The following is a 72089-nucleotide window of genomic DNA, read 5'->3' as shown; positions in this document are numbered from 1 at the left end:
GAAAAGTGGAAAGTTGAAGACTCTTAGGATTGGAAACCTAAGAAGCTAAGGAGCAGAGAAGAGGTTCTGCGCCGGGCGCAAGGTGATCCGCGCCAGGCGAGCAAAACAGAGTATCTCACCTCTGGGAGCCATTGCGCCGGGCGTAATGTGAATTGCGCCGGGCTTGTCCTAAGGCAGAGAGTATCTGGAAGGCCCCGAGCCGGGCGCGAAGACTTATGCGCCGGGCGCGAAACCCTAATCTGACTCCCCAAGCTCGTATTTGAAGCCATTTTCGGGGGAGAAACCCTCATTCTCACATTGGGCGCCTCTAGGAGCTGCGGAAGGGATTCCCAGGGCTTGGGATCGTCCGTGTGCGGATCTTTCCTTCGGTTCTTCACTTCCTCTTCCATCTCTATTTTGTATTTGCCCTCTTTGTTGAGTGGTTTCACCCATTTTGTGGGGTTAGATGTAACCAACGTACTCTATTGTAATCTTTACGGTTTTAATGATATATATACATGTTGTTTTATTCTTTGTTGTGTTTGTTTCTATTCTTAATGCTTGCTTTGGATTGATCACCCTTTGCATGATTTAAGGTTCCATGGGTATTGGAAAATAACCTTTGAAACTAGTTCTGAAACATATGCCTAGTGGTGATTGTATCTAGGGATAGAGCTTGACCCATTAGTAGTCTTAAACCCTAGCCCGTAATGCGGGTGTAGATATTGGATACTCAAGGGATTGATATTCAATATCCGCACCTAGGCTCTTTCTCTAAGGGATTAGGTTTGAGTAAACTCTTGGGTTGACTAAGCAATGAATTCAACAAGAGATTAAGGATACATTAGTGTTACGTTTGGTGAAATCTGACCCCCACAACCTCACAATACCACAATACCATTCCTTACCTTTTCCACTCACAAAACAATATTTATTTACAGCTTTCATTCCAATAGTCACAACTTTGAATTCACTGCACAAACTATGAAATTGGAATTATTCTTTAGTCACGAATAGTCAATAAATGCTTATATTACCTTCTAATCCCTGTGGATACGATATTTTTATTACTTGAACGGCCGGTATACTTGCCGTGTTTGAGACCGTTGATAGAATTAAACGAATTTACAAATATTAACAAAAGCACTTCAACGGAAATCTCAACAAGATTTTGGCGCCGTTGCCGGGGATTAGAATGGCGATTTAGTATTTATAGCTATTTGTGACTTATTCTTTTACTTTTATTTTCATTTTATGGTAGCAATGAATTGTTGAAGCTGACCTGGGCGCTCTAGTCCTCTACTTTCTCTTGTATGCTAGGTACTATGAACAAGATTGACCAATCCCTCTGAGTAATTGTTGAGCAATCATGAGATTAAGCACAAAGCAAGGAGGAACAAGAGCAACAGGAGGAGAAGGAGAGTAGAGCACTTCAAGTTGGTCACCGTCAGGCTCGGGACAGTAAACAAGCGCTTCCTGGGAGGCAACCCAGAGATCTGAACTGTGTTTTAGATTTTTGTTGCATGTTGTTCTGTGTTATAAGTGTTGTTTTGTATTATGTGTTGTGTTTTGTGTTATATGTTTTGTGGTATATGTTGTTTGTGTTATGTGTTAGTTGTTAGAATCATGTTTGAATGGGTAAATATAGGGTACATTTTGTTTGGAATGTGAGGAATGAGGCAATTCTGTGTCTAGGTGGAAATAAGGCCTGATCCTAATTTAAAACCTGGGCAAATTGACCTTTTAAAGTGACTACGCGCTGGGCGTGACTCTTTTGCGCCCGGCCTAATACTCAATTTTTGGTCTCTGGAACCACCACGCCGGGCGCGTTTAACGCACGCCCGGCGCGATATCAGATTTTGAAACCTCGTTGATTTTTACTGATATTAAGCCCGACGCATCTGTGTTAAGCCCGGCGCACCACATTCCTGACAGCCCATATTTATCTGTTTTCAATCATGTTTCTTTATGTTCTGTTGTATGTTGTATGTTTGTGTGCTTTATGTTGCATTGTTATAGTTCATTTCCGTGTGCATGCATGTTGTGCTTAATTTTGGTCTAAGGATATTCTCCATTTTTGCTATATTTGCTTGGTCATCACTGTGTATAATTTTTGTGCTCACCATGTTCTTTCATGAGTACACTCTGCAATCACTTCTGGTTACCAGGACTTTCAGGCGTATACTGGTTGGCCTGGGGACCAGGCTCCTAAGTTTGGGGGAGTGGAGCTGCTGAGGTTGATGGAGTTGATGATGGTGGAGCAGCTCTTGGAGATGATGATGACCAGACCCCATAGATGGAAGCAGATGGAGCCTACCTTAGTTTACCTTTGTCTATTGCAATTTATTCTTCTGTCTTTTATTTTCAGTATTTAACTGTTTTTATATATAGTTTTTTTTGTGATTACTTTGTTGGTTCTTTTTGTGAATATTCTGCTTTAGCATGGTTTTTAATCTTGTTGATACTTGCTTTACTTGTGGTTGATTCTGGATTGTAGTTTGCTTGATGTTTATAGTGCTTGTACCCTAGACATTTTCAAGTCACATTAGATCTTTAGTTCATGACTAGTTGCATACGGGTTTCAATGTTGATCATAGAACTGAGCTGAGCTTGATAGTTTGTGGATGCATAGCCGGGTGAGGTTTGAGCCTAAAACACTTATGAGTGAACTACGCTTAAGTTGCATGATAGACTTTGCTTGAGTTTCCCTGGTGGTTTGCTTATGTTGTGCACTTATATGATCAAGGCATTCATACTCCTCTATTTTGTAACCATCTAAGCCAAAAAGCCATCTCCACTCTTCACTTGACCCATACCTTTCTAAGCCTAAACACCACACCTTCCACTTGTCCCAAACCATGAAAAATTAACCATAACCCTTGCTTTGGTTAAGAGAGCAAACTGATGACATCAAATAAGTTTGGGGGAGTTGAAGAATGGGGAATTTTGGGAAGAAGAAAGTATGTGGTCAGCCATTACAAAACAAAAAAAAAAAAAAAAGAAAAACAAAGCAAAACAAAAACAAAAATATTAAGATGCAAAAATATAAATATGCATCTCATAAAGGCTAATGGCTTGGATCAGGTAAAGGGCATGTGCCAAATTGTTGTAATGGGGTATGGAGAGGGACATCATTGTAAAATCTTATTTGCTCTCTTAAGCTATAGCACCTTCAATCCTTGAAAAACCATAAAACTGCTACCGCTTGACCCTGCTTGACCCAGATTGCCCTAATAAAGACCTTGTGATAAGTGTCTGCATTTGTTTTACCACTGGTTTCATTTGGAAACGAAGAGCAAAGTTGAATTATGTGGCGTGAGTAGTAGACTAGAGAGAAACACTCACCCTGATACACTAGTGTGCATGGAGAGAAACATTTTCCTAGTGAGGATGCATACACAGATAGTCATTACTCTTCTCAGCTCTTTGATCTCTTTTGAAACCTTTGTTTGCACCTTGTCATGTTCTATTGCAATAATTGTGATTGGAAATTCATCTGAGGTTCATGCTTGCGAAAAGAAGATACAAGTGAACTAGGATGTAGAAATTGACTCACTTGCATTGCTTGTCATCTGCTAGATTAATTACCTTTTGCTTGAGGACAAGCAAGGTTCTAAGTTTGGGGGAGTTGTTAAGTCTCAATTTTACCTCTTTTTGGATGAGACTTATTGAACAAATTCCACTCATCCTTTGAACCATTGCAATATAATTGTTCTCTTTTTGGTTCATTTTGTGTGCAGATATAACTAACCCAAATTCATCTAACAATACCTTAATCCACCTCATTTTTGTGCAGGTATTGAGGAAAAGTGAAAAGTTGAAGACTTTTAGGATTGGAAACCTAAGAAGCTAAGGAGCAGAGAAGAGGTTCTGCGCCGGGCGCAAGGTGATCCGCGCCAGGCGAGCAAAACAGAGTATCTCACCTCTGGGAGCCATTGCGCCGGGCGTAATGTGAATTGCGCCGGGCTTGTCCTAAGGCAGAGAGTATCTGGAAGGCCCCGAGCCGGGCGCGAAGACTTATGCGCCGGGCGCGAAACCCTAATCTGACTCCCCAAGCTCGTATTTGAAGCCATTTTCGGGGGAGAAACCCCATTCTCACATTGGGCGCCTCTAGGAGCTGCGGAAGGGATTCCCAGGGCTTGGGATCGTCCGTGTGCGGATCTTTCCTTCGGTTCTTCACTTCCTCTTCCATCTCTATTTTGTATTTGCCCTCTTTGTTGAGTGGTTTCACCCATTTTGTGGGGTTAGATGTAACCAACGTACTCTATTGTAATCTTTACGGTTTTAATGATATATATACATGTTGTTTTATTCTTTGTTGTGTTTGTTTCTATTCTTAATGCTTGCTTTGGATTGATCACCCTTTGCATGATTTAAGGTTCCATGGGTATTGGAAAATAACCTTTGAAACTAGTTCTGAAACATATGCCTAGTGGTGATTGTATCTAGGGATAGAGCTTGACCCATTAGTAGTCTTAAACCCTAGCCCGTAATGCGGGTGTAGATATTGGATACTCAAGGGATTGATATTCAATATCCGCACCTAGGCTCTTTCTCTAAGGGATTAGGTTTGAGTAAACTCTTGGGTTGACTAAGCAATGAATTCAACAAGAGATTAAGGATACATTAGTGTTACGTTTGGTGAAATCTGACCCCCACAACCTCACAATACCACAATACCATTCCTTACCTTTTCCACTCACAAAACAATATTTATTTACAGCTTTCATTCCAATAGTCACAACTTTGAATTCACTGCACAAACTATGAAATTGGAATTATTCTTTAGTCACGAATAGTCAATAAATGCTTATATTACCTTCTAATCCCTGTGGATACGATATTTTTACTACTTGAACGGCCGGTATACTTGCCGTGTTTGAGACCGTTGATAGAATTAAACGAATTTACAAATATTAACAAAAGCACTTCAACGGAAATCTCAACAACTATTTAAATCATTTAATTTAAAAGATATTGAAGACCTTAACATATATTTAAACATGAATTTTCTCCTTGTTCTATATTATGGAAAGTCAATATGATGTTTAACTATCTTCAACACCTACATCTTACTACTAGGATTGACCAACTGAAATCATTTATTTCACAATCTTAATTTGTCTTACCAATAAAATTTTTTGCAGCACTAATTAAAAGTTAGTAAGCAAGTCAAGTTGGTTTCATTTGAATAGATTTATCGATCAAAATTTAACATGTTGGATTGGGTTATATTTGTGTAATTTTTTTAAAAACTCAACTCGTTAGGTTGGTTTAATATAATTAAATTTATTTATTTATTTTTGCAAAAATTTAAATATTTATAAATAGAAGAAAATTATTTGATATATTATTATAAATACAATGTTACCAACCTTTAAAGTAAACAATGATACAAACTATATTCTAAAATAAATTTGTTAATTTGTCACATTATTATCAACTCAAAAAATCAACATTAATTAATAGAAAATAAAATTTAAAATAAATATCTTGTTACAATGCTATCAACTTAAAAACACAAAAATCATTACTAAATAAGAGTGATAGTGAATATTATTCTGAGCAAATGATCATTCAAATAATAATAATAATAATAATAATAATAATAATATTATTATTATTATTATTATTATTATTATTATTATATGATAGGATCGGGTTAGATCACGAGTTGAAAATACAAAGTTAGTTATCCAACTCATATAGTATCGAGTTTTAATCAAGTTAAGTTAAGTCTGACCCAAATATTGAAAAAATTCAATCCAAACTCATTGGGTCAATTTAAATAAATTCAAGTTTGGAAGTTTCTCGTACCTACTTACACTCCTAAAAAGTCACACAACTTTTACATGACTTGTTTGCATTTCCAATTCTAATGTGTATCCTTCTTTGTCCCATCCTTTCTCCACTTCCTTCTCCCTCTCTCCACCACGGAGTACTACCACCCATAGGCGTATAATCGACACTCCATAAGGTCATTCACTTCACTTCATATCATTATTTTATCTCAAAACCAAAAACCTCATAACCAAACTCATTACATGTCATGATTATCATGTCATCGTGCAAATCACTTACCACATTGGTATCTTCATTAGTAAGATTCTAGTTCTCTGAGTTGTCTATCAATGCATCCATGACATCGAATAATCCTCTCCTTTCTTAATGTTCTTTCTTTTTGCATCTTTGTAAGAATAGGCAACTCTACAAGCACTTATGCACTCTCCTTTAACAACTCTTGAAGCATTAACACCTTTTTGATCTCGTAATTTAATTTATAGTATCATTTTAACTTTTTTTATTTTATTTTATTTATGATAAGAATTTATCAAGATCCAATATTTGTAAATATCATTTTCAATCAATGAAAGGCTCAAGGACTAGGAAAAGATCTACAAAAGCTAAAAATAATAGTTTGAAGAGCCCAATGAGCCCAACACCACATACTAAAAATGTTATAATTGACTGGACTTTATTTGAATGGTTTACTTAACTTTTAGGCTTAAAAGTTACTTAAGCCTATTTTCTTAATTTTGATTTAATTTTTGTATTTCATTTTAATTAAATAAGTTCCTATGATTTTTCATATTGTCTAGGCTAGTTTTAAGTGATTTTAGGCTTCCTAGTGAAAAATAAATATGCTAGTGAGAATTTATGTCCCAGTGGAGACTTAGTGAAAAGTTACTACTTGCAAGTAAGAGGTTGTTTATCTTAGCCTATAAATATGAGTTTCTTGTAAGCATTCAAGGAAAATTTGAAGATTAATCAAATTGTGAGTTTCTCATTGTGAAAGCTTTTTCCTTTTTTTGACAAAAATTTATAGTGTTAGTTTTATTAGTAGATCATGGTTAAAGTCATGTTTCTTTTTGATAACTTTGATTTTACTAGTGGGTCGCAATTAGGGCTAACTTTCTCTTTGTTCCTTTGTTTGTATTCAAGATAATTCTGTTTTTAAAAATTGTACCACTTGATATCAAAGATTTAACTCTTGTACTCAAGTGTTGTCTATCCTTTATTTTCTTTGATATCAAAAAATAATATTGTGCAATTTTTTTAATCAAGGGTGAAGGAGAAAGAGAAATGGATGTTGATCTCAAGTTATTGATGAATGAGTTTCAAACACAATTCCAACTTCTAAATGTAAAATTAGATAATCTTGAATTTGCATCTAGATCTAGAAGTCTAAGGCAACACACTTATAAAGAGTAGTATTCAAATAGACACGGTCAAAGGAGAAAAACAAGAGAGTGTGAGAAATCAAAAGAAATTGAGAATGAAATAGAGATGAGAGAAAATTAGTTGAAAAAAAAAAAGAGAAAAGAAGAAAAAGAATACAAAGTTTTATGTTCTAACCTTTTGTTTATAAGTAATAATTCTTTTTTTGAAGGGATTTGAAAAAATGCTTCCAAAGAAGGAATGCAAAGCATCAAATGAAAATGAATTTGAATTTTCAAAGATGCAATTTTCTCAAAGGGTCAAAGAAATTGATTGTGAATTTAATTCTTCTTTTCAACCTAATCCTATAACTTCTCTTGTCTTGATTCCTAAAGGAGAATTGCACATAAAAGATTGTATATGCAAAGCAATTAAGTGAGACAATGGATTCATATACAAAACAAAACAATGAACTTGATTCAAGGACAAATCACATTGAAATGAAAGGGAATGATGGGAATCTATCAAGGTCCAATATATTCAAATATCATTTTCAATCGATAGGAGGTTCGAGGACTAGAAAAAGATCTAAAAGAGTTAAAAAAAATAATTTAAAGAGTTCAATGAGCCCAACACCAAATACTAAACATGTTATAATGGAGTGAACTTTATTTAGGTGATTTACTTAACTTTTGGACTTGAAAGTTACTTAAACCTATTTTCTTTACTTTAATGTAATTTTTTTATATTTTATTTTAATTAAATGAGTTTAGATGACATTTCATATTGCCTAGGTAAAATTTGAGTGATTTTAGGCTTCTTGGTAGAAAATAAATGCTTGTTTATGTTCTTGTGTAGATTTAGTGAAAAGTTACTAATTGTAAGTGAGACATTTGCTAATCTTAACATATAAATAGGATTTTCTTGTAAGCATTCAAGAAATAATTGAAAATTAATTAAATTGTGAATAGTGAGAATTTTTTCCTTTTTTATGGATAAAAACTTTACAATGTTAATTTTATTGATAGACCGTGATTAAGATTACATTTTTTTTTAATAATTTTGATTCTATGGTCGAGTCACGATTAAGGTTAAGCTCCTTTATATTTTCAAGTAATCCTATTTTTAAAAATTGTATCAATTTAATCCAATAAAAAATAATAAAAAAATAAAATTTTCATCCCATTTTCTTCTATTTTTTTTTCCAAATTAAATAACTTAATTAAATTTCTACGTTATTTCTTACTTCTACGGTTCTCCCTCTCTTTTTCTTCTTTTTTCACCGATTCCACCATGTTTCATCCTCTCTCTCTACCAAACACAATGTAAGTAACAAGTATACATCGAAGATGGTTGACCACAAATCGACAATTCAAAATACAAAGCATGTAGACAAACATATTTTAGGCTTCTCACAAGCAGGAAGACTATTTGAAGAAAATAACATCACAAGTGAAAACGGATGTAAAAATAAAATTGAAATCGTCTAATAAGTTCCTAGGTATATATTTTCAATATTTTCATAAAAATATCCACTTCTCACCCTTAATCATGAGAATAAAAGCTGTCTAAAACCTGTGAATGTAATTTCTTTTTCACAGGGAGAATATAACTTTTCTAAAAATACAATATACCTGAAATTATTTTCACATAACCTTCTAATAAACATTAGAATAAATATTCTTGTTTTCGTATAAAAAAAATGACGTGAAACAAAGGTTTCATATGGTTATCACGTTAGTGAGGGCGTTGAAACCCTTTAACTATTAACATGTGGGAAGAAAAAAAACATAAATTAAGAAGCTTCGTGAAAAGAATGCCAAAATGGACTTCAAGCAAACCATTAAAAAAAGGGTATATACTATATAATGCCGCAAGAAAATGCACCAGTACAATTGTACACGCTATCAAGAAGCAAGATAATTTCACAATCATAATCATGTGTCCCCAGACAAATTGCCGCATTTGAAGCAAATGCACAATGTGGCTTGCCCTATATGTAGCTCTCTTCGTTTTCTCTTTGGCTCAGATATATGCCTAGTTTGACGATTCAAACGTTGGGTCTTTCAAAGTGTTGAATAAAAGTAAGAGAAATTCTATGGTACCCATTTTATTTGGGAGGGTACCGGTACAGTTTTTATATTTTATATTTTTAATAATTTATTTAAATAATATTTATGATATTTTATTCTTTCAATTTTTAAATTATTTAGTCATTTTATTTTTATTTTATATATTCTAATTTATTTGTAATAATATTATTATATATTTAAATAGTTTAATTTTAATAGTTTTTTTAAGTATATTTTTATCTTTTTACTTAAAATTTTTAAATTTTTATATTATAATTTTAATAATTTTTTAAGTATATTTTTTTTTTATTTTTATCTTAAATTTTTGCACCTAAAAAATTGATATTAAAAACATAAAATATAAAAAACTGTACCGGTACCCTCTCAAATAAGATGGGTACCGTAGCAACTCCCTAAAAGTAAAGAAAACAAAAAACTGGTCTTTTTCGTAAGCAATAACTGTTACAACCCCCGTAGTTACACTTCCACTAAAATTTTCAAAGTGGTGCCACCAAACCAATGGAAAAATCAAGTTTTTTGGCATCTGTGATTTCCCTTTTTCTTCTTCTTCTTCTTCTTCTTAATGACTCTGCTTCGGGGGCAGCACCAACAGCAGAATCAGTCTACACCCCATTCCTCCAATGTCTCAAAAACTACACTTCAGACCAAGTCTCCAATATAGTCTTTGCTCAAACCAACGCTTCATTCTCTTCGGTTCTCCAAGCTTACATTCGCAATGCTCGATTCAACTACTCTTCAACTCAAAAACCCTTGCTTGTTGTGACTCCCACGCAAGAACCCCATGTCCAGGGCGCAGTAATATGCGCCAAAAACATTAACATTCAACTCAAGATCAGGAGTGGCGGCCATGATTACGAGGGCATCTCGTACATCTCCGACCAACCCTTCTTCATCCTCGACATGTTTCACTTCAGGAACATCACTGTGGATGTGCAAAACGAGGTTGCCGTGGTTCAAGCCGGTGCCACACTTGGTGAGGTTTATTATAGAATATGGGAGAAGAGTAAAGTTCATGGCTTTCCTGCTGGGGTGTGTCCCACTGTTGGTGTTGGTGGCCACTTGAGTGGAGGAGGGTATGGTAACATGTTGAGAAAACATGGGTTGTCTGTTGACCATGTTGTTGATGCTAGAATTGTTGATGTCAAAGGTAGGATTTTTGACAAGGAGGGTATGGGGGAGGATATTTTTTGGGCTATTAGAGGAGGGGGTGGAGCAAGTTTTGGAGTCATTTTATCATACACTGTTAAACTTGTCCCGGTGCCAGAAGTTGTGACTGTTTTTAGGGTCATGAAGAGTTTGGATCAGAATGAGAATGTCACTGAGCTTGTTCTTCAGTGGCAGCAGGTGGCGCCGCACACCGATGATAGGCTTTTCATGAGGCTGCTCTTGCAGCCTGTGAGTTCTAAGGTTGTGAAGGGGAATAGAACCATCAGAGCCACTGTGATGGCTTTGTTTCTTGGAGGGGCTGATGAGGTTGTCACATTGTTGGAAAAGGAGTTTCCTTTTCTTGGCTTGAGCAAGGAGAATTGCACTGAGATGAGTTGGATTGATTCTGTGCTTTGGTGGGGTAACTTTGACAATGCCACAAAGCCTGATGCATTGCTTGACAGGGATTTAAACTCAGCAAGTTTCCTCAAGAGGAAATCTGATTATGTGCAGAAACCAATTTCCAAAGATGGGTTGGAAGGGATTTGGGAGAAGATGGTTGAGTTGGGGAAAACGGGGTTTGTTTTCAACCCTTATGGAGGGAAAATGAGTGAGGTGTCATCTAATGCGACGCCGTTTCCTCACCGTGCAGGGAATCTGTTCAAGATTCAGTACTCGGTGAATTGGGATGAACCTGGAGTTGAAGTGGAAAATAATTTTACTAGTCAGGCTAGGGCACTATATAGTTACATGACCCCATTTGTGTCCAATAGTCCAAGAAGGGCCTTCTTAAACTACAGGGACCTTGATATTGGTACCAACAGTTTTGGGAAGAATAGCTACGAAGAAGGAGGTGTTTATGGAGTCAAGTACTTCAATGACAATTTTGAGAGGTTGGTTAAGATCAAGACTGCGGTTGATCCTGAAAACTTCTTCAGGAATGAACAGAGTATTCCAGTTCATCCAGGTTAGTAATATATAGATAATCAAACAATGAAACTGATAAATATTGAATTGATGCACTTGTTTGTTTCTTTTAACTTGCTTGGCCAAATGGTTCCTAATTCCTACTATTTTAGTAAATAATTTGATTATGGTATATGGAATTTGGGTAGTTCAAGAAATTGAATCACTTCAGTATGCAGCATATGCAATGTAAAACGTAGTGTGCCTTTTCATGCTAGCTATATGTTGTCCTCGACTTTCTATAATGTGTGATTTTCAGAAATGATTCATTAAGCCCTCTACTTAGTTATCTGTATTATTTTACTATTTTATATGATTTTGTGTGTTGTAAAAAACGTGAAGTATGAAGCAACTTCAGTGGATCCAAATCCAATCAATGGAATTGTTTAATTTAAGTCATTGATAGGGAAACAATTAGAAAATGGTTTAGAAACCAAGATCCTTACAAGCCGCTTTTACTGCTCTTGCCTTCATAATTCTTTTTTCCACAGTGAAGATGTGTCATTTTATTTGATTGTCGTGAGCTAGAAAAAATTTGGGTTCAGTTCCTAGGAGTGAAAATATGGTGGAGAAACAAATTTGAATTTGGTAAATTCATTTTTGTACTTAACTTTGTACTATCCTTTCCCAATATACATATGCATAAGCTTGAACTTCTTGCTATTTTCACAACCATGAACCAAGTTCCTCACCTAATCAACTTGGCATAGGGAATAGCAGGAGTTGTTAGTTATATAGATAAATATTTCAACTGATTGCCTCATTCTTTCCTTTCTTAACTTTTGTTTTGATTTAAACCATTTATGTTATAAATTCCAATCAGTTCTCTTCAACCTAAGCAAATATGATAAAGTACCAATCAATTGTTTCCATGTCCATCGTGAGTAATATTATTTCTTCTTGCATGGACTTAAAATAAATAGTAGATAACAAATCAATGTTATTTACTTTTTATATTCTTTTATATCCCGTCTAACACAAAGTTAAGATTGCATTACTCATGTTCGAATGTCTTTCCTTCACTGATTGCAGGACAGGACACTACTGGTGCCAGTAAATCTGGTGCTGCCAAACTGTTACACTTTAGCCTTTGTTGGAAACTTATGGTAAAGGTGGGATGGTTGCTCATCCTGAAATTATTCATATGATTATTTCTAATAATACATGCAGTTAGAATACTTAGTTTGTTTTACTTTTTTCCTCTGCAAAGAAAAAAAAGTGTATATCTAGCTCTTTTGTATACTGGGAGTTTCCGAATTGGTGTTAAGGTTTCTGGAATAATATTAATACAGCAGAAAGGATATGTTACATGCAAGCAAATGTGTCCTTTGGAAAGAAAAGGAACATTGGAGGTAAGGCACAACGCTGTGTCCTTTGTTAATGTACGCCTAATGAATATTGAATTTTGTAAGATATTAAATATATATATATATATATATATATATATATATATATAAATTACAAAATTTTAAAAATTGTAAGAAAATCTAATAGTACTCATTTATCAAGTGATCAAGTGATACTGACACGTACTGTTATTGAGTTAGATAAGCAGTATCATCACTTGGTTGATGACATCAGACAAGAATTCTCTACAGTTACTTTTGTGACCGCATGAAATAATAATGTCCATTAAAATTAATTTTTATATTTTATTATACAAAATTATTAACATTCGTAAGTGTTTTTTTCCCAATAAAAACCCAAATGAGAAACATTTTTGTCAACTTTTTTTACTAAAAAAAGGTTAGAAAGACATTAATAATATAATTCTATTATATAAGTAATTGTTAAGTGAAATTATATATAATGGCTAATTGTATATTAATCATGTATAAATAAATATTTTTTTAACTATGTATATATATATATATATATATATAAAGAAATATAAAAATTACTAAAAAAGAAATATATCTTAATTACAATTAACTGTTGAATGTGAATATTAATTAATAGACATGTTACATGAAGTTTTTAATATCTGAGTTTTTTTCTCAAAAAAGTTTGTCCAAATAGGAGACATTTTAGTAAAAAAAAAGCTCAATAAAAGGTTTAATATGTTATAAAAGAAGAAAAAGTAGAGAGAGCAAACAAGATAATATGAGATGTAGAATAGAATCTAACTGGTATCTTATCTTTGGAAGAGGACTAACCTATTTATAAGTACACGTGGTAACTGAACAATTACACAATAAAGAGAATAATACATAACGGAAATATAAATGGTAATGATTGATAATGAATGCATCCACTAATTAAGCCACTAATTATTATTCATAACACTCCCTCTTGGATGTCCAATATTTAGAATGTGCCTCGTTAAAACCTTACTAGGAAAAACCCAGTGGGATAAAAACTTAGTGAAGGAAAAAGAGTACATCATTCATAAATATTTATTTCTCCCCCTCATGCATACAATCTTTAAGACGACGGAGTTCAATCTTGTGTATCAATTGTTCAAAAAAATTTCTTGGAAGTGACTTTGTAAAGAGATCTGCTAAGTTCTCACTTGAGCGGACTTGTTGAACATTTATATCATCATTCCTTTGAAGATCATGAGTAAAACAGAATTTTGGTAGAATATGCTTTGTTTTATCTCCTTTTATGTATCCATCTTTCAATTTTGCAATACATGTAACATTATCCTTTTTCCAGAAGATAAACCACAAGTTTCCCGTATGTGTTGAATCACGGATCTTAGCCAAACACATTCACGACTTGCCTCATGTAATGCTAAAATTTCAGCATGATTAGATGAAGTGGATGATATGGTTTGTTTTACAGATCGCCATGAAATGGCTGTACCACCACTTGTGAACAAATATCCTGTTTGAAATTTACCATTATGAGGATCCGACATATAACCTGCGTCTGCATAACCATTTAGTTCTGGTTTGGAAACATTTGAATATAATAACCCTATATCCATTGTACCTCTAAGATAACGAAGTATTTGTTTAACTTCATTCCAATGTCTTCGTGTAGGTGAAGAACTATATCTTGCTAACAAATTAACAACAAATGTTATATCAGGTCGTATATAATTAGCAAGGTACATTAGTGCTCCTATAGCACTAAGATATGGTACTTCAGGACCAAGTATTTCTTCATCTTTTTCTTGGGGTCTAAATGGATCTTTATTAACATCTAAAGATCTTACAACCATGGGAGTGCACAATGGATGTGATTTGTCCATATAAAACCTTTTAAGCACCTTTGTTATATAAGCTTCTTGATGCACAAGAATTCCATTTTCTAAGTATTCAACTTGTAATCCTAGACAAAACTTTGTCCTTCCTAGATCCTTCATTTCAAATTCTTTCTTTAAGCAATCTATTGCTTTTGAAAGCTCTTCAGGAGTTCCAATAATGTTTATGTCATCTACATAAACTACAATTATGGCAAATCCATTTTGAGATCTTTTAATAAATATACACAGACAAATTGGATCATTTTTATATCCTTCTTGTAACAAGTATTCACTTAGTCGATTATACCACATACGACCTGATTGCTTTAGCCCATATAGGGACTTATTTAATTTAATCGAATAATCTTCATATAAATGTCAACATCAAAAGAGCCATATAAATATGTTGTAACTACATCCATTAGATGTAAATTAAGTTTTTTATGTACAACCAAACTAATTAAATATCGAAAAGTGTTTGCATCCACTACAGGTGAATATGTCTCTTCAAAATCAATACCGGGTCTTTGTAAAAAACCTTGAACAACTAGTCTTGCTTTGTATCTCACAATTTCACCATTTTCATTTCGTTTTCGCACAAAAACTCATTTGTATCCAATTGGTTTTACACCTTTTGGTGTACGTAGTACTGGTCCAAAAACTTTTCACTTAGCAAGCGAGTCTAATTCTGCCTCAATTGCATCTTTCCATTTTGGCCAATCATTTCTTTGTCGACAATTGTTGATGGACTTTGGTTCTTGATCCTCAATATCATTTATTTCATTTAGCGCTATATTATATGCAAACACGTCATCAATATTGACATTGTTTCGATTCCATCGTATTCCATTCATGACATAATTTATTGAGATATCTTCATTTTCAATAATTTCAGGTGCCCGAGTTTCTTATGGAACTGGAATATGAGTTATGTCAGAGGAATATTTTTGAGTTTTTACATCCTCAATTTGGTCATTTTGCTCTTTAGCTCCCTTTTTTATTCGATGATTCTTATCCTTGGAACCAATTGGTCTACCACGCTTCAGGCGTATTTGTGACTCGTTTGTAGTATTAAATTGTCCAACAGGGACTTCGACTCTTATTGGAGCATTAGCCGCTGGTACATATGACTTAGTCACCTTTTTTGGATCTGTGAATACATTTGGTAATTGGTTGGCTAGATTTTGCAAATAAATTATCTTTTGAACTTCTAGTTCACATTGTTTTGTACGAGAATCAAAATGAGATAGTGATAATTCATTCCAACTAATATCTTTTTCCAACTGTTTTTGTTCTCCCCCTATTGTTGGGAAAATCAACTCATTAAAATGGAAATCGACAAACCTAGCCGTAAATAAATCGCCTGTTAATGGTTCAAGATATTTTATTATAGATGAGGATTCATACCCAAGATATATTCCCAACCTTCTTTAAGGACCCATTTTGGTTCTTTAAGGAGGGGCAATTGGAACATATACAGCATACCCAAAGATTCTCAAATGAGAAATATTAGGTTGCTTACCAAAAACCAACTGTAAAGGAGAGAATTTGTGATAACTTGTTGGCCTGATGCGAATTAATATTGCGGCATGTAAGATTGCATGTCCCCAAGTTGACATTGGAAGTTTTGATCTCATGAGTAATGGTCTTGCAATTAGTTTTAAACGTTTGATAAATGATTCTGCAAGTCCATTTTGTGTATGAACAAGTGCTACCGGATGTCCAATATCAATTCCAATGGATATACAATACTCATTAAAAGCATGAGATGTGAATTCACCAGCATTATCCAAATGAATTTTCTTAATTGGATAATCAGGAAAATGAGCTCTTAATCTAATTAGTTGAGCTAATAATCTCGCAAACGCCTGGTTGCGAGTTGATAATAAACAAACATGTGAGCATCTTGTTGATGCATCAATTAAAACCATAAAATATCTAAATGGTCCACATGGGGGGTGTATTGGTCCACAAATATCACCTTGTATTCGTTCTAAAAATAAGATAGATTCATGCCCAACTTTGTTGGTGATGGTCTAGTTATTAACTTTCTTTGGGAACAAGCAATACATGAGAAAATATTTGATTGAAGAATCCCCCGGCTCTTCAATAAATGTCCGCATGAATTTTCAATTATTTTTCGCATCATGATAGTCCTAGGGTGACCCAATCGATCATGCCAAATCTCAAATTTATTTTGATTTGTAAACTTGTAGTTTACAATAGTATGTGTTTCAACTGTATTATTAACATACGTGCAATACAGTCCATAAGAGAAAGCAGGTAATTTTTCCAATACTTCTTTTTTATTCAAGTGAATTTTCGTGATATAAATATATTCTACATTCCCTTCATTGTTTGTTTCAATATGAAACCCATTTAAACGAATATCCTTGAAACTTAATAAGTTTCTATAAGACTTAGAAGAATATAATGCATTTTTAATATACAACTTCGTTCCTCCCAGTAACAATATATTAGCTCTTCCGGAGCCTTCAATTATATTTGTAGTACCAGATATGGTACTAACTTTGATTTCTTGCATCACTAAATTTGAAAAGAATTTATTATTCTTGAGAATCGTGTGAGTCGTTGCACTATCATCGAGACACATATCTTCATTATTGATGCTATGGTTAATATCCATTCTTCATAAAATTAAAAAAATTTGTAAATAAACAATATGATAAAAGACAAGAAGACAATAATTTCTGGGAAAAAAAATTTAACAATAATTTGTATATTAAAAAAAATTCATAATCCAATAACATCAAAACATAAGAAATACTCAAAATCCAATAAATAAAATATGGAAAAAAAATTATTTCTGAACACTCCCATCACCAATAAAGTGATCAACTTTTTCATTTGGATCAGCAAAGAAATCAGCAACATCCATATGACCATAATCTGAATCACCGTCTTCTTGGGCAAAATGTGTCTCTATCTTTTTCTTCTTATTAATTGATTCTTGGTAAAGTTCAACAAGATGCTTTAGTGTACGACAAGTACGTGACCAGTGACCCTTGGCACCACAACGATAACATTTGTTTTCCTCATGTTTGTTACCATGTCCATCTATTTCCTTCTTATTTTTCCCATTGTTTTTCCACTTCTGGTGTGAAAAATTATTTTTTAGCTCATAACCATGACCACGACCGCCTTTACTACCACGACCATGACCACGACCACGACCACGACCACGACCACGATTATTTCCACGGTTGTGACCATAGCCTTGACCACTAGTTTCTTTATCATGGGTTTGCAACATTCACTTCTGGGAATGGAGCAAAGCCAGTTGGTCGAGCCTCATGATTTTTTAATAAAAGCTCATTATTTTGCTCAGCCACAAGGAGGCAGGAAATTAATTCAGCATATTTCTTAAACCCTTTTTCTCGATATTACTGCTGCAGGAGCACATTCGATGCATGAAAAGTGGAGAATGTTTTTTCTAACATATCTTCATCAGTAATTTTTTCTCCACACAATTTCAATTTAGAAGTAATTCTAAATATTGCAGAATTATATTCACTTACAGATTTAAAATCTTGTAACCGTAAATGCATCCAATCATAACGAGCTTTTGGGAGAATCACAGTTTTTTGGTGGTCATATCTTTCTTTTAAATTATTCCAAAGAACAAGTGAGTCTTTTATGGTAAGATATTTAGCTTTTAACCCTTCATGAAGGTGATGACGAAGAAAAATCATAGCTTTAGCCTTATCTTGGTTAGATGCTTTGTTTTCTTCTTTAATAGAGTCTCCAAGACCCATTGCATCTAAATGTATTTCAGCATCTAATATCCAAGATAAATAATTTTTTCCCGTAATGTCAAGAGCAACAAATTCGAGTTTCGCAATATTTGACATGTTCAATACTATCATAAAAGAGAGACAAAATTAGGGGAATAATAATAATAATAATAAAGAATCATAAATAGACATAAATTTATAAATTAATACTGCTTTAATTATGGAAATCAACTTGTCTCTAATTTAATATATATTATCGCACAAAATAAATAGAATATGCAAAATATTTAAATTATTACAGAATATTTAAATTGATAACATGAACATAAAATATGTGTCATAATAATATTATTATTAGGCAGAATAAATATATTCATCATTCCATATATATTAGGCAAAATAAATGTATGTAATATGTAGAATGTATCGCATCAATAAAACATAGTTTTTTCTCACTTCTGGTGAAAAAAAATAAATTAATAAAATAATAGAGTTTGAATATTCTTCTTTGATAATGTCTTCTAGACATTTCAAAAATGTATGAAGAATTTCTTTATTTCATAGTATCTTCGAGACTACTATAATGTCTTCAAGACTACTTTGATTCATAATAATGTAAATAATATAAATATTTGATACAGTTCTTATTATGAAAGATGAATAACTAACCTTAAAATATTTGTCTTGAAAAATATGACCTTCTTGAAAAAAATCTTCACAGCTTTCTCTTGTAATTACAAGACCAATAGATAAAAGACTATCGTGCTGATAACGTGTTATAAAAGAGAGAAAAAGTATAGAGAGCAAACAAGATAATATGAGATGTAGAATAGAATCTAACGGGTATCTTATCTTTGGGAGAGGACTAACTTATTTATAAGTACATGTGGTAACTGAACAATTACACAATAAAGAGAATAATATATAACGGAAATATAAATAGTAATGATTGATAATGAATATTGACATTCACTAATTAAGCCACTAATTATTATTCATAACATAAAAGACATTAATAGAAAGATATAAAATTAATTACAATTAATTGTTAAGTAAAATTATACGTATTAATCATGTACAAAGTATATATATCTTATCTTAATAACAATATAAAATATAAAAAAGTATATCCTATTATAATTAATTGTTGAATGTGAATACTAATAGGTGTAAAGTAAAAATATAAAAATTACGTAAATGTTCTATAATTATAATTTTCAAAAAAAACAAACGCTCCAAAATAAATTTTCTGATAACAGAAATAATTATGATGCTCCCAATTTTTTATTTTATTTTATAAGTATGCACATTTCATATGCTTGCTCGTATAATTCCAAACGTGTAGTTTAGCGATAGAGGTTGATTCACACTTAAGCAAGGTCAGGAGTTCGAATCCTGCCTCTATCAGCGGTAAATATTCCAGAAACGAAAAAAAAAAATATGCTTGCTCGTATAGAAATCGCAAAACTCAAGTATAAATTTATAATATTTTCCTCAATTTAATTAACTTATATATAGAGCTTTTATTTTATATAATAAGATGCTTCTAACTTTTAAAAGCATGTTCATTTTATATGTTTCCTCATATAAAAATTGTAAGAATCAGATTAAATAAAGTCTATAAAATAATAAAGACTAAAAAATAAAGTATACAAAACTATATAAACTAAAAGAAAACAAAAATCATATATATATAAAAACTAAAATAAAATGTTTTAATTATAAAAATTAAAAGGTAAAGTTAAGAAAAGTATATAAACTTTATTAAGATCATATATTTGTATCTCTTAGTAGTTAGTACACATGCTTTTCTATCTTTCTTTTCCCTCTTAATAAATTTTTTTCCATCAAAATTACATGAGGTGTACTTTTACTCCTTTTATCTTTTTTATTTGTCTCTCTTTTCCTCGTTATCCTTCATGCATAACGGCATTTTCAATTGGAGATGTTCTCTTGACACATGGTAAAAGAATCTCAAATGCAACATTTATATCATTGAAGAGGAATTGTATGGGTACCAATTATAAAATAGATTGCTTCTTCTAGCAACAGTTTCTTTTTGAATTTGTGAGGTCAACCTTCAATATTAAATTACTTTTGTTCCACATTTATATTTTGTGTAGTCCATTTAAGAAACTTTAATAAATTTCTTGATGGAGTAAAAAAAAAATAGTTTTCTTATAATAAGGATGGTGATATAGTATTATAGGGAAATGTGAAATATTATTAAAATACTAGTTAAGAAACTTTCTTAAATTTCTCCATAGTAGTGAAATAAAGAAGGTGAATGTTTTACGTATACTACATGCCAATTGTAGATTCTGACCATAAACACTGACTTTACAATTGCAAAAATGGGTGGGAGCTCTAATCCAATACAATTAATGCATTATGGTTAGGGCCACCTAAAGTATAAAGCCTGACAAATTCTTGTTTTAAGTTTTCAAAATTTATACAAATTTCATTATTAATTGACTTATTATAATAATAATTGAGGTATACTTTTTTTATAAATAAATTCCAAATATTATTCAAGAAAAATTATTTTTATTTTTTTTTTAATTTTTTATATATAAAAACTTCGCATTAGTCCGCTTAAACATTGGACCCTTTGTGGGTATGTGTGTATTCCTCAATGGAATGCCTCATTCTTTCCTTTCTTCTTTTTCTTTATTTGATTTAAACTATTTATTTTAAAAATGATCTTTAAACTCCAATCAATTTTCTTCGACGTATGCAAATATAATATTAAACAGCATTTGATAGTGAAACAGGGTGGAATAAAACAAAATAATAATATATTTATACTGTATTTGGTAATAACAGAAAAGAACAAAATTATGTGTTTTATTTTGTGTTCAGTGTTTATTGTACAGAATAGAATATCATATTTAATTTTATATATATATATATATATTTTTTTTCCTTATTTAATGTTTGGTTAAGTATAAAAAATTGAATAAAATAGGAATATTTTTTTCACATTTGTTATCTTATGACTATTATTATATAATATTTTTAAAAGTTATTAATATATTATTTATATTTTATAATTATTTTCTAAATACGTAAATATGAAATATTTGTTAACAATATTTAATACTTTATTTGAGTAATCCTTGATCGTCTCATTCTTTCATTTTTTGAAACTCAATTTCCTACCTTAAATTCAAGACTTGTATATCTCAAATCCGCTCATTTTCAACATATTCTTCCTTCAAATAGTTCATATTTCCTTTGGTATTTCAAGATCATAATTTGAGTAAAGTTGATTTGTAAAATACTAAATAAACACGATTTCGCCTTTGCTTTCATTGTTTTTCTTTTCTTGTAATATATAGTTTGCATAGAAGTAGGATTTTGAAGCAATGGAGACACTTGATAATCCTTTTCTACAACATCCCATAGATCCAAAGTATCCAAGTATGACTTCATCTTCACCATCCAAATTTCATAACTCTCTTCATCAAACATGACAGAAGCAACATGTGAAAAACCTGTTTCAGCTTCCATTTTTCTTTTATAGGTTTCATAAGAAGATAACTCTTGATACTAATTTGAAGGTCTTATGACATAAAAGAAAAATAGAGAAGCTATAATACTGAGAAGAATTTGAATGAGGAGAGTAGGAAAATACTTTTATTCATCAGCAACAGTACATTTATAATATTTCAACTGGAACAGAAAAGTTAACATATTATCAAGATTTTACCAATTTTGGATAATTGACTACTTATTGTTGAAATATACGAAACACTTATCAACCAAAATCAAAATTAAAAAAATGAAACATCAAAAGATAAAAACAAAACAGCCATGTCTTCTTCGTCCTTTGTATAAAATCGCACCGACGCATAGTAATTTTATCCAGAATTGAACGAATATTGGAAAAATTAAATATCATATTACATGATTTACATCCTTTTGTTTTTTTTTTCAAGAGAGTCCCACTCTTTAGAGGTGAACAAAACATTATTCATACATCATCTACAGTAGGTAAATTATTGATATTTGATGGAATGGGACGAGTAGGAATGAAAATATCTTCAATTATTATGCACTATCATTACGAAAACATACTCAAGGTTTGGTGAAATCAGGTAGACATAAAAGAGTATCAACCCGGGACTAAGCTCTGCAAAATAGAACAAATGGAAAAATTAAATCCCCTGCTATTTCTTTCTGTCATTGTTCTGCTTCTTCATGTCCCTAACTCTATCACAATCTCATCAAGAGAGACCACTCACGAAACTTTTCTTCAGTGTCTCCGAAGCCACACAAGCCCACAAGATCAAGTTTCCAACATAGTCTATGCCCAAACAAATGCATCCTACGCCTCTATTCTTGGAGCCTATGTTAGAAATGCCAGGTTCAACACCCTGTCAACCCCAAAACCATTACTCATTGTTACCCCTTTCAGTGAACACCAAGTACAAGCCACTGTGGTGTGCGCCAAAAGCATTGGCCTTCAACTCAAAATCAGGAGTGGTGGCCATGATTTTGAAGGTGCTTCATACGTCTCTCAGGTACCCTTTGCCATCCTTGACATGTTCAATTTTCAGAATGTCAATGTGGACGTGCAAAATGAGGTTGCTGTGATTCAAGCTGGTGCTAGTCTTGGACAAGTTTATTACAGGATTTGGGAGAAGAGTGAAGTTCATGCGTTTGCTGCAGGAGCCTGTCCAACAATTGGTGTTGGTGGTCACTTGAGTGGAGGAGGGTATGGTAACATTATAAGAAAATATGGTTTAACTATTGATCATGTTGTTGATGCTAAAATTGTTGATGTCAGAGGTAGGATTCTTGACAAGGAGGCTATGGGAGAAGACCTTTTCTGGGCTATTAGAGGAGGGGGAGGAGCAAGTTTTGGAGTCATATTATCATACACAGTTAAACTTGTTCCAGTACCAGAAAAGGTTACAGTTTTTCTAGTTGACAACACTTTGGATCAAAATGTCACTGATATTGTTTTCAAGTGGCAGCATGTTGCACCACACACTGATGATAGGCTTTTCATGAGGATGACTTTGCAGCCTGTGATCTCCAAGGGGAAGAAAACCATCAGAGCCTCAATTAAGGCTTTGTTTCTAGGAAGTGCTAATGAACTTGTCACATTGTTGGAGAAGGAGTTTCCTTTGCTGGGACTGAAGAAGGAAAATTGCAAGGAAATGAGGTGGATTGATTCTGTGCTTTGGGGGATGAATTCTAACAATGGCTCATCACTTGATGCATTGCTTGACCGAAGCCGTTACTCAATTTATTTCAACAAAATAAAATCCGATTATGTAGAGACCCCGATTTCCAAAGATGGGTTGAAATGGATATCGAAAAAGATGATTGAGTTGGGAAACACTGAGCTTATTTTCATTCCTTATGGAGGGAAAATGAATGAGGTCCCTTCTGATGCTACACCATTTCCTCACCGTGCAGGGAATTTGTACAAAATTCAGTACAATGTGAGTTGGCTGGAGCCAGGAGCTGATGCAGAAAAAAATCTTATGGGTCAGATAAGAAAGCTATATAGTTACATGACACCGTTTGTATCAAAGAATCCTAGGAGGGCCTTCTTGAATTATAGGGACCTTGATATTGGTATCAATAGCCACGGTAAGGATAACTTTGAAGATGGTAAAGTTTTTGGTATCAAGTACTTTGATAAAAATTTTGAAAGGTTGGTGAAGGTTAAGACTGCAATTGATCCAGACAACTTTTTCTGGAATGAACAGAGCATACCGAAACTTCCTGCAATCAAGCAACAGGTAGAGAATCTAACCGAGAAGAGACAAATTTGTTTGTTTATTTAATTTGTTACTTTTGTCTCTAGTGTCTACTTGTTTTCTTGGATTCCTTCCTTGATTTTGTATTTTAGAAGTACTCTCTTAATTTCTATTCTTAAGGTCCTTTCAATCTTGGGTTAATTGGATGAATTATTCAAAAAGAATCCCTTAACCGTAATAATGGGTTTGAGAAATTGAACACTTTTTTTTTTCATAGCAAAAGTTGAACTTTTTTTTCAGGAAAATTATTGTTAGGAACAATGGCAATAAAGGAGAGAAGAGAGAAATAAACAATACTAAGAAGTATTTGTTTTGGTGCATTTGTAAACCTTACATAAACTTCCTTATATAACAAAAGTGAGGCATACCATCTCACAATACTAAGCAATGTGGGACTAACATAGTGAGGAACACCATCTCACAATACTAAGCAATGTGGGACTAAAAAACACACTACATTACTTAATCAAACTACACAAAAATAACAATTCTCCCACTTGGAGTTTGATTTCCACATAGTGTAATTGCCTTCATCATCAGTTATTCTTGAAGGCCAATTGAGGTACTGCAAAGCCTCAATTTTTTCTGTTGTGACAACCTTTGTCAACATATCCGCTGGGTTCTTACTTCCTAGTATCTTCCTCAACGTTAGTACTTCATCCTCAAGCAGAGATCTGATAAAGTGATAACGGAGATCAATATGCTTCGTTCTGGAGTGAAATGTTGAATTCTTAGCCAGATGTATTGCACTTTGACTGTCACTATGCAAAACACTCCTTTCCTGGATGAATCCCAACTCTGTCAACAATCCTTGAAGCTATATCAATTCTTTGCTAGCTTCTGTTACTGCTACATACTCAGCCTCTGTAGTGGATAGAGCAACGATCTTTTGTATTTGTGACATCCAACTAACAGCTGTAGTTCCAACCGTAAATATGTAGCCAGTGGTACTTCTTCGATGATCAATTTCTCCAGCAAAGTCTGCATTCACGTAGCCTTGTACTTTTAGTTCACCTTTACTAAAGCACAAACACTTCTCCTTAGTGGCTCGTAAATATCTCAAAATCCATTTCACAGCTTCCCAGTGAGCTTTACCTGGATTTGACATAAACCTGCTTACAACTCCCACTGCATAGCCAATGTCTGGCCTTGTGCATACCATCGCGTACATTAGACTTCCAATGGCTGAAGCATACGGAGTTTTAGCCATTAATTCCTTTTCTTCCTCTGTCTTAGGAGATTGGTCTGTTGATAGGCGAAAATGACTAGCCAAAGGTGTGCTAACTGGTTTAGCATTGCTCATGTTGAATCTTTGTAGAACACGGTTTATGTACTCCGCTTGAGATAACTGCAAAGTTCCCTTTTGCTTATCTCTCGTAATTTGCATTCCGAGGATCTTCTTTGCTGGTCCTAGATCTTTCATGTCAAATTCTTTTGACAACTGCTTCTTCAAATTTCTGATCTCAATCATATTTGAACCTGCTACTAACATATCATCGACATAAAGTAGCAAAATGATATAACTGGAGTTATACCTCTTGAAGAAACAACAATGGTCAGCATTGCACTTCTTAAAACCTTCCTTGTGCATGAAGCTCTCAAACTTCCTATACCACTGTCTTGGAGCTTGTTTCAGACCATACAAGCTCTTCTTCAACCTGCACACCATATTTTCTTTTCCTTTTTCTGAGAATCCTTCTGGTTGGTGCATGTATATCTCCTCATCTAGATCTCCATGAAGAAATGCGGTCTTCACATCCAACTGCTCTAGGTAGAGCTCTTCACTAGCAACAATACTCAACACTGTTCTGATTGTATTGAGCTTCACAACTGGAGAAAAAATCTCTGTGTAGTCAACTTCTTCCTTTTGCTGGAATCCTTTGACGACTAATCGAGCTTTGTATCTTTTGGAGCCATCATGCTCCTCTTTTACTCGATACACCCATTTATTGTGAAGTGCCTTCTTCCCCATAGGTAACTTTGCTAGTTCCCATGTTTGGTTTGAGATCAAAGACTTCATTTCTTCTTTCATTGCAAGCTCCCACTTGCTCGCATCTCTGGTTTGACATGCTTCTGAATAGTCTTCAGGTTCTCCTCCATCTGTTAACAACATGTAGTTCATGTATCTCCTGTTAGGCACAGGAACTCGAGAAGACCTTCTTAATTCAGGTTCTGGAACAAATTGTTGCCCTCTGTCTGGTTCTATTGATTCCACTGACTGAGAACTCTCAACTGGAGGACTTTCAAGAGCATCGTCTACCTCTACATAAGTAGGCTCAATCGGTTTTGAGTTGCTGGCACTTGTGTTTTGTTTGTCTTTGTACATAACTCCTTCGTTGAAGATCACGTCTCTACTGCGGATCATCTTTTTGTTTTCATCATCCCAAAGACGGTAGCCAAACTCATCTTCACCATAACCGATGAAAGTGCACCTTTTTGATTTAGGATCAAGTTTGTTCCTTCCTTGATTGCTAATGTGTACATAAGCTGTACAACCAAAAACTCTAAGATGTGAGAGTTTTACTTCTTTTCCGCTCCATACCTCTTCTGGTATTTTATGCTCCAATGGTACCGATGGACCTCGGTTGATCAAGCTGCTGTATTTACTGCTTCAGCCCAGAATTGCTTCGGTAGGCCTGATTGCACACGCATGCTTCTGGCTCTTTCAGTCAACGTTCGGTTCATACGCTCAGCTACACCATTTTGTTGAGGCGTTCCTAGCACAGTTCTCTCCATTCTGATCCCGTGCTCATAGCAAAACCTTTTGAATCTGGTGTCTTCATATTCACCTCCATTGTCAGTTCTGAGCTTTTTGATCTTCAACCCTGTCTCATTTTCTACCATAGCTTTCCACATCTTGAAAGCTTCAAATACTTCAGACTTGTGTTTCAGGAAGTATACCCATACCTTCCTGGAGTGATCATCAATAAAAGTCACAAAGTATTGCTTCCCACTGATGGATGAAACAGTCGTTGGACCCCACACATCTGAGTGAACAAGTTCGAGCCTCTCCTTCTTTGGGGTTCTTCCACCCTTTTGAAAGCTAACTCTCTTCTGCTTTCCAAATATACAGTCTTCACACATTTCAATTTCCACTGACTGAAGACCTGGTAATTTTCCCTTCGAGTGCATGATCTTCATCCCTTTCTCACTCATATGGCCAAGTCTCTGGTGCCATAGATTGGGATTGTCATTTGCAGCAACTGTGATCAGATGACATGCTTCTGTTGTCTTGTAAAGGGTACCACTCTTCTTGCCACGAGCTATTGTCATTGCGCCCTTTGAAATCTTCCACTGTTCTCCTTGGAAGATTGTTGTGTAGCCGTCACTGGCCAACTGACCTACTGAGATTAAGTTTTTCGTTAGATCGAGAATGTGTCTGACATTCTTCAATTCCCAAACAGATCCATTCAACTTGATCTTCACTACACCTTTTCCCACAATCTCGCAGGATTGTTCGTTTCCAAGGTAAACTTTACCGAGATTTCCAGAGACATAATTCTCGAAAAGTTCTTTCTGTGAGGTTGCATGGAAAGATGCTCCAGAGTCTATCACCCAAGACTCCTCCTTGTTTTCCAAAGAACATATCAGTGCATCACCTCCTCCTGAGGTCGTAGCAACGTTTGCTTCATCTTTCACCTCCTGTTTCTTCGAGGCACTCCTACATTGATTTTTGTAGTGACCAGTCTTCTCACAATTCCAGCATTCGATAGTTTTTGATTTGTTAGAGCTTTGATGATTTCTGGATTTGGATCTCTCCTTTGATTTGCCACGTCCAATTCCTCTGGTTGAATTTCTACCTCTTGACTCTGTATGCAATACTGAAGAGGTTGTGGATTCACCCGTCTCTCTTCGGCGGACTTCTCACTGAGGACCAAGTTACGAACATCATCAAACTTTAACTTGTTACTTCCTGAGGAGCTACTCACAGCTGTGACAGTAGCATTCCAACTTTCTGGTAGGGAAGAAAGAAGTATTAAAGCTCGTACTTCTTCATCGAAATTGATTCCAACTGAACTCAACTGAATTGTAATTGTGTTGAGTTCGTTTATATGTTGCGCTGTTGATGCACCTTCTATCATCCGTAGGTTGAACAACCGCCTTATCAAGTGAACTTTGTTTGCGGCTGACGGCTTTTCGTACATGCTGGAAAGGGCCGCCATAAGACTAGCTGTAGTCTTTTCTTTTGCAATGTTGAATGCAACATTACGGGATAACGTCAAACGGATGGCTCCGAGAGCTTTTCTGTCTAGAAAGCTCCACTCATCTTCCTTCATAGCTTCTGGTTTTTTGCCCGTGAGAGGTTCGTGCAAGCCTTTCTGATACAAATAGTCCTCTATTTGCATCTTCCAAAAGCCGAAGTCTGCACCATCGAACCTTTCAATCTTCATCTTGCCTTCGTCCATTGCCATTACTCCTACTGCTTTTGAAGAAAAGCTCCCCCACTAGTTCTCTGAACTGAGATCCCAAGAACAAGAGAAAAAAAAATCTTTTCTGATATGGAAGATCAGACACAACTGCAACCACAGAGCATACTAAGAAAAATTTTACTCTAACCAAATCTTTTCTAATGTGGAAGATCAGACGCTGCTGCAACCACAGAGCATACTAAGAAATGGGCTCTTGATACCAATTGTTAGGAACAATGGCAATAAAGGAGAGAAGAGAGAAATAAACAATACTAAGAAGTATTTGTTTTGGTGCATTTGTAAACCTTACATAAACTTCCTTATATAACAAAAGTGAAGCATACCATCTCACAATACTAAGCAATGTGGGACTAACATAGTGAGGAACACCATCTCACAATACTAAGCAATGTGGGACTAAAAAACACACTACATTACTTAATCAAACTACACAAAAATAACAATTTGTATGGATTTAGACTAGTAATTTATTCCCCATTCCATGAGGAAAAGAAAAAAGACAGGACCTGTAACCAAAACCCCGAAACCAACACTGGAGGATGACAAGTTAAGGCAAGGGGCCTTTTGTCAAAAACAGAACAAAACAACGGATTTAAATAACCGGATATGCATGAACCAGCCATCTGTCACATGGCTAGAACTGTGACAATATAACATTATTGAATAAAGGCGTGTAAGACCAACATGATATCTGTTTGTCAGAGCAAGATTAACCTTGATGTCAATTACAGAATATTACGTTGAGTTGTTAGTGATGCAAAGCAAGTTTCTGGGATTGGCAAACCCGCAAGAAAACCAATTTCTAAACTGCGTTTTGCTAGCAGTTAACAAATTCCATGATTTCTTCACTTGCTCTATCAATTCAACTATAATTATATCTAGCTTTTAACTTGGTGACGATTATCTGCGATAGTAATTGTTAGATGTAATGATGCAAAATTTTAAAAATATTAAATAAATATGGAAGTAATTTATCAACCAATTAATAAAAACAAGTGGAGGATGCATGTTCAAAACTCAATACCACCTACCCATTGAATCATTGACCAATGTGTATGAGTTCTCCACAAACAAGTAACAGAATCCATTGACCTTGAAAGCAACCACTAAAGCACCACTTACACATAATGATGATTATCACTCGGCCAAAAATATATAATCAACAGGCACGTCCAAAAAATGATTATTAATCATTGCTTATGATTTTTTTTTTTAATGAATTATTGCATATGAATTATATCAAAGCGCAAATCATCTACGAATATAAATAAGTGCTGTAAAACATTTTCGCAAGATACATTCAATACTGCTAGTCATAACTATTGATGAAGAAATATTTCTGATTTATATTCAACAATTTAATTTCTTTTTAAATTCAATAAGTAACTAAAAATGATTGTTTAAGGTGGTAAAAGAATCACATTTTAAATGAAGATCGAAGTTCAAGCTTTTAAGAAAGTAATTAAAAAAAATACTATTATAACATATTGAAACTCCAATTTACACTTGTCTGTTAATGAAACTCACATAGATTCTATTAAGGGAACTACTATGGTACTCATAAAAATTAAAAAATTTTGGTACTGCAAATTATGTGAACAAATAATTTTTAAAAAATAAATTTAAAATAATATAAATTTTAGATTAAAAATTTTATAAAATGAATCAATAAAAAGATTAATTAAAAAATAATAATCAAAAGGTCAATTTTCATTACAAATGACAGAATTAAAAAATTAAAAATTAAAAATTATAATAATATTATAAAAATTAAAATAAAAAAATAATAAATAATACAACTGAAAAATTAATTTATATTATAAATTCAAAAAATTAACACCAAAGAAAAACTAAAACATATTAAAAGAAATATTAATATTAAACTATTTAATTATAATAGATGCTATATTAAGATAAAAATTAAAAAATATAAAAATAATATAAAGATATAAAAAAACTTTATAAAGATAAATTATTAAAAATAATAAATAAAAACAAGTAATTACAATTAAAAAAAAAATTAAACGACTGTACCGGTACCGTAAAATTTTCCTTCTATTAAATACGTGAATCTTATTCTTTTATAATATTTTATGCATTATTACTACTCTACTTAATACATAAATTTAATGATTTTCTTAAAAAGTGAATGTTGACTTAACTCAACACACAAAATTAACTTGTAAGCTTATATATATTTTTTATTTATCTTCTAATTAATAAGGAACTTGAGTTGAGTTTTTTTCTGATATGATATCCGAGCATATGTGAAATGCTCCCCACACAAATCAAGATTTTTCACTACAACGCTTTTTCTTTCTTTCTTTTAAGTGAAATGCAGATGTGTGGTGTTGAAATATGTATATAAATATATATTGCTCGCATGTTACCCGTGTGCATAAAAGAACACCAACACATCAATAAAATGATTGACTATAGATAAAACACTGACGCACTGTTGGCATTATGGAGTCATTAGATGAAACGGTATCTGCACAGTCGGAATAAAAATATCTTCAATTGGGTTGTTGACAGCAGAACTCCATTATTATGTTGCACTATCATAAGAAAGGCATAATGTGTGGTCCAAGTCTAACCAAGAAGACATAAAACCGTACCAACCAAACCATGGACTAAACTTTCCAGAATTGAACAAAATGGAAAAACCAAATTCCCTGCCATTTCTTTTAGTTAATGTTCTGCTTCTTCATGTCTCTAACTCCCTCACAGTCCCATCAAGAACGTCCATTCACGACACTTTCCTTCGCTGTTTCCAAAGCCACACCAACCAACCAGATCACGTTTCCAACATAGTCTATGCCCAAACCAACACATCCTACACCTCAGTTCTTCGAGCCTTCGTTAGAAATGCCAGGTTCAGCACCCCCTCAACTCAAAAGCCATTACTCATTGTCACCCCTTTCAGTGAACACCAAGTACAAGCCACTGTGGTGTGCGCCAAAAGCATTGGCCTTCAACTCAAAATCAGGAGCGGGGGCCACGACTTTGAAGGTGTTTCATACGTCTCTCAGGTACCCTTTGTCATCCTTGACATGTTCAATTTTCAGAATGTCACTGTGGATGTGCAAAATGAGAGTGCTGTAATTCAAGCTGGTGCTAGTCTTGGACAAGTTTATTATAGAATTTGGGAGAAGAGTAAAGTTCATGGCTTTCCTGCAGGGGCTTGTCCCACTGTAGGAGTTGGTGGCCACTTGAGTGGAGGAGGGTATGGTAACATGATAAGAAAATATGGATTAACCATTGATCATGTTATTGATGCTAAAATTGTTGATGTCAAAGGTAGGATTCTTGACAAAGAGGCTATGGGGGAAGATCTTTTTTGGGCTATTAGAGGAGGGGGAGGAGCAAGTTTTGGAGTCATATTATCATACACAGTTAAACTTGTTAAAGTTCCAGAAAAGGTTACAGTTTTTCAAGTTGACAAGACTTTGGAGCAGAATGCCACTGATCTAGTTCTCCAGTGGCAACAAGTTGCACCACATACAGATGATAGGCTTTTCCTGAGGCTTGTTTTACAACCCTTGAATTCCAAGGTTCAGAAAACCATAAGAACCTCGGTTCAGGCTTTGTTTCTAGGAAGGGCTAATGAGGTTGTCACATTGTTGGGGAAGGAGTTTCCTTTGCTGGGGCTGAAGAGTGAACTTTGTCATGAAATGAAGTGGATTGATTCTGTGGTTTGGTGGGCTAATTATAACGATGGATCCTCACTCAATGCACTCCTTGACCGAAACCATTACTCAGTGCATTACAACAAAAGGAAATCTGATTATGTTCAGACCCCAATTTCCAAAGATGGGTTGAAGTGGATATGGAAAAAGATGATTGAGTTGGGAAAAGTTGAGCTAGTTTTCAACCCTTATGGAGGGAAAATGAATGAGGTCCCTTCTGATGCCACTCCATTTCCTCACCGTGTAGGGAATTTGTTTAAGATTCAGTACACTGTGAGTTGGCAGGAACAAGGATCTTCTGCTGAAAAAAGTTATTTGGGACAGATTAGAATGCTTCACAGTTACATGACCCCGTTTGTGTCAAAGAATCCAAGGAGTGCCTACTTCAATTACAGAGACCTTGATATTGGTGTCAATAGCCATGGCAAGGATAACTATGAAGATGGAAAAGTTTTTGGTGTCAAGTACTTCAATAAGAATTTTGAAAGGTTGGTGAAGGTTAAGACTGCAATTGATCCAGAAAACTTTTTCTGGAATGAACAGAGCATTCCAATACATCCAAGCAAGGCTTAAGGAACCTAACCGACATAGGACAAACTGATTAATTCATTTAGTTGACTTTGTTAATTACTTTAGTTTCTACGTGATTAGTTGAATTCTTATATCTTTGATATTGCGCTATGGAACTTGTGTATTTGGAGAAATTGTATCCTTGCAGACAAAGCTCCTTTCTTATTTCACTCATTTGGATTTTCACCTTATTCATTCGGATGGATGATTACAGTGCATGGGACTTGAAAAATCTTCTTCCTTCTTCTCTTATTCTCATCCAAAATGAAAGAAGACAACTAGACAAGTGATGCATGTTTTTTACGTTCCTCCATTATCAATACTAAAAATACAAAGCATATGTTCATGGACTAAGGCTGGTTTAAGGTGACAAAAATTTAAAAACTGTCTTTGAATTTGTCTGAGTTATAAATCATCCTTCAACCAAGAGTAAATTTTAGCACTTAGAGATTGATAAAATATTTCTTTATTACTAAGGTCAAGAGTTTGATCTTGTTTCATCTTGAGTTAAAGTTTGTGCTTCAGCACAAAGTAAATTTACGTATAAATTAAATATATTTTTAATTTCAGTAAATAGTATAATATTCATCATTAGTCCTTAAAAAATAAATAATCTTTTTTTTAATTCTTTCATTTACGAAAATGTGCTATATATAGTCTTTATTTCTATAAATGAAATCAATAAAAAAAAATTATATTGTAAGGAATAAAAACTATATCTGAAACATTTTCAGGAAAAAAAAATATTTTTTTGGAACTAAAAATAAGCACTATCTTAATTATAGGGAATAATAACATTATATTCAATAATTGCATATTTATTGTTCAAATTTGAAGCACAAAAACCTGTAACGCGAGAAATATAAGTCAATTCTATAATATTGTATTTTTGATATATAATGGCAGCAACAAGGTTAAAATGTATAACCTTGTGTATGCATATTAGTCAAATCTGCAGCACTAAATCAATTATAGTAGATTCTATAATGTAATATTTAAATCTTAGACAAATAGCAGGGTGGACTATTAACACTCTAATATGTTTATTTATACTTTTCTTTTCTATTTTTTTTTAATTTTATCCTTATTTAAATTTTTCCTTGAACGAAAGTTACAATTATGCTTATTCACATTTTTAAAAAAAAATTACCTTCGTTTAATTTAAAAATAAAAATATTTAAATTTATCACATTCAAATGTCTATTCACATATGTACCAAAAAAAAAAATGTCTATTCACATGATTTGGGTAAAATTTTATACGTCTGTTCAAGTTAAAATTTTAAATAAAAAAATGGTGTTATCTAGGCACCTCGCAATGTGTGCACTGTATCCCAAACAGTAAAGCGAACACAATCTTATTCAATTATGGGGATAAACAAGTTCATTTAGCATAAACTACACTTAATTAAGTTCATAGTTGGATTTTATTATTGGGCCTTGCAAAAGTCTTATTTTTCTAAACAGAAATGCCCGACAGTTCTGAACAAGATTTTGGCCCAAATATTGGAGATAAAAATAGAGGAAGGGATTAGTCTTGGCCCATAGATAGGACATTTTTCATTTGGAATATAACAAGACTATTTTACTGTCACTCGTTTCAGAACTCGTTTATATAAATGTCAAAAATAGTTTTGGATCAATAAAATTTTAGACAGTTGGAAAATAATTATGTCCTTAATTTCAAGCATGTTAACCAGAGTTCCAATTTTAGTTATTTTTAAAAAAGTCTTTATTAAAAAAATTAAAGCCCACTTTGATGATGTCTATGTAAGGAAATTGATATCTAGGTTTCAATTGAGGTATACTCTTAGTATACATGTTAAAAAAAATAACTTATTTAGTTTTTGAATTTGGAAAATTAAAAGTGTAAAACTAGTCAGCTAAAGTTTTCATACATAAAGTAAATTTTATTTTATATCAACCAAATGATTTTGTTTTATGAAAGACAATTTGTAATTATAGTATTTGAAAAATACTGACAGAACTTAAACATCTTCACATTTTATATAATAATACTAATAAAAAAACTTAACAAAATCCAATGAGGCAAGTACTCTTACTACCTAAAAGTCAAGCCCCAAATTTATTATTACTTCTTTGAGCACGAAAATCAAAGTCCAATCAGCACAAATTGGATTACGTGGGACTCTTATTTCTTCACATCAGATATGTGACAAAAAATTTCCAATTTATAAATCAACTCGATTGCTTGTTTTCTAGTCGTTGATTAGCACATAAAGTCATGTTTATGAATTGTTTCTCTGATATAAATTGTGCTCCATAGGGAGCTAGTTCATTATTGCTGGAGAATTTCCCTGTTTACGAAAACAAAAGCCGAGTTTCTAGCTATGAAAATAGAGTATCAACAGGGTATTTAAAAAACTTTATATATAATAACTTCTCTAAACACAAAGTTTTCTATATACATAAACTTATAATTAAACTTCTAACTACATATTTAAGGAATAAAATTAGTTGTCTTATCATGTCATATTAGTGGGTGTGTATTCAGTATTATACCAAATAAGTTAGATAATAAGACATGTTAAAGTAATTTATTGAATGAAAAGTGGAATTAATATAAAATAATAGAGTATTTGACCTAATTGCTCTATAAAAATTTATCCACTTCAAGCCTTTTCTAGGAACCTATAGTAATAAATTTTATAGACGCTAATGAGGCAGGATAGGCCAATTAATTACAACATGCAAACCTGCACCAACAAAGATAAGTACGTAGAGATGCGTCAATTATTTGAGTGAGGTTGGAATATTTTTATGAATCTTTAGTCCAATTATTTGAGCAAGGTAGGAATTAATATTTTTATCAGTCTTTAGTCTCAACTTGAATGCCTTATTTATTTTTTACCGAATTAAAAAAAAATAATCAAAATATAGGTAGGTTTATACAAATATCACTTGATTGACAATAACAGGAGATGGGGGTGGCAAAAAACACAAGTTCCATGTGCACCATTCCATAGTTCAAATTAATATCACTGAATAAGTCTCAAATCAGTGACTTCTTGTTACTGGTAGTTGATATTAACTCTTTCACCTTTCGGTGATTGAAATTGCATGAATGCATTCAAATCAAAGACTTACGTACTTATATTATTTATATATATATATAGCATACAGGCCCAACTGTTTTAGGTACAGAATGTCAAGTGTCGCACTTACTTTTGTAAGAGTTTCTTTGTCCTCTGCTTGATCGTCCAAACAGTTGCTGAGCAAGAGGTTTAACAACCATTGCATCATACAATTATTGCAAGATTAATTCAGATGCAATCACCAAAAGCAGGACCACTTATATACTCATGAAAAAAATATATCTCAACTGAATTATTAGGGGTATCAGCGGCATCCTCTAGCTTCTATATTTTACAAAGATCTCTTTATAGTCATGGATGTTTAAAATGAGTTTAATTTGATATATTAATTTGAAGTATTTCTATACGGAATTTTTTTTTCTTATACGGGTTAAAAATTGAGAATAAAAATAATTTATTTATACTTTTTTAATAATATTGTCTACGATAAAAAGAATAGTGACCAATCTCCTCCATTAATTCATTAAAATGTTTTTTCAAGATAAAATGATAATTATCTTATTTTTTTAATTTATAAATATAGTTCACGTAATATTCTAAAATTGATAATAAATGATTAATTTACATTTATAAAATATGATTTTTTATTTGGAACAAGTGAACAATACCTATATACCACAAACTTTATATTGGATTAAAATCTCACTTAAGATATTAATTTTGATGAAACTGATTAGCATGGTAGGTTTAAATTTAGCCACGTCATGCTATATTAATATTATCAGGTTGAGAAACCTCAGTTTACAAAATTTAAAGTAGTTGGATGTTATAAAAGGGTGGTGTTTACAGCTTTTGATTCATCTGAATATACTACACGCTATATTATTAGCAAGTTTTTTGTTTTTCTGTCTTGGTGCATTTTTGTTTTAATGAGTAATGAATTATGTGTAATATGATCTCTTTATTATAAATAATTAATGATTTATTTTCACACTGTTTAATGATTTTAAAAGCGATGCAAGCATGATATAAAATTTCCTATATAAAAAATCATTATATAAAATTTAATGGGAATTCATTAATATTAACAATATTATATTTTATACTTTCATTTAATTATGAATTATCATACAATTAAACATTATTGATTGACAATAGAAATTTGTTAAATTATCATCCATAAACATTATTGATAGGCAGTGGAAAATTCAAATTAATAATATATCAATGTTAATATTAGCAGTAGAATTATCATATAATCTTTAATCAGATTTTATTTATCTTTTAGTCAAATTAAATTAGTTTAAGATGATATCTTAAAACATTAGTATGAAAAAAAAAATGTATCAAAATCAAAATTCATTGTGTATGTACACCTACCATGCCATCACTTTTCTTTTCTAATGCATAGTTGCCAGAGTAGGCACAATAATTTGAGTGAATAATAAAAACACTCGATGGTCTTCATTAGAGTGTTGTTCGTTTGTGTACATTATTACGCGATGAAGATACCTTTCCATTAAAACTAATTAATAGTGTGTTTGGATGAAGAATTTTATAAATTCAAGGAATTTTAAATTCTTAATATTTGAATTATTTTGATTTCGATTTCTATCATTCTTAAAATATTTTGTTTGGATGAGTCAATTTAAATTTCTTAAATTTTAAATTGTTAGGTTGAATATCATAATTTGATTCTATCATAGTAAAATTGATTTTAAAAATATATTTATATGTTAAGATTTTTAAATTAAATTTTATAAAAATAAATATTAATCCATTTTTAAATATTTAATAATTTTAAAAATTAATATTAGATAATATTTAATAATTTTAAAAATTAATATAAAATAATATTTAATAATTTTAAAAATATTTTTGAATATCCAATAATTAAAAGAATGAAGAGATAAGATAAAACATATAGGTAAAATAAGAAAAATAAATATAAAGGATTTCAAATTCTCCCATTTTTGGGAGAATTTGAAATTCTACTATTTTAAGGAATTTCACAAATGCTTAGATTTCAAATTCTTTGTAAATTCCTCATTCAAACAAATCATTTCACCTCAAAAAATTTTAAATTCTTCAAATAAATGAATTACCCTATATAAATTCCTCGTCCAAACACAGACACACCATAAGAGACGAAGATACCTCAGAAATGTGTTCTGCTGTCATTCAGTGTTCAAGGTATAATCATTAAACGGAGATTAAGATCGATAATAAAAATCACTTTTCTTTTTTGGACTAATCACATACATTTGACATATTGGATGATCAATTATATCGGAGAAGGGAAAAAAGAACACCTGCATGGTTTTCCTTTATTTTCTCTGACCCACCAGAAGACTCCTTTATGTGTGTGTTGCTTTGAAGAAAATAAAATCTGGGGTTTCTGTTTACGCAAAAACATAGTTAAACTACACAAACATACACTACAACGAAATTTATTTTTAATAATAATTATTTAATGGCAATAATTTAATTGCCACCATATGTAAAATGATTAATATATAATAATCACTAAAAATATATTTATATTACACTAAAATTTACTATTAGCGACAATTATTTATTAGAAAAAACTTAAGTCCCACATTGATTAGAGATAAGATAATTAAATAGTATATAAGTGAGTAATAACTATCACCTTACAGGTTCATTTTATAGGGTTGACTCCTAATTCACTATTCTAAATTGGTATCAAAGCACTCATTGTTACCAACTTCAATAGTGCTATAAAACAATTAGAGAGCAACTTTCACCTTATAAATCTCACATCTCTTAAAAGAGAACACAATTAAAAAATAAATTAAAAATATATAAGTAAAAAACAACTCTCATCTTACAAATCCCATATCGAGTAGAGATAAAAAAGTATATAAGTTATGAATTTAGAAAATGAAAATTATAGGAATAAATTATTTAAAGTAAAGGAGACAATTGAAAAAAAATAACTTTTAATAGCCTTTAAAATGACTACTAGAATTGCCACTAAAAAAAATAAGTTTTTCCAACAATTTAGTAGATCTTTACCGGCATTTTATATAAATGTCGATAATAGTATTAGCGACACTGGATACACCAGCCATTAATTAAATGCTGGTAAAAAAATTATGGCCATTTATATGGCCGCTAAATAATAAGTTAATTGTCACAAAAAACTAATTTTGGTATAGTGATATATATATATATATGTATATGTATATGTATCAGTGCGTGTTAAGAAAGAGCTACCCTCACAGTGTATGTTTCCTGTAAACATTAATTAGAAACTTGGCTCTTTTTTCTTGTGATACAAAGAAATTTTCATCTCCAATATATGATGGTTTTTATAGATGTTCATATAAATAATAAGTTGCTTTTAATTTTTTTATGAATTTTTATCATTAGAGCTTTGACACATGCATGGTTGCTAAATATAAAACTGATTCTTACCTAAGAACTGAGTTCTTAATATTAAAAATCATTTTATTTATTAGAGTTGCCAAAAACATATGAAGATGTGAGATATATTATTTAACTCATTATACGTCCTTAAAGATTCCAGCATTATAGTAAAAATAAATCGGAGTTCTTAAATTTTATATATAGCAATGTAGGGTCACTTAATTATAAAATTAAGTTAAAAATTCATGGTTGATTTCCTCATTAGAGATGTTCTTCGAATGTTCACGTGTAATTAAATTTTCATAAAAATTAAAGAGATATTACTATTTGTTGAAATGAGTTAAAAGTAAATGAAATAATGGATTTTATTGAAAGAAGTGAGGTTAAAATGCCATAATAACAATAAATTAAAAAAAAAAACTAGTTAACATTGAAATGTAATTAATTTTTAAATTTTTTTATTTTTACTTCTTTTTATTAGAAACTAATTATAGTATAGTTATTTTTATAGCTTTTATATTTTTTTATAAAAAGGACCGGGGTAATATTATATATATGTACTTGATTTTATGGCAATTTTTAACCGCTAATGTCATATTATGAATATATTTTATTCTCTAAATTATACTGTAGTAACCCAATTTCGTCCGGAAAATGTCAATTTTTGTTTTAAAAAAAAAAAATATATATATATATATATATATATATAGCAAAAAAGGTATATTTTAAAAAAAAAAAAATAAAAAAAAATAAAAAAAAAAAATAAAAAAAAAATAAAAAAAATGTGAACAGTAATTTTGGTGTGAATAGTATTTCCGTGAGTGAATAGTATTTTTTACTGTTCATGAATAGTATTTCCGTGAGTGAATAGTATTTTTTACTGTTCATGAATAGTATTTCCGTGAGTGAATAGTACCTGAATAGTAACTTTGTAATTCCTATAAATAGAGGAGGGAGCGGAAGGAAAGAAAAAAAGGAGAGGGAGAGAGAGAAAGAAAAAAAGGAGAGGGAGAGAGAGAGAGAAAAAAAAAAAAAAAGAGAAAGAGAAGGAGAGAGAGAGAGAAAAAAAAAAAAAAAGAAAGAGAAGGAGAGAGAGAGAGAAAAAAAAAAAAGAGAAAGAGAAGGAGAGAGAGAAAGAGAGAGGAGGTTCTGCCCTAGTTCCGATCCCTAAGAGAGGAGGAGGTTCTGCCCGAAGTTTCTGTTTATCCAGAGGCTAGTAGCTGAAAGAGGAAATAGAGAGAAAGGGAGGGAGATCCGTGGTGGAAGTCACGTTCATCATCTCTTGTGTACAGTTCTATTTGTCATACTCTCCATTTAAATATCTAAGACATTTTTAATAATCAATTTCAAGTTTTTTTTTATTCCAAAATATTCATTGAATGGAAGGCTGAGCCTCCTATTAATTTATGAATTGTAATCATGTTTAGATGGAAGGCCGAGCCTCCTTATTTTCTCTTATCCTCTGTTATTTCCTTTTAAGCTTTCTACTTTACTCTATTTATCTTTAATTTCGTCTAAAACCTCATAACAATCTCTAGCAATAATTATAATTAAAATTTCATTGAATTGACTTTGGTGTACACCTTAGTTAATTTTATATTTTTAAGATGAATGAGCTGCGACAGTTCAAGAATCATATATTTAACAAAAATAAATTTAAATAAAAAATATCAACACACAAACATTTTCTACAAAGAACTACGTAACTCTGATTCTTCATTGCACATGAAGATACGTAGGAGCAAGAATTAAATCTTGTCGAGCCCAAAAAAAAAAAAATATTTGATTATTTTAGTGAGATAAATATTTTTATAAATTACAAATAATTAGTTTAATTAATTAAAGGTAATCGTCTTAGGACGAACGTTGTGAGGTGCTAATACCTTCCTCACACGTAATTGACTCCCGAACTCAAATTTGGTTTTCGTAGACTGTTTTCTACTTTATGGTTTTTCCAATGTTTTTCCATATAAAAATAACATTGGTGGCGACTCCTCTTTTTCCATTTATTTTTCGCCGTCCCGTCGCGACCGAGGTTGCTACAGATGGCGACTCCACTGGGGACTGTTTGAGAGTCGAGCCTATAATAATTAGTTAAACTAATTAATAATTTTTAAAAATGCTTTTCTCACTTTTGTTTTATTTTTATTATTGTTGTTATCTTTGGTTTATGTCTCTTCTTTGTTGTTTATTTTATTTGCATTAATTTTAAATATGTGTTGTGTAATTTGAACTTTAGGGTAGAAGAATTTTATTTTCTATATCATTTGTGTTGTGTTTTGTAGATTGGATAGTGTAGGACTGCTCCTTTCACACACTTCACTTACACAATTTCACACGTTTATGAGTGGGGTCCTATGCCCGGACTTGAGTGCAACTTAGGATAGTAAGAGGTTGAGTAGTAGTAACCTTCTTGATGAACATCTTGTTTGGTTATTATGAAGGCCTCACTTAGAGTTTGATCCTTTCAAGGGTATTATCATCTCTAATAGTTTACCTATTATTGTGACTAATATCCTAAGAAGGGTTATTGGCTCTAGGAACCTGTTTTAGAACCATAGTCCCACCCTTTTGAGAGGAACACATATTAGGGGTCTATAGAGCTTTCAACTTAGGAATGCCCTTGTTAAGTATCACAGGAGCAATATTCTACCTCTATTTTCAAATTACATAAAACATAAAAAAAAAAGATTTTTTTTCATTTCATAACAAGTATCATGCATTTCATTTCATGAAAATTTTAAAAAAATAAACTCTTACATCCTATCATGCATTTCAAAAAGAATCCCATAAAATAAAATAGATAACTTCATTGATAGCATGCTGCATTCATTTCTAGGTTGTTGGAGAGTCATAAAGACTTAAGTCGCTGTGAACACCTTTCGAGAAGTCATGGAATCAGGTTTAAGGAAAACTTTAAAGTTAAAGGTCAGACAAACTAACTTGAGCAGTTTGAGAACTCTCAGTAACATGTTAAAAGGCGGTCAGCGACGAACTTTTGTTGTTCGATATGGAAAAATCCTTAACCTATTGGAAGTAGACGTACAAGAGGGAGCTGTCACTGCCCTAGCCCAATTTTATGATCCTCCCTTGAGATCCTTCCTTTTTCATGATTTTCAACTGGCACCATTACTTGAGGAATTCGAACAAATACTAGGTATTGGCTTAGGAAATAAAAAGCCGTATATGTACATGGGACATTATCCTTCATTAGCCAAAGTTGCCATCTCCTTAGGGACTAATGTCAGAGAACTAGCAAGCAAGAAAGAGACGAAAGGGGGAATTGAAGGTTTCTCGCGAACTAACCTTGAGCGATATGCGCTAAGCTTAGCAGAGAATGAGAGATGGGGTGCTTTCATGGATGTGCTCGCCCTCATTATTTATGGGATTGTCTTATTCCCAAACATTGAAAACTTTATTGACTTTGCTGCAATTGATGTCTTCTTAGCTTTCAAACATGAGAAAAGAAGTCCTGTACCAGCCATTCTTGCAGATACATATCATTCTCTTACCTTGCGTCATGAAAAAAAGGGTGGGACAATTTTGTGTTGTATACCAATACTATACTTGTGGTTCACATCCTACATGTTCAAGAGAGGAAGTCAGATTGAGATTAAAAATAAGAGTGAATGGGCTTACAGCATAGCTAATCTTAGCGAAAAGACCATTTCTTGGTACTTGCGAGAACAAAACATCGATAAAGTGATTTGTCAATGTGGAGATTTCCCAAACGTACCACTCATGGGTACAAAAGGATGTGTAAACTACAATCCCTCTCTTGCGCTGAGACAACTCGGTTATCCGATTAGGAGCCCACCGGTTGAAGATTCGATCACTCCTTTCATGGTCTATGATATGACTAAGGAGTTGGATTTGCTTAACAAGATTAGACAGTCTTGGGATAAAGTGATTAAAAAAGGGAGGGAATTGGGAAAAAGAAATTGTAATGTGGAGTTGAGTTATCAGCAGTGGCTCAATGAGAGAGTCCAACATGTTAAATTACCATTCCAAGGTCCTATTCCAGTTATTAAAGAAATGCCAATTCAAGAACCCATGAGTCAAGAAGAGGTCGAAAAACTTAAAAAAGAGTTGGCTAAATCTGAGAAAGAAAAAGAAGATATGAAGAGGGAGTTAATACAGGCCCGCCAAGAGTATCAAGCAATGCAAAGAGAAATTTCCCAAGTAAGACAATGTGTTGAACTAGCCAATAAGCGAGCGAGAATTGAAGAAGGAAGTAAGTTAAATACCCGCAGTTGTTTAGAGGCCGCTTCCACAAAATTAAAGATGCGAAGAAATGAACGTGATCAAGCTAGGGTTGATGGTGAACGATGGAGAGAGGCTTGGGAAACATCCAAAAAAGCTGAAAAAGCAGCACAAAAACAACTGGAGGATTTGAAAGAACAACTCAAAAGGGTAGTGGCAGAGTATGAAAGTAGAGTTCAAGATGAAAAAAGACTAAATTTCAATCTGAATATGGACTATCAAGCCACATTGGGAGAGATAAATCATCAGGTTATGGGCCTACAGGAAGAAATAAGGCAATTAAGGGACGTCATCGGAATACATGAAGAAAATCAAAGAATTTGGGCATATAATCTTGTGGATCGAGTTCAGCAAGTTAAAAACATGCTCCATGACACTTCTCACCTACTACAACGAGCTGAGGGAATGGCAATCCCACATTCCACTCCCAAAGAAATTTATGACTTCCTTGAATACTGTAGAGATATGATAGCAAAAATGAGAGAGATGGTTGTTAGCGGTGAATAATTTAAGTTATCATGATGTATTATACTATTGTTATTAATAAAATTTGCCAGCTAAGAGAGGATGTTCATGCAAAAGCTACTCGTTTCATATTACGCTTAGTACTTAGAATGTGACATTCTAAAGGAAAAGTTTAATTGATAATGATCACAAAGATCCACTGATTCCATGACCTAGTATCTAGAACGTGACGATCTAAGAAACAATTAAAGAAAGATGATCCACGTGATTCATGTGATTTATGTCTCTCCAACAATTTAACATTTTCACATACATGATGCATAGTCACATCATTACATACTCATTAAATTTTCTTATACAGTTTTATAAAAGAAAACAATTATTGAGGCAAAGAAAGCATCCCTTCGACACCCTTACGGGACACGTACAAAGACCAAAATCATGGAAGGGATGGTAGATGACTTGGAGCAACAGCATGAGGAGCTGAGAGGAGATGTAAATCAGTTGAAAGAACAAATGGGAAAAATTTTGGACTTGTTGCAGTCAATGGAATCCAAAAAAGGGGTAAATGGAGAGTCATCTAAACAGCCTCATGAGTCACCTGATTACCCTCCTGGGTTTACTCCACGCACGCAACCCAACCCGAATGTTCAAAGGTACACACCACCTGTCATCCTAACGACCTCAGAAAATGACCATCATGTTTCCACTTCAAACCTTCAAGGCCAAGTTCCATTACCTCCATATGGTTTACCTCCGGGATACACGCCACCTGTGGCTAATATTCCTGAGGGTAATCCATCTACCTCCACCTTAAACCCATCACATCAAACACAAACCCAAAACCTAACCCTTGAAGCTAATGACCCACAAATTCCAACCCACTCAATTGCTCATGCACCACCTAATGTAAGTCATGGCGAAAGGCCTCCTAATAACCAGGGATTAGTTCCTGCACCAACTGTTATTGTACACCATCGTCATTCGGAAAATATTTCCCATGATGATAAGCTTCAATCGTTGGAAGATAGATTAAAGGCCATAGAGGGATTCGACAATTATGGTTTCAATGCTGTGGACTTGTGTCTGGTTCCTGATGTTATAATTCCTCCCAAGTTTAAAGTTCCAGAACTTGATAAATACAAGGGAGATACATGCCCAAGGAATCATCTCACTATGTATTGTCGAAAGATGGCTTCTTGTGCTCATGATGACAAATTGTTGATTCACTTCTTCCAAGAAAGCCTTATTGGAGCAGCATTAAGTTGGTACATGAGCCTGGAGCGAGGAAGAGTACGCACATGGAAAGACTTGGCAGAGGCTTTCTTGAAACAGTACAAGTATAATATGGACATGGCCCCAGATCGCACACAGTTACAAAATATGATAAAGAAAGAGAATGAGACCTTCAAGGAATATGCCCAACGATGGAGAGGGGTAGCTGCTCAGGTACAACCTCCATTATTGGAAAAAGAGATGGTCACGATGTTCATTGATACACTCCAATCCCCCTTTTATGACAGGATGATTGGAAATGTATCATCAAACTTTTCAGATTTGGTCATCATTGGAGATAGGGTTGAGATGGGAGTTAGAAATGGGAAGATTGCACACATGACAACAGGATCCACAACCATCAAGAAACCCTTAGAAACCACAAATAAGAGGAAAGGAGGTGAAACAAATGCAGTGATGACAACACCAGTCAGACCTAACTACAATCCTATTTCTTTCATACCCAATTATAGACCCCAATATATGTATAACCCACAAATTGCAGCAGTTTCTTTGCCACCATACCCGCAACCTTATCCATCTAGAATGCCTTATCGGCCACCTACAGCGCCACCACAATTTCAAGTACCCCAAGAAAATCAATCGGCAATTTCGCCTCCCATGGTGAATAATGCTCAAAGAAGGGGAAATAATCAACCAAGGACTCTAGCTCCGATCCCTATGACCTACACTGAACTGCTACCACATCTGGTTCAAAATGCTCTAGTTGAGCCTCTTCCTATAAAGCCTGTCCAACCTCCATATCCAAGAGGTTTTGATTCAAATGCCAAATGTGAATATCATGCTGGGGCAATAGGCCATTCAACTGAGAAATGTTGGGGTTTGAAACACAAGGTACAAGACTTGATAGATGCAGGATTATTAAGCTTTAAGGAAAGCGAGCCGAATGTAAGAAATAATCCACTTCCAGGTCATGGGACTTCATCGGTTAATGCTATCAAAGAAGAATGTACTCCACAAGTGACAGAAGTAGAGAAGATCCGAACCCCCATGAGATTCATTTTTTCAGAATTGTGCAAATATGGGATGATTAAGGGAGAGTCTCGCAAAGTAGGAGTATGCGATTTCCACCCTACAACCACACATTCTATTGAGGAATGTGGCAAATTCAAGGAAATATTACAAGGCATGATTAACTCAAACTTTGTTCAGGTGAGCCAGGTGCATACAAAAGAGGATGTATTGATGATTCAATCAAACGAAAAGTCCAGCATGACTACTCCAAAACCACTGGTAATCACTTTCACAAAAAACACTTTCGCGTCAACACCTAGTACCCTTAAGCCACTTGTTGTGCAAATTCCAGCTCCTTTCCATTACAAGGACACTAAGGCGGTTCCATGGTGTTACGAAATGAAGGTAGAAAGTGAATATGTGAATGCCCAACAAAAAGAAGGAATTGACACTACAGAAACCAACGTAACAAATATCGCAGGAGTAGGTGGAATGACCCGTAGTGGTAGAGTCTATACTCCAGAAGAGTTAAGAGTAGAAGGCTTGACAAAAAACCATAAGCAAAAGGAAAATACAATTATCAATGAAGAGGTTTCAAGTGTTAAGAGGAGAGATGATGAAAAAGTCATGGGGAAAAAGAAAAAGGAAGTGTCGGATGAAGAAGTCTCAGAATTTCTTAAGTTTATTCGACAAAGTGAGTACAAGCTCATTGATCAATTAAATCATACTCCTGCAAGGGTATCTTTGTTATCAGTGCTGATGAATTCTGAAAGTCATAGAAAATTATTGATGAAGATCTTGAATGAAGCTCATGTGTCCAATGACATCACATTAGACACATTTGGCGGCATTGTTGGTAACATTACAGCCAATAACCACCTCACTTTCACAGATGATGAAGTCCCAGCTGAAGGAAGGGGACATAACAAGGCTTTACACATCTCTGTGAAATGCGCAAATCACATTTTGGCTAGAGTGCTTATCGATAATGGGTCCTCATTAAATGTGATGCCCAAGTCAACACTGGATCGATTGTCTTGTGATGGGACACATATGAAACCCAGTTCTATGATTGTGAGGGCCTTTGATGGATCACGAAGGGAAGTTATGGGGGAGATCGAAATCCCTGTCCAAATTGGCCCATTCACCTTCAACATAACTTTTCAGGTCATGGATATTAAACCTGCATACAGTTGTTTATTGGGAAGACCATGGATCCATTCAGCTGGGGTTGTTCCCTCTTCTTTACATCAGAAGCTGAAATTTATTGTGGAGGACAAGCTAGTGATTGTCTCGGGTGAGGAAGACATGTTGGTGAGTTGTCCTGCTCCCACCCGTTATATTGAAGCAGCTGAGGAGGCTTTGGAAACTTCGTTTCAGTCATTGGAAATAATTAGTACTGCTTATGTTGAATCTCCAATGGGAAGTCCACAACCATCAAGTGCATCCATGATGGTTGCAAAGGTCATGATGAATGGAGGGTATCAGCCAGGACTTGGGTTGGGAACATGCTTGGAAGGAGTCACGAAATTAATAGAATTGCCAGAAAACAAGGGTCGATGGGGGTTAGGGTACAAACCTACTCAAGCCGATAAAAGAAGAATGGCAGAAGAAAATAGAGAGAAAAGGTTGGCTCGTCTAGAGAATCGAGAGCCTAAAGTTCAGAGGATTCCCATTTGTCATCTTTATCAAAGCTTTCAAAGTGGAGGGGTGGTGCACGCAGACCAAGTGGCTATGATTAAGGAAGATAATGATGATAATCACGCCAACTTTGTGTGTCCGTGTGATCCATGTGAAGAGCTCCATAATTGGAAGATCATTGAATTTCCTGTGACTCTTAATTCAATTTCAAAGTAATTGTCACACAAACTCTACAATTATTCCCGTGATTTTAGTATGACTTTTTGTTAATGGGCTTGCATGTTGTCTTTCAGTATATCATATGAATGAAATGCATTTTGATCTTTTTGTCATATGTTCTCTCTATCCTTTAATCTTTCTTTTCTCTCATTTATTGCTCCAACCTTCATTTTCTTTCATCAACCCTAAATTGCAGATTCAATAATAACCATGCCAAAAATAATAACGCTAATATCCCATGTCACGATTTTGATCACCCCATTAATGAGGCTGAAGAAGATGACAATGACCTGAGCACTCCACCAGAAATAGAAAGGTTGATAGAACAAGAGGATCGGGTGATCCAACCCCATGAAGAGGAACTTGAAGTAATCAATCTGGGAAATGAAAATGATAAAAAAGAAATAAAAATAGGAGTTGCTATAAAAGGGGAAGAAAGAAATAAGTTGCTTAAGTTGTTATTTGAGTATGCTGATGTCTTCGCGTGGTCATACCAAGACATGCCTGGGTTGGATTCTAGCATAGTTGAGCATCACTTGCCATTGAACCCAGAATGCACACCAGTTAAGCAAAAATTGAGACGCATGAAGCCAGAGGTCTCTTTAAAGATAAAAGAAGAAGTAAAGAAACAATTTGATGTTGGATTCCTTGCAGTGGCAAAGTACCCTCAATGGGTTGCCAATATAGTTCCTGTCCCAAAGAAAGATGGAAAAGTTCGAATGTGTGTTGACTATAGAGACCTTAACAGAGCTAGTCCCAAAGATGACTTTCCATTGCCACATATAGATGTTCTAGTGGATAACACTGCCCGACATGCTTTCTTTTCGTTCATGGATGGATTTTCAGGATATAATCAAATAAGGCTGGCTCCTGAAGATATGGAGAAAACTACATTCATTACATCATGGGGAACATTTTGTTATAAAGTGATGCCCTTTGGATTGAAGAATGCTGGAGCAACCTATCAACGAGCTATGGTGACTTTGTTTCATGATATGATGCATAAAGAGATTGAAGTTTATGTCGATGATATGATTGCTAAGTCCAGGACGGAGGTAGAACATATCACAAATCTACAAAAGCTATTTGTGCGGCTAAGGAAGTATAAACTCCGACTTAACCCTGCCAAATGTACTTTTGGTGTGAAGTCAGGAAAATTGTTGGGATTCGTGGTTAATGAAAATGGTATAGAGGTGGATCCTGACAAAGTGAGAGCAATTTTAGAAATGCCAGCTCCAAGTACTGAAAAAGAAGTTCGTGGTTTCTTGGGGAGGTTGAACTATATTGCCAGGTTCATATCTCAATTAACTGCAACCTGCAATCCGATTTTCAAGTTACTGCGCAAGAGTCAACCAGTGATATGGAATGAAGATTGTCAAAAAGCTTTTGAGAAGATGAAGCAGTATTTACAAAACCCTCCAGTTTTGGTACCTCCCACCTCGGGGAGACCTCTCATTTTGTATATCTCGGTACTTGAGGAATCTATGGGTTGTGCACTGGGGCAACATGATGCATCTGGAAGAAAAGAACAAGCAATCTATTACTTGAGCAAAAAGTTTACAGATTGTGAAAGAAGGTACTCTCTGGTAGAGCGAACCTGTTGTGCTTTGGCTTGGGTTACTCGACGTTTAAGACAATACATGTTAAGTCACACTACTTGGTTAGTATCCAAGATGGATCCGATCAAGTATATATTTGAAAAGCCTGCTTTAACGGGTCGAATCGCTCGCTGGCAAATGTTATTATCAGAGTATGATATTGTGTATGTAACCCAAAAGGCTGTTAAAGGCAGTGCGTTGGCTGAGTATTTGGCTCATCAACCCATAGACGATTATCAATCAATACAATATGATTTTCCAGATGAAGATATCATGGCTTTGTTTGAGGAGGGAGAGTCCATAAATAGAAAGAAGTGGATGTTGTTATTTGATGGAGCTTCTAATGCACTGGGGCATGGAATTGGGGCAGTGTTGATCACTCCAGAGGACCGATTAATCCCTTTCACTGCAAGGTTGGGTTTTGATTGTACTAACAATGTGGCAGAGTATGAAGCATGTGCAATGGGGGTTCTAGCAGCTTTGGAGTTCAAGGCTAGAGTGTTAGAAGTTTATGGAGACTCAGCATTGGTTGTCCATCAACTCAGAGATGAGTGGGAAACTCGGGATTCTAAATTAATCCCATACCACTCATACATCAAAAATTTAATGGAACAATTTGAGGAAATAACTTTCCATCACATCCCTCGCGAGGAAAATCAACTGGCTGATGCCTTGGCTACATTGTCTTCGATGTTCAAGATTAGTCAAGGAAAAGAGGTTCCACTGATAAGAATACATAATCAAGGTCAACCAGCATATTGTCAAGCAATAGAAGAAGAACCAGATGGAAAACCATGGTTTTATGACATCAAACGCTATCTAAAAGACAGAGAATACCCTCCTAGAGCTTCAGAAAATGACAAGAAAACTTTAAGGAGGTTGGCAATGAGTTTCTTCTTAAATGGAGAAGTACTTTATAAAAGAAATCATGACATGGTATTGCTTAGATGCGTTGATGCTAAAGAAGCTATGGAAATCATGGAAGAAATCCATGAAGGTTCATTTGGAACACATGCAAATGGACATGTAATGGCAAGAAAGATCCTAAGATCTGGCTATTATTGGTTAACCATGGAGGCTGATTGCTGTAGTCATGTGAGGAAGTGTCACAAGTGCCAAATTTATGCAGATAATATTCATGTTCCCCCAACATCTTTGAATGTATTGGCCGCTCCATGGCCCTTTTCAATATGGGGAATAGACGTGATTGGTCCAATAGAACCAAAAGCATCCAATGGGCATCGATTCATTCTTGTTGCTATCGACTATTTCACTAAATGGGTTGAAGCAGCTTCTTATGCCAGTGTGACCAGAAATGTGGTGGTCAAATTCATCAAGAGAGATTTAATTTGTAGATACGGGTTGCCAAGTCGGATCATTCACTACAAGAAAATTCGGTATTTCAGACGGCAAAAATCCGTGGGAAATGCCCAAAATCCGTGGGTAATGAGGCATTTCCGACGGATTACCGACGGACACTAATCCGTCGGTAAATTGGTCGTCTGAAATTTTCCCACGGATTTTAATCCGTGGGTAACTTTCCCACGGATTTTCCCACGGATTTATCCGTGGGTAATTTCCCACGGATTTATCCGTGGGTAACTTTCCCACGGATTTTCCCACGGATTTATCCGTCGGTAATTTCCCACGGATAAATCCGTGGGAAATTACCCGAAAATTATAATTTTTTTTAATTTTAATAAATTTATTAATGTAACAACCCTCATATTTGGCCTCTCAAGGGTTCTATTTCACGATATTTCATTGTTTAGTGTGTTTTATCCTTACTTGTGCAATTTCTGGGAAACTTCCCAGAAGGTCACCCATCCCTGTACTACTCCAGGTCAAGCACGCTTAACTGTGAAGTTCTTATGAGTAAGCTACCGAAATGTATATGTATGTTGTCAGTATAACTTGTACAAATTAATTCATTTAAGTCATTCTCAAATATACAATCTCATATTTGTACTATAATAATAATATATAATAATTTTATATTACAAATAATAATAATTAATAATAATAATATATTTAATTATTATTTATTTATATGTACTTACTTTTATAATTAACGTCTACTTATTTTTATTTAAAATTATAATTTAAATTATTTTATTTTATAATTTATAATGATAATATAATTTAAAAAATTATAAATATTTATTTAATACATACTTATAAATTAAATTTTAATATTTTAAATAAATTATTAATTAATTTAATATATTTATTTACCTTAAATCAAACATATAAAATTCAAAAAATGTATTTATCCTTGTTGTTTTTTTTCTTCTAATTATTAACTATTAATAAAATACTAACTTAAAATCTTATCTAATTATATATAATATTCCCATATCAAATTTAAAATCAGATATTAGTTATACAAAAATATTAAGATCATATAGTAAAACCAGATATTAATTATACAAAAATATTAAGATCATATAGTAAATTTTCAATAAGATTTTATTAAATAATTTAAAATAATTAATGTTTCAATTATATTGTTAATTCACAAATAATTTATTCCAAAACTAATTAATTTTTTATATTAATTATTAGTAAAATTTAGTAACTTTTAATTTAACAATTAATTAGATCGATAAATTTCAACACACGCCATGAGTTACTGAGCGGAATAACTTTACCAAAGAGTTATTTTATAAGTTATCTTAAATCAAACATATAAAATTCAAAAAATGTATTTATCCTTGTTTTATTTTTTAATTATCAACTATTAATAAAATACTAACTTAAAATCTTATCTAATAATATCATAATATTTTCATATCAAATTTAAAACCAGTTCTTACATTTTCGACAAATATAAATTTGTCTGAAATATTTCATCAATAATATAGCTTTTCCTACAAAAAATTTTCTCATCGAAAATATAAATTTTTCAACAGATTTAATTTTGTTTTATAAGAAATCATCTTTGATTAATATAAAATTTTGTATATATGATTTAAGAGTAAAATATTTTTAATTTAACAGTTGAATTTACAAAATTCACATTTAATATAAAGTTATACGTCATCTTGTAACTGATTTTGTCTAAAAAATAATAGATAATCATACCCTTAACTGATTTTTATTTTATATATTCTAATTTTATTTGTAATAATATGATTATATATTTAAATAATTTAATTTTAGTAATTTTTTAAGTATATTTTTGTCTTTTCACTTAAAATATTTGAATTTCCATATTTTAATTTGAATTATTTTTTAAGTATATTTTTGTCTTTTTGTCTTAAATTTTTGAATTTCTATATTGTAATTTAAATAATTTTTTATTTCTATTATTTATTAATTCTTTTCTTTTTTAATGTTTTATAACATTATTAAAATTTTATAATTTTAATCTCTCTAATTTTATCTTACTTTTTATTTTATAAATATAATTTAGATTATTCATTTTATAATTAAATTAATTTTTTTTAAATTTTTTATGAGTTTACATTCTAAGAATGTATTGAAACTCCTCAATTTTGAATTTTAAAAAAAATTATTTTTCACAGAATTTCCCACGGATTTATCCGTGGGTAATTTCCCACGGACTAATCCGTGGGTAATTTCCCACGGACTTGTCCGTGGGTAATTTCCCACGGACTTATCCGTGGGTAATTTCCCACGGATTAGTCCGTGGGTAATTTCCCACAGATTTTCCCACGGATTAGTCCGTGGGAAATTACCCACGGATAAATCCGTGGGAAATCCGTGGGAAATTCTGTGAAAAATTATTTTTTTTTAAATTCAAAATTTTATTAAATAATTATCCTATTTAAAGATATTAAATCAATCATAATTATGTAAATCAAAACAAATTCATTCATACAAAATAAAATATCATACATAACAAATAAAGTTTAGGAGTTCAAAATTAAAAATAACATATAGTACGATCAGTAGTAGAATTATAACATAATGTCTAATAATCAGAATATCTATATTGTTGCTATCTAATAATCAAATATTGAGGAATTTCAATACATTCTTATAATGTAAACTCATAAAAAAATTTAAAAAATTTAATTTAATTATAAAATGAATAATCCAAATTATATTTATAAAATAAAAAGTAAGATAAAATTAGAGAGATTAAAATTATAAAATTTTATTAATGTTATAAAATATTTAAAATGAAAAGAATTAATAAATAATAGAAATAAAAATTATTAAAATTAAAATATAGAAATTCAAAAATTTAAGACAAAAAGACAAAAATATACTTAAAAAATAATTCAAATTAAAATATAGAAATTCAAATATTTTAAGTGAAAGACAAAAATATACTCAAAAAATTATTAAAATTAAACTATTTAAATATATAATCATATTATTACAAATAAAATTAGACAAAATCAGTTACAAGATGACGTATATTACCCTTTATCTATTACTATAGATAATCAAACAACTATATATTTAACTATTTTTCTTCTATTCATTTTCTCTGTCTTTATCTCTACTTTCTATATATAGATTCATTGAAGTTTTAAATACTCATATTTATACTCATATTTATACTCGTTACTTTGTATTTTACTGATTTACTTAAATATAAAATTCAGAAATCAAATAAAATGTAAATTTAAGAAATTACTACAACTTAAAGAGATTTTTAAATCAATCAGTTATTAGGAACAAAAATAATTATTTAGTGTAATTATTTTAACTTTAATGTTTTAAGTTTTAAATAAAGAAGATTTAATCCAGAAAAAATTTCATTAACCCCTACTTGAAGTTTTTCTCAATAACGTCATACATATATCTCTTCTCAAATTTTTAAGTGAGTATTAATTTTCTTATTTATTTATTTAAGAGGCACATACAACTACTTATATAAGATAATACTGTTTATATACTATTAAGAGAAAATAATTTATTAATACAAATATCAATAATTAAATGAGATTTGATCTCTTATTTCATTATTTCAACTTTTTTGAAATTTATTTTAAATATCATGCACACTGTGATTTAAAAAAATATATTAAATTTAAGTAATAATTTTAAAAATGAATTGAAAAAAATCTTATTTTCTAAATTGAAGATCAATGAAAGTTTTCATCAAAATGACATAGTATTGGATGTAATTTAGAAATAAATGATAGATACATATATATGATTTGCAGAACATAATTTAACTTTTTCCCCCTTATTTAATTAATAACGTTATTTTCAAAGAGATGAGTGATTTTTAAAAATTAAAGAAAAGATGTGTGTTATTCTTAAATTTGAACATCATGTGTTGGTATTTTTCAAGATAAGTAACAAAAAACACATTTACGCTAATTAGTTTATAATTTATAATAACCTAAACATATAATTATATATAGGTAATATAAGTCATACCTCACACACTTTGATTTATATTTATCTTATTTATATTTTGAAAACACCCATATAATAATGAAAACATTATATAGTGCATTGTTGTGTGTATTGATGCGATTAGGATTGGTTGCATTTGAAAAATAATTGGCTTAAATTTTATTTAATAATTTCAGACGTGGGAAACTCCGTCAGAAATTTCAGATGGATTTTAATCCGTGGGAAATTTCGTCAAAAATTTTAGACGGATTTAAATCCGTGGGAAATTCTGTCGGAAATTTCAGACGGATATAAATCCGTGGGAAATTCCGTCGGAAATTTCCCACGGATTTAAATCCGTCGGAAATTCCGCCGGAAATTCCTTCATGTAAAAATCCGTGGGAAATTCCGTCGGAAATTTTCCACGGATCTAAATCCGTGGGAAATTTCCGACGGATTTTGGTCCGTGGGAAATAATCCGTGGGAAATTTGACTTTTTCTTGTAGTGATTACTGACAATGGGACCAATTTGAACAACAAAATGATGAAGGAGTTGTGTGAAAGTTTCAAGATTCAACATCACAATTCTTCACCATATCGCCCTAAGATGAATGGGGCAGTGGAAGCAGCAAACAAGAATATTAAAAAGATTATTCAAAAGATGGTGGTCACCTACAGGGATTGGCACGAAATGCTTTTTTTTGCCCTACATGGATATCGCACTTTCGTTCGCACCTCTACTGGGGCAACTCCATATTCGCTGGTTTATGGTATGGAAGCAGTACTTCCCATTGAGGTTGAGATACCTTCTCTAAGAGTATTGGCTGAAACCAAACTTGAGGAAGCGGAATGGGTTCAGGCTCGCTATGATCAGTTGAACCTCATTGAAGAGAAAAGATTGAATGCCTTATGTCATGGTCAATTATATCAAAAAAGGATCAAGAGAGCTTTTGACAAAAAGGTTCATCCGCGAGAGTTTCAAGAAGGAGATTTGGTATTAAAAAAGATATTGCCACCCCAAAGAGATCATAGAGGGAAATGGACCCCGAATTATGAAGGGCCCTATATGGTAAAAAAGGCTTTTTCAGGAGGAGCTTTGATTCTCACAAATATGGATGGAGAAGATCTGTTGAATCCGATAAACTCTGATGCAGTCAAGAAATACTATGCATAAAGGAGAGCACAAAATAATAACAAAAAGAAAAGGCTCGCTAGGCTGAAAACCTGAAAAGGCAGCTTAGGCAAAATTTAGAGTGACCTGATAGGCTGAAAACTCGAAAAGAGCGGCCTATGCAAAAGTTAAGGTCTAAAAAAAAATAAAAGAAATACCCATTAGACTGAAGGGGCAACTTTAACAAAGGCAACTTTTCTAAAGAAAGGCGGAGAAGGAGGAAGTAGATATGACAACCAAAGTGCGAAGCCGGGGCAAACTGGAAGGCCAAGGCAACATTAAGATGCTCAACAAGCATTTCACACCTTTAGAGGCCAATTAATGGGGTTCTCAAAATTGTTGATGTGGGGAATTAGTGTTGCTTTCCCCAAAAATATGATATGTTACTCTCCCGTTGTTTTGTTTATCTCCACTCTCATATACTTGTGCTTTCTTCCTTGAAGCAATAAAAGCCCATATTCCCCACCATTCGTCATTTTTGTGTGTTTATTTCATTATTATATGCTAAAAGTGCAACGTGCGATGCAAGAAAAACCAATAAATAAAGTCAAAAATAGGCTAAAATATCTCAATTACGATGATTGATTCTAAGAGTCACAAAGAAATGAAAGATCCCTAGCTAACTTTATTGAGAAGATTACAAATGTTGACAATTTTGAATTGTACTATCAGACAAGATAGCTTATCTAGCGACGCAATAATTTGACAAAAGGTCAGTCTGAACACTCATGCTCGTGAGGGGGTCAAAGGTTGGAAAAATGATGCAAAAATAATAATAATAATAACGGGATGAAAGGTCAAAACTCATCTTGTTATTATTTTTCCATTAAAACCATTTCATTGCATGTCATGCATACATCATGAACCGATTGAATGTTTATTACAATTTCTAAATTTGAATTTTCCTATACTTACTTGGTTGTTGTCCCGATTCTTAATGTTTCGAGCTCCCGTGCTCACCTTTTTTACTTTTCAAGCCTCTATGTCCACGCTTTTAATGTTTCAAGCTTCTATCAATTGTCTGAGTCCCCGTGCTCACTCTTTTACTTTTTAAGCCTCTATGTTCACTCTTTTAAAGTTCCAAGCCTCTATCAATATTTCGAGTCCCTGCACTCACTCTCAATCTTTCGAGCCCCTGTGCTCATTTTATCAATGCTTGGGTCCCCGTACTCACTCTTTTAATCTTTCGAGCCGCTGTGCTCACTCTTTTAAATTTTCAAGCCTCTATGCTCACATATCAATCTTTCGAGCCGCTGTGCTCACTCTTTTAATTTTCAAGCCTCTATAAAACTTTCGGGTCCCCGTGCCCATGCTTTTAATTTTCAAGCCTCTATCAATCCTTTGGGTCCCCGTACTCACTCTTTTAATCTTTCGAGCCGCTGTGCTCACTCTTTTAAATTTTCAAGCCTCTATGCTCACATATCAATCTTTCGAGCCGCTGTGCTCACTCTTTTAAATTTTCAAGCCTCTATGCTCACATATCAATCTTTCGAGCCGCTGTGCTCACTCTTTTAATTTTCAAACCTCTATGCTCACTCTATCAATCTTTTGAGTCCCGTGCTCATTCTTTTAATTTTCGAGCCTTCATGCTCACTCTTTTAATGTTTTGAGTCCCCGCGCTCATGTCTTTTAATGTTTTGAGCTCTCGCGCTCATGTTTTTTTAATGTTTCGTGTTCCTCGCGCTCGTGTTTCTTAATGTTTCAAGCTCAGGGACGAAATTGGTGTTTTCTTTACTTATATTTTACTACGATAATATGGAAACAAGATTTGTTTATATTATCTAGTAAAATTAAGTAAAGAGGGGCAACTGTAGTAACCCAATTTCGTCCGGAAAATGTCAATTTTTGTTTTAAAAAAAAAAAAAATATATATATATATATATATATATATAGCAAAAAAGGTATATTTTTAAAAAAAAAATAAAAAAAAAAAAATAAAAAAAAATAAAAAAAAAATAAAAATAAAAAAAATGTGAACAGTAATTTTGGTGTGAATAGTATTTCCGTGAGTGAATAGTATTTTTTACTGTTCATGAATAGTATTTCCGTGAGTGAATAGTATTTTTTACTGTTCATGAATAGTATTTCCGTGAGTGAATAGTACCTGAATAGTAACTTTGTAATTCCTATAAATAGAGGAGGGAGCGGAAGGAAAGAAAAAAAGGAGAGGGAGAGAGAGAAAGAAAAAAAGGAGAGGGAGAGAGAGAGAGAAAAAAAAAAAAAAAGAAAGAGAAGGAGAGAGAGAGAGAAAAAAAAAAAGAGAAAGAGAAGGAGAGAGAGAGAGAAAAAAAAAAAAAAAAAGAGAAAGAGAAGGAGAGAGAGAAAGAGAGAGGAGGTTCTGCCCTAGTTCCGATCCCTAAGAGAGGAGGAGGTTCTGCCCGAAGTTTCTGTTTATCCAGAGGCTAGTAGCTGAAAGAGGAAATAGAGAGAAAGGGAGGGAGATCCGTGGTGGAAGTCACGTTCATCATCTCTTGTGTACAGTTCTATTTGTCATACTCTCCATTTAAATATCTAAGACATTTTTAATAATCAATTTCAAGTTTTTTTTTATTCCAAAATATTCATTGAATGGAAGGCTGAGCCTCCTATTAATTTATGAATTGTAATCATGTTTAGATGGAAGGCCGAGCCTCCTTATTTTCTCTTATCCTCTGTTATTTCCTTTTAAGCTTTCTACTTTACTCTATTTATCTTTAATTTCGTCTAAAACCTCATAACAATCTCTAGCAATAATTATAATTAAAATTTCATTGAATTGACTTTGGTGTACACCTTAGTTAATTTTATATTTTTAAGATGAATGAGCTGCGACAGTTCAAGAATCATATATTTAACAAAAATAAATTTAAATAAAAAATATCAACACACAAACATTTTCTACAAAGAACTACGTAACTCTGATTCTTCATTGCACATGAAGATACGTAGGAGCAAGAATTAAATCTTGTCGAGCCCAAAAAAAAAAAAAATATTTGATTATTTTAGTGAGATAAATATTTTTATAAATTACAAATAATTAGTTTAATTAATTAAAGGTAATCGTCTTAGGACGAACGTTGTGAGGTGCTAATACCTTCCTCACACGTAATTGACTCCCGAACTCAAATTTGGTTTTCGTAGACTGTTTTCTACTTTATGGTTTTTCCAATGTTTTTCCATATAAAAATAACATTGGTGGCGACTCCTCTTTTTCCATTTATTTTTCGCCGTCCCGTCGCGACCGAGGTTGCTACATATACTTTTTATTTTAAGGAGCTAAATCTTAAAATAATAAATAAATAAAAAGTCACGAGTTTAAAGTATTAAAGTATATTTAGATAAACAAAATACTCAAATCAAAAGTTCATTAGCTTATTATCTTACCATTTTAAATATGGTTTGCATGCACATAAATTTTAATATGGTATGGGAGCTCATATTTAAGAAAATAAATGGACTGAAATTCAAACGAAAAAAATTATACAGTTTTTAATTGTAGATTATAATATAATTAAAAGCTATTGAAACTTTTTTAATATAATTACTTTAAAAAGGTATAATTACTTTTTTAATATAAAATAAATGGACTGAAATTCAAACGAAAAAAAATTATACAGTTTTTAATTGTAGATTATAATATAATTAAAAGCTATTGAAACTTTTTTAATATAATTACTTTAAAAGGTAATGTAGTGCTTTTTAATTGGTTGAAATTGTAAAATAAAAATATAATTAATTTATTTATTAATAAATTGGACTCTTAATATATACTATACTATATGTATAATTTGTGTGTGTGGTGGAAAAACTTTTCCTGCACCAAAGCACTTATCATAAACTCACTGATATAAAAAATAAAACTGAGAAACGGATTCAATGTATAAAATTTGAATTGGTCGATGAGTTAAAAAATCTTAAAGCATTTTTTCTAACATAATAACGTATGATCACATATTTAGATAATTACATCCATGATGTACACATGATATTCTTCCAATTAATGGATATTCCAGGCCAATCACACTCACCAATTTTATTTCAGAATGGTCTTTCTTGGCAGTGATCGTGTATTTCCACTGAGACCACATATACATTCCAATACTTGGTTAAATGGAAAATTAATCATTCACTCAAGACTCACCCAATTAATGCCTATCTTGGGTCTTCCAAATTATAGTGGCACTTATCCTTATACAATAATTCGTACATGATGATATTTTTATAGTGGTTGAATTGAAACCGATCCATCTTGTGGTTGAATTGAAACTGATCCATCTTGTGGTCGAATTGATCGAAGCTGATGCAACTTATAACAAAAGTACGTGTACGATCCATTATGTATTAATAGGTTAAACTTGATATTTTATTCATGAATACATAATGGCTGAATAATTTTTTCTAACCACTTAAGACCTTTGACTTTTGGGTGAAATTTCGAGATATTTTTATAAACATCTGTCTTTTGAGCCGATTATATATAAAACTGATCCTTCCTTTAAGAGTTAGATATATTTAAAGTTTTCCAACTTTTCCTCGGAGATAAGTTTTGCAGGATTCAAATTCAAATCATTTTCTACAATGTTCTAAATGAAAATAAAAAATGCTGTTATACACAATAGTTGTGGAATATCAGAAATGCTAGCTATGTTATACAAAATAATTGTGGTATAGAAACTCATTATCCAATATTTATGACCATTTAGATGTGAAACACCATACAATAGAAATAGTAAAAGTTGTAACCAATAAAATTATTTTATATTTCAAAATCGTACCATGTGTAATTTAATTAATCCTAGATACTAATTATCTTTTTTTCAATTAAATCAAGTATAAAGTAGGTAAGTTTGGGTACGTAGTTAAAAAAAAAAACGTGAACCTCCATATCATTCACATGTTCAAATGCTGAGTATGTACTCATGTTAAATACTTTAGAGGAAAATTTCTACTATTCATAACATTATTACTTAAATATGATTGTTTCTAATAAAAGATATTTGTAGATATATTAAAAAAAATATATATATATATATATATATATATATATATATATAATATCATTTACGTAACGCTTCATATCTCAAAAAAAGAAAAATTACTTTTGAGAGAGAATAAAATATAAAAATATAAATTATGTCTACCTATAGCTTGTTTAGTATTTAATATTTAGGGTATATAACTCGCAATATATATATACTTGCCATGCCTCACCGTATTAAGAAATTCTTACTCTGTATACAGTGACACCCATGTTGTGTAGCAAAGGTTTGGCTAGTTAGTGGATTTTAAAGTGGTGCACGAAACCCTAGAGGCAAAACTTCGTGGAGACAGAATAGATATAGAAATAACAACAAATGGTCCATCGAAGCATATTGTCAAACAATGCCTGCGTGTTAGGTTAGGTGCGTAACTTGAGTTGAAAAATGACACCAGAAAAAGCTAGTGTACACTGTAGAGTCTATATATCAAGTTGAACGAGAAAACAAATTGGACCTTTTTTACCCTTCTTTCTCTGATCAGAATAACTTTCAGCCGCAAATTATGCTCTAGCAGAAAAGGGATTCTGTCCAGCGCGTTAAGCGGAAGCAAACTTGGTTGAATATATGATTGAAACTAGCTTTCAGAAGCTAAAACTGCATTTTGCTGAGTTTAAGATTTGTCAGTGGATGTCTTTTGTGGTGAAATCACTTTCCAATTGTTTTGTTACGTTTTCAGTTTCCATGTTTCACATGGGTATTAAGGTTGAAGTAATTCAAAAGAATAGGGTCAACCCATGTGCATGTGGGCACCAAAACAAGCAAATATACACATGGTGGTTTTGATTATGAGGACTAACATAACAGAATAGTCATTCAACGCTTTCCCTACGTCAATGATAACATCATGCATTTGTAATGTTTAAATTATTCATTCATGCACTATGGGTGGTGTTAATTTAGATCGCACAAAAAATTAAGACTACACATATTCGAATCGATTTTGAGTCTGGGGTAGGACAAGCCATTTATAGTGTGCTTGAATAGCCAGGAGAATTAATTTTCAACCTCAAAATTGTGAAAAATTGAAAAGGAGAAAACAACTATTTATTACGACTTTCAACGTTAAATTAGAATTGATTACGAGAAAATTAAATTTAATCCAAACGCATATTTAGACTGCACTAATTGATTTTGAGGAATACTGAGCTGGACTATGTATTTAGATGGGTCCAATGCAATGAACTCAATCTAAAAATTAGCGGCTTCAATGCCTAGCAGATTTGATGTCCATCCTCGGGAGACACTCTAGACTTAATTATATTTTTAGACTCTATAAAATCATCAATTTTTTATTTTGTCTATGTTAAAAAATTCTTTAAATTTTATTGTTCAAAAAATGACTTTTTCGTCCCTATTATTATGTGACACTTATTATTTGATTACGTGTTTAATTAAATGTTAAATAATAATTTTAAGTGATATTCACAAATGTTTGTAGTATCATGTTATAACGTGATGCTGCTAAATATTTTTCTAAATCTCTAAAATAAATATTATATATCATCTTAAAATAATTATTAAGAGCACAATAATAATTTTAAGTTTTAGAAGGATGATGAAAATCAAACAATTTTTTTACAAGTAACTTCAAGGATAATAATAAAAAAAACACACACACACAAGACACCAAAATATATATATATATATATATATATATATATATATATATATATATATTTACGTGTCATAATATATATTTAAAAAATAAACCAATTGTCATAAATAGTAAATTGGACATAAGTTCAAATTATCAAATTCACATAAATTTAAAATTGTTTAACATGAAATATAAGAAATTTAAAATTGTTTAACACGAAATATAAAAAATTTATAGAATGATAAATGTAAAAAGCTTGTAACAAAGTAATAAGAATTTGAATTTAGATACTAATAAGAATAGTTAGAAATTGATTTCATTAATTTTTTCATGTAAATCCTCTCCAATATTTTTATTTACAAAATAGGCCTCAACTATATTTAAACCTTAATTTCTTAAGCAAGAAACTTTAGATTGTTTAAGAAAAATCTCGATTTTTTGATAATTTTTTGTTAAGCAACTTGCATTAAATTAAGTCTAAGACCTAAAAATTGACTAATAAGACTTACCCATATTCCTAAGAATAAGTATTATCAACGCTTTACCTAGGTAATATACTAAAAGAGTTTCCTAACCTCAATTAAATTTATAAAATCATATGCATTGGCCAAAACAACCAATATTAAGTATAAATAAAATCGATTAACTTAATAAAAATAATATATTGAATAAAAATTAATGGGAAAGATTACATGAATATAGTAGCTAGATCAATTTCTAACAATAGAGAATTTAGTCACTCATGACTAAGGATTACACAAGAGAAGATGAATCTTTGATCGACTAGTAATTACAAAAATGCTCTCACAAGATTTATTTTTAATCTCTCTAAAATTGTACTAAAAAAATATTGATATAAAGACCTTCTAGAGACCTTATTTTATAACATTTTTCAATGGGTTATTAGGTCATATATGTTCGCTCAAAACGTCCATACAACTCATTATGAGCGATGTTCCAGGGGTGAATTTTGTTTTATATCACTCAAGGGATGGATTTGAGCAAATTTTACTCGTTCAAAATGTCCATATAACTCGCCCTAAGTAAGTTTGTGTGATGTTTCAAAAGTGCAAATAATGTTAGTAATTAAATTAATTTTGGTAAGATATGTTTCATTACATCTTTTATGAAATTCCCATGATATACATAGAAATTTATCACAATCCTATGATAAAAAGTTTTAATGCAAGGAATCTTACTTTTAATATTATTATTTATATATTCATTTAATTTTCTTAGATATATAGGCAAGATGATTAAAAGAATAATTTTTCATTAATTTATATTTATAATTAGTATTAATTTATTGGTTCTTCATTTTCATTTATACATTAATAATTTGGTGTATATGGGTTTTCTATACTTATTTAGATGTTAATATTTTTGTTAGAATTTTTATTTTATTTTTTCGTATCCAATGACCCAACCTAATCTTTTAATAATTGATTTTGTTTGATTCATATTTGATAAAATAAAAAAAATAAAAAAATTTACGCAAAATCAAATTCAAATTATTTTTATTGAGTTAATGACAAAATCATAAATTTTAAATAATGGAGACAAAACCTATATAAAAACTTATAGCATTAAACATATAACTTCATTTTTTTAAAATATAAATATACATTATAATATTTCATATTTTGAAAATGTTGATTTATTTTTTCATTTTCAAACTTTTAAAAATATCTCTTAATATGTAAATAATTAAGCAATCATTTACTTATTGTATTAAAAAAATTGACTTTCTCTTTTCTTTTTAAAAAATAACATAACATGAATTTAGTTAACTATTACTCTTTTACTGAGTCAACTTAATTATAATTATTATATATTAGGAGAAAAGTTGGAACTTTGTGTCCCTTTATTAAGAGAGAGAAAAGATAATTAGTAATTACTTAAAGGTTAAGAGATTTAAAATTTGAATATGTTCAAGTAAATAAAAGAAGAAATAAATAAATAAAAATATAAAATATAATAAAAAAGAAAATGATTTATAAGTAATTATAAGAATAAATTAGTTCAAAATTTGTATATATTAAAAAAAGACATTTCTCTTTATTGATAAATAAATATTATTAAAAAATATTTCAAAAAATGAATATATTAATTTTGAATTTAGTATATAAAATTAAATATTGAAAATAATGAGAGCACTTATTTTTTAAAATGATAAATTAATACAATTTATTATATATATATATATATATATATATATATATATATGTGTGTATGTGTGTGAAAACATGAATATATCAAAAAGTTAACAGAGGCATTCGCCCTCACCATAACTAAAATAAATCTGTCCCTGTAACTAGGTAATTAATTTAACAATCAAATCAAAATCAATCCATGAACACGTAATACAAATTAATATCATTAATTTCCCTATATAAACTATAATAGTGTGTTTGGATCAGGAATTTTACAAATTCAAGGAATTTTAAATTCTTGGTATTTGAATTACTTTGATTTCAATTTCTATTATTTTTAAAATATTTTGTTTGGATGAGTCAATTCAAATTTATTAAATTTTAAATTGTTAGGTTGAATATGATAATTTTATTCCATCATAGTAAAATTGATTTTAAAAATATATTTATATGTTGAAATTTTTAAATTAAATTTTATAAAAATAAATACTAATCTATTTTTAAATATTTATTAATTTTAAAAATTAATATTAGATAATATTTAATAATTTTAACAATTAATATTAAATAATGTTTAACAATTTTAAAAATATTTTTGAATATCTAATAATTAAAAAAATGAAGAGATAAGATAAAATATATAGGTAAAATAAGAAAAATAAATATGAGGAATTTCAAATTCTTCCATTTTTGGGAGAATTTGAAATTCTACTATTTTAAGGAATTTCACAAATGATTGAATTTCAAATTCTTTGTAAATTCTTCATCCAAACAAAGCATTTCACCTCAAAGAATTTAAAATTCTTCAAATAAATGAATTACCCTATATAAATTCCTTATCCAAACACACCATAAAGGACGGGTGAATTGAAGGGTTTATACAAGGTGAAGACATGTTGGGTCATGCATTCAACTGATGACTAAGCCGACAATCAGCTTTATAAAAGACTCTCTAAACTTTTTGAGCTCCTTTTTTGTGGCAAAGCAGTTACATTAATTCACTTTTGCAAATTAAATCAATAAATTGTGTACTTATATAATTAACGACATGATCTTTCACAATAATTATGTCAATCCAAAAGAAAAGACGTGGCAACAATTATGAAAGTTTATTAATTTTGTGTCTACAAGTAAATACAAACATGTCCAATTAAATGATGCCATACAATCCCTCGTTTTTGCCCGACATGATTTGGCGTGAGGGTAACCTATTTACTTTTAATTACTTAAAATATAAATTAAATAAATCTAAATACATTTTTAAGTCCTTAATAAAATTAAATTTATTTTTAATTTCTCAAATTTAAAATTGATCTTTTTAATTTGCATAATTTTAAAAAAAATTGTTTTAATTTTTATATTTAAATTTTGTTAAAAAAAATTATCAAATACTATTGTTTAAATATATTTATTAGTATTTTTGTTATTAAAAACACTACATTAAATTCAATTGATACTACATAATTATCCTAATTTATCACTTTTAAATATGTTATTATAATAAAAAAGATTAAAACAAGATTTTAAAAAATTAGAAAAACTAAAATCAATATCTTTCAATTTGAAAAACTGAAAACAAATTTACTTTAAACTTGAAGGATTAAAAATATATTTCAATTAATTAAATATTATTAATAGGGTATTTTTATTATTATGTATAAATGCTATTACTTTCAAAATATTTTCAAATATATAAATTATGTATTAAATTTATAACAAATAATTTATATCATAATATAAAATTATTTTTAGTTATTGATTAAAAAATTATTAAAATTTAATTTAAAAATAAAAATGAAAACGGTATATTCAACTATAACATACTATCCTAAAAATTAGCAATTTACAGGACAATGGTTTCTGAACTGAAACGCCAAATCCAAAGGCAAAATTGGGAATCCTAATTCACAACGAGCCAATTATCTCCATCGCCTACACCTTCAGCCGCAAGATCCCCATGGACGACCTCACTCACTGCAGGTAGATATGCGTGTCACGCGCTAGGATAACCCCCGCTGTGAGCTCATATGAGTCCATAATACATTAAAAACAATAATATGTATAAAAGAAAACCCTAGACTTAAGAAATCAGGGATAAAACTTTAGAGGAAAATAATAGCATTTAAAATGTTAATAACGACGTACCAACTCCCCTAAATTGGCAATCAAATAGTAAGAGAAATGATGGATTCAACCTGGCAAGATGAAAAATAAAGGGTCAGAACATGCACCACATTTAAAATTGATTATATAAATAACTTATTTTAAATGTGGTATATGAATGACTAAGATATAACTGATTTTATATACCACATTTAAAATCATTTATAAATATATAATAGATGTTAAATGTGTGATATGAAATCAATTTCTCATAAAATTGTTAATAATTAGAAAAATATCAATATGTTATTAAACCGATTGTCATAGGCCATTAGGGTTAGTCTAGTGGTTGGGTGGAGAGGAGTTGGGGTAGTTAGAAGCATGAAGGCCTAAGTTCAATCCTCATTCCGACCATTTTTGTAATCTTTCTTATTTTTACCAACAAAAAAAATCGATTGTCACAACAATCAGTTGCATGACAACCAATTTGAATTAAAGTATACAAAGTTAAAAACTTAATTTCTAACCAAATATCCGGATGGTATTGTGTTTGGAGATATCTATGAACTAATTCTATAAGAGACTTAATTAAGCTAGTTAATATCATAGTAGGTCATATTCAACTATTCTACCTTGACAATAGTACTAAACTTTTTTGTTTAAGTGACATCTAATAAATCAAGTTGTTATGTCATGGATTCATGTCCAATTTGTTGTTGATCTAACAAGACAAAAAAAAATACCTTGTATTGTTGATTTGATAGGGTCAAGTCACTTAAAATGCTCACCATGTGTTGTAGAAAATCTCCTAATTGAAATATATGATAACACATATAGTTGTTATGTTGTGCATATGATGTGTTAATTTATTCACTAGTGGAAAAAAGGCTTTTAAAATCGGTTATTTTTCACTTTTAAAATTGGTTCCGTAACCGATTTTGAAAGAGCCGATTTTAAAAAATTAGACTTTTAAAATCGGTTAAATAACTGATTTTAAAAGTTAACTTTTAGATCAGTTATTTTATAACCGATCTTAAAAGTCTGGGTGGGAAAAAAAATTAAACTGGAACGGGCCGTTCCAAAACTGGAACGGGCCGTTCCAGTCTGTTCAAAAGGCCAAAAATTAAACTTCCAGTACGGGGCGAGAACGACTCGTTCTCTAGGGATAATGACCAGTTCTACTAGCAGAAGGCCCTGTTCTCCTTTTAGAACGAGCCGTTCCAGGTTCGAAATTTACCCAGCTTGCACCTACAGCGGAAATAGAGACGAAAAGAGTATGAAAAAACGAAAAGAGAAACAATAAGAACATGAGAAGACGAAAGTTAAAATGAAAACTACAACGAAATTTACCTTGGAGACTTTAGAAAATGAGAGCATCAGAGATTAAAAAAAGGAATGGAGGGAAAAATTAAAGAGAATGAGAATGGAGGGGAATATAAAAGATTTCTGACGATACTTTTAAAATCGGTTATTTAAGAACCGATTTTAAAAGTAGCACTTTTAAAATCGGTCATAAAATAACCGATCTTAAAAGTACTTTTAAGATCGGTTATTCTATGACCGATCTTAAAAGTGTCACTTTCAAGATCGGTTCTTTTGTAACCGATCTTAAAAGTGTCACTTTTAAGATCGGTTCTTTTATAACCGATCTTAAAAGTACTTTTAAGATCGGTTAAATTTGAACCGATCTTAAAAGTGTTCATTTTATTTACAAAATTGTCACCGCGTCACTTTTAAGATCGGTTACCTTATAACTGATCTTAAAAGTCCGATTTTAAATCCAATTTTTACACTAGTGATTTGTGTTATTTATATGTAGTGTTGATTAGTAATGAAGTATGTGTTGTATTGAAAATTGAGTTGTTAATGTTGTATTGTTTAAGTTGACCTTATGTTGTAGTAAATGTAGTTTTAAAGTTGATAGAGATATGAATGTGTTGAGATGTATGTTGATGCTTAAAACTATAAATTGTGTTGTAAAATCTTGTTGTATATGTTGGTGTTTTAAACTCTAACTTACTCTTGCATGTTCCATGTGGTTTGAGTTATGATGATCATATTTGATATGTAAGCAAAGCAATGATAGGTTGAGGTGTTGTGTAGTGGAGACCATCTAACAGATGGTGGAGTGAAGTCTTTTTGGTGTTATTATTGTGTATAGTATTATGTATAGGAGTTACTTAACCGATTGATAACTCAAGTTATATAACTTACATTTACTAAAGCATTATACTTATATTATGTATATTTGTATAGTTATTTTACCTTTATATGCAATATATATAGTACATATTCTTGTTTTTAGAGGTACATAACCCTAAGTTAGTATTTGTTCAACTAGTAGTAGATATGTTGTTTAATGTAAAAATCATGGTAGTCGTTACAATAAAAATATTTTATACCTTGATTTGAATTTATATAATGTAGTGTCATATTATTTTGAATTTTTTAAAAAATTTGCAAGCTTGATCCATAGATTAAAAACTTTTAATTTAATAGTCTGGTAATTAAAATTTGATGTAGAACATTGATTATAGAATATAGTAAGTGTACTAAGATTTACTTTTAGAGTACGTGGATTCCTCCATACATACATGTGTGTGTGTGTATATATATATATATATATGAAAAAAGGATTCATTTACTTTAAAAATAAGTTTATCTAGACTTATTGACTCAATAACTCATATTTTACATCAAATTTTAATGATCCAACCATTGAATTAAAAGTTCGTAATGCATAGATTAATTTTGTAAATTTTTAAAAAAAATTAAAAATTATTTGATACCCTATTTCATTAATTCAAATCAATGTATAAAATGTTTTTATGATTATCCATCAATTTGAATTAAAAAAATAAAGTAAAAAATAGTTTTCAATTAATTTTTAAAAATTTGTAAATTTAATCTATGAAAAAAGAATTTTATTTAATTGTTAAATCGTTAAAATTTAATATAAAATGAGTTATTTAATTAAGTAAGACTTACTCTTAAAATAAATATATTTCTCTCTCTATATATATATATATATGAGTTAATCACCTATATACTACTAGTGTAAAAAATTTTTTACACTGGTAATCAATTAGATCTTTTAATTGTGCCATGTCACTATAAACACATTTATTTTTAACAGTGACATGACAATTAAAAAATTTAATTAATTACTAGTATAAAAAATATTTTAGACTGACAGTATATAAGTGGTTTACTCTATATATATTTCATGTGAAAAGAAAAATTCGTCGGTGACAGTGTTTGTTCAACTCAACTTTAGCAGTCAAAATGTATACATATGTCGATAAAAGAAAAACAAAAAAGTAAAACAAATAATATATCCCGTGATTAGCAAAGCATTACATAAAATTGACGTAGTGTTCCTCTAAATATTATGCATATATTAAAAAAAAATCCCTGCTAAATTGAGCCTATTGCACGTAGGTTATAGCTAAATAGGAAATAAAAAATTGTGGCCATACATAAATATGTAACTTTATTCTGGTGTACAGAAAGCAGAACGTGAAAGGAAGAACATGTCTTTGATTAAAGAAAGACGTCAACATTTTGAGATTAAATTAGACCGAATCGAATTTCGATATGTGGATTAGACAAGAGGGGTACCACCAAAGACATGGTTTAATTAACAAGTATAAAGTGAAAGATACACGTAATTAAGTGATAACAAAGCTAGATTTGCGTTAATTTATTTTTAACTCTTTGCCAATCTTACTTTTTCTCGATCTTTATTTGTTGTCGGTTTCTGGCTTTCAGATGAAACTTCTTATCGTGGTCAATTTCAATGACAACGACACCCTTTGCTTTGCACATGCTATAGTGCAATTATATTCTCAAACTTTTCTGCATCAACTATAAACGTCCTGATAAATGTGCGTGCACTTTTGATAAACTATTATTTACAAGAGAAAAAATATTTGAAAATATAATTTAATTATTCAATTTGGTCTATCAAAATTATATGTTTTTATCATATTAGTTCTTTAAATTTTTTTGATCAAATTAATCTTTTAAATATTTTTTTCCCATTACATTAGACTTTTAAAAAATTGGTCTCCAAATTAGTTCTTATAAAACAAATTAATTAGTCACCAAAAGATTCTTTCTATCACTATTTTAATCATCTATACATATAGACAAATGTGGTGAGATTGTAGATCTGTGAATATAACTAATTTGGTCACAAGTTAAATATGTATTTGATTTAACTTATTTTCAAGAATAATTTTTTTTATAATTTTATGGAAGATTTTTTCAAAAAAAGTATTATTTCTCTTGAAATAATTGTTACCAAAGATTATAGATTTTAGGGACTTATTAGATGAAAACATCATTTAAAGAGTAATTAGTATTTTTGTATGTATAATATACAGTATTAATATTTATCTTATATAACTATTTTTAATAAATAAATATTTTAAATATATAAATTATATTATAATTAAAATCCATAATAATTAAATATTTTAAAATATATAAATCATATTTTACATTTATAATAAATAATTCATATTATATTACAAGGTTATTTTTAAGTATTGATGTTTTGTTTTAGCGACTACGTTTTTGAAGGAGAAATATGATAACTTATGTAACTTTGAATAACTAAATTGAGAATTTTCTCACATATTTAAAATTATATAAGATATGTATAATTATTTCAAAAAAATTAAAAGCATAAATTTTAAATATTTAAAATCAAACAAATATTCATAACCAAATGGAAAAAAAAATTTAATTTAAAAAAGATAAGTCTCATAATGCTAATGTTATCTAATAATATTAATTTGAGATACTGAAGGATTGGTTTATCCATTAATTATGATGATTAGGGTTGAGCTTTTTGTGGATGAAATGAATGATTCTATCATTTAGGTGGAGTCATATGTAAGATCTATAGTAGTATAAAATATAAGTTCCACTACAGGTTGTTTTAACTATAAGGTTCTTCAATGACTATTATATTATTTGTTCAAAGAAAATTCCAGTGCCAAACATGTCTAGGGAACCAATTTATACTGCACAATAAATGAGTCAGTACAATTTACAACCTATCAATAACATATTAGT

At 31.5% G+C, this 72089-nt stretch overlaps 7 protein-coding genes and 1 pseudogene across 7 annotated transcripts; 6 read left to right on the top strand and 2 right to left on the bottom strand.

The window, feature by feature from the left end:
* The first annotated feature begins 9629 nt into the window (after positions 1-9629).
* LOC109792233 (berberine bridge enzyme-like 21) lies at positions 9630-12520 on the top strand. The gene is made up of 2 exons (XM_020351625.3): positions 9630-11343; positions 12375-12520. Exons 1-2 carry the CDS (start codon positions 9729-9731, stop codon positions 12488-12490), a joined length of 1731 nt encoding a protein of 576 aa, XP_020207214.2. The 5' UTR covers positions 9630-9728; the 3' UTR covers positions 12491-12520.
* Positions 12521-13962: 1442 nt separating this feature from the next.
* Positions 13963-14511, bottom strand: LOC145955183 (secreted RxLR effector protein 161 pseudogene; annotated as a pseudogene).
* Positions 14512-17939: 3428 nt separating this feature from the next.
* Positions 17940-18407, bottom strand: LOC145955182 (uncharacterized). Its single transcript, XM_083069891.1, has one exon. The coding sequence runs from the start codon at positions 18405-18407 to the stop codon at positions 17940-17942; it is 468 nt and encodes a 155-aa protein (XP_082926017.1).
* A 3951-nt stretch (positions 18408-22358) lies between these two features.
* LOC109792235 (berberine bridge enzyme-like 21) lies at positions 22359-24208 on the top strand. The gene has a single exon (XM_020351629.3). The coding sequence runs from the start codon at positions 22442-22444 to the stop codon at positions 24092-24094; it is 1653 nt and encodes a 550-aa protein (XP_020207218.1). The 5' UTR covers positions 22359-22441; the 3' UTR covers positions 24095-24208.
* A 6784-nt stretch (positions 24209-30992) lies between these two features.
* On the top strand, positions 30993-32971 carry LOC109792237 (berberine bridge enzyme-like 21). The gene has a single exon (XM_020351630.3). The coding sequence runs from the start codon at positions 31155-31157 to the stop codon at positions 32757-32759; it is 1605 nt and encodes a 534-aa protein (XP_020207219.2). The 5' UTR covers positions 30993-31154; the 3' UTR covers positions 32760-32971.
* An 11402-nt stretch (positions 32972-44373) lies between these two features.
* LOC145955181 (uncharacterized) lies at positions 44374-48039 on the top strand. The gene has a single exon (XM_083069890.1). The coding sequence runs from the start codon at positions 44374-44376 to the stop codon at positions 48037-48039; it is 3666 nt and encodes a 1221-aa protein (XP_082926016.1).
* Positions 48040-48149: 110 nt separating this feature from the next.
* LOC145954525 (uncharacterized) lies at positions 48150-55419 on the top strand. The gene has a single exon (XM_083068939.1). It carries the CDS (start codon positions 48543-48545, stop codon positions 51120-51122), a length of 2580 nt encoding a protein of 859 aa, XP_082925065.1. The 5' UTR covers positions 48150-48542; the 3' UTR covers positions 51123-55419.
* Positions 55420-55623: 204 nt separating this feature from the next.
* On the top strand, positions 55624-56136 carry LOC145955180 (uncharacterized). The gene has a single exon (XM_083069889.1). The coding sequence runs from the start codon at positions 55624-55626 to the stop codon at positions 56134-56136; it is 513 nt and encodes a 170-aa protein (XP_082926015.1).
* Positions 56137-72089: the final 15953 nt, after the last annotated feature.

This window comes from Cajanus cajan, chromosome 2, assembly GCF_000230855.2.
Source record: "Cajanus cajan strain Asha chromosome 2, NIPB_CcT2T_4, whole genome shotgun sequence".
Taxonomy (NCBI): domain Eukaryota; kingdom Viridiplantae; phylum Streptophyta; class Magnoliopsida; order Fabales; family Fabaceae; genus Cajanus; species Cajanus cajan.
The sequence above is the reverse complement of the archived record's forward strand: the minus strand, read 5'-3'. Positions and strand labels throughout refer to the sequence as shown.

What these genes read in the sequence shown, in the direction of transcription:
- LOC109792233 (XM_020351625.3), top strand. Translation starts at nt 9,729, where the DNA reads ATGGAAAAATCAAGTTTTTTGGCATCTGTGATTTCCCTTTTTCTTCTT. An exon ending in GAGTATTCCAGTTCATCCAG is followed by an intron (nt 11,344 to 12,374) that starts GTTAGTAATATA and finishes CACTGATTGCAG; the next exon opens with GACAGGACACTACTGGTGCC.
- LOC109792237 (XM_020351630.3), top strand. Translation starts at nt 31,155, where the DNA reads ATGGAAAAACCAAATTCCCTGCCATTTCTTTTAGTTAATGTTCTGCTT.
- LOC145954525 (XM_083068939.1), top strand. Translation starts at nt 48,543, where the DNA reads ATGCCTGGGTTGGATTCTAGCATAGTTGAGCATCACTTGCCATTGAAC.
- LOC145955181 (XM_083069890.1), top strand. Translation starts at nt 44,374, where the DNA reads ATGGAAGGGATGGTAGATGACTTGGAGCAACAGCATGAGGAGCTGAGA.
- LOC145955182 (XM_083069891.1), bottom strand. Translation starts at nt 18,407, where the DNA reads ATGTCAAATATTGCGAAACTCGAATTTGTTGCTCTTGACATTACGGGA.
- LOC109792235 (XM_020351629.3), top strand. Translation starts at nt 22,442, where the DNA reads ATGGAAAAATTAAATCCCCTGCTATTTCTTTCTGTCATTGTTCTGCTT.
- LOC145955180 (XM_083069889.1), top strand. Translation starts at nt 55,624, where the DNA reads ATGGTGGTCACCTACAGGGATTGGCACGAAATGCTTTTTTTTGCCCTA.